The sequence below is a fragment of the Drosophila sulfurigaster genome, chromosome X (genome assembly GCF_023558435.1).
Source record: "Drosophila sulfurigaster albostrigata strain 15112-1811.04 chromosome X, ASM2355843v2, whole genome shotgun sequence".
NCBI classification, from domain to species: domain Eukaryota; kingdom Metazoa; phylum Arthropoda; class Insecta; order Diptera; family Drosophilidae; genus Drosophila; species Drosophila sulfurigaster.
The window spans coordinates 3,823,309-3,881,835 of record NC_084885.1 but is presented as its reverse complement, the minus strand read 5'-3'; the positions used below and the strand labels follow the sequence as shown (position 1 = coordinate 3,881,835).

The following is a 58,527-nucleotide window of genomic DNA, read 5'->3' as shown; positions in this document are numbered from 1 at the left end:
TATCTTTTAATGTTATCAGTTATCGAACGCTTAGTCTAATATTTACTCAAGTTATCTTAAGCATAGTTATGCAGACAAGCTAGAAATGGGAAATTTTCTTTGCTTATGAATAATATGGATCATCTGAAATATAAAACCTATTCGGGTTTTCTTTTTTGTTTTTTGATTTCTTATAGTTGTCACCTTTCTGCAGTCGTCTACAATTATATAGAAAACAGTTGAGTAACAGTTGAGTACACTGCGCGTATACTTAATGTGCGCGTATACTTCATTTTTGGTTAACTAAGAAAAAACTTCTGCTTCTATGTTGCGTATACTCTATGTTGCGTATACTTGATATCACAATGGGAATTGCTTTCTAATTTTGCTAACAACTCCCCTGTTGTAAAATCACTTGAACTTGTTTAGGATCTGACCATTATTTGCATATCAAAATGAAATCTAAATTAAAAACAAGTCAGAAAGCTACAGTTGAGTGTCTCCGACTGTGAAATACCTGCTACTTAGTGTGAATAAAACCAATACGATGTGGTATTAATTTTAATGTATACCAAATTGATATACCTCAAAAATACTAAAATATATATATTGTTATAGTCCTACATTCAAAATATAACATGGAGTCCAAAATAAACCAGATTGGCAGCCAAAGAAACCAAACTCATAAATAAGCTGACGTTTTTGCCCATACAAAAGTATTTCTCAAATAACTTCGACAATTTTTGTCTGATTGTTACCAAATTTTCAGGAATCATAAATAGTAAGGCTGTTATTGTCTCTACCAAGAATTAAGCTTCTTATTTGATTTTATTCGATTTGCGGTTGCGTAAGTGGGCGTGGCAAAAAATTGAAACAAACTTGCGTGTAAACATAAGTAAATTATATCTCTATATATAGTATTGTAGTCGTTTGTATGAACGGTTAGACAGACATACCTATATCGTCTCGGCTGTTGAAACTGACCAAGAATATATACTTTATAGGGTCGGAGATGACGCCTTCTGCCTATTATATACATTTCCTGCAGGCACAAAGCGTCATTACTACCCTATGGGTAATACCTTTCTACCTTATGGGTAGCAGAAATATAAATAATACTCATGCAGAAAAAGTCGAAGAAAGAAATGATCTATGGCTTATGTAGTATGTGTTTTCAATATGTGTACTGAACCAAACGGAAGCTATGCCTACGTTTTTTTTTTTGTTGTGTTATGTTTAAAATAATGTTAATAAACAAATGTTTGCAACCCACTCATTGCGAATTCCAATTAAACTGAATTTATGGGAATTGTAGGTACTTGAAGTTGCAATATATTTACGTTTTTAAGTTTGCCAATAGTGCAAATAACAGTTCGTCAATGACTTTTATTAATTTGTTAATAATTTTTCACTTCCAGTGCTGTGTGGTTAATTTTTTTAAGCGACCTAAGCGACCGGCTACCAAAGGTAGAATATATAATGTATGTTAAGCATACTATAATATTTGCTTGATTAGCTTAATAGATCAGTTCTCAACTTAGTAAGCAACCTTACTGTAAGCCCCAATAATAACGGGGACAGGTGACAGCTCGCTGGCATTTGTTGAACAGGTTTTGCCTTGCTTTTATCATACGTCAGTCTTTGCTAAGTTCTGTGATCCATGCATTATTCACCATATTCTTATTATCTCCAGTGATGTATCCATCGCAGTGCTTTGTATAATTTCACCATCGTTTTCTGAAGTAACAAATGAAGTGTATCCAAAGCACTTTCTCTTGAATCACTTTTAAGTTCATTATCCAAGCACCAACATCACAGATAGCTTTCCAATTTGCATATGCACTTCAATAATTGTCCAAAAGTGGTCTGCAAGTCTAGAGTTCTCTCGATAGTTTCGATTAACGAAAATAATACAAATTGTAGGTTTTGTTAAAAGCTAATATCATGTTGAACCATATTTAATTTATAATGATACATTCACATAGACATACATATATATTTATATATACCATATAACACCCTACATTTGTCTAGCACAGGTTGTATTTCAAACATTGACCGCATTCTGAAGTGCAGTCTTGTCATCAACAATAATGTTCGCCGCCGTTGTGGATGGGTTAGAGCTAAGCAATTGCTTAGTTGATGAACTCGATGAGTAGCTATCACTGGAACTGCGCGTGGACGCTGAATTTCCGCTAACCGGGCTGTCCAACATATCTGCAAAATAAATCAAAGGTTTACAGTTAAAATGTGGTAAGAATTATACAATTTTCATTATTGTTTTCCTTTTCTAGTATTTCTTGAATAGTTCACCACATCTTTTATTTTATCCATGTGGCATTAAAAGTGGATTAAACAATGTGTTCAAAAATTTACTCGCATTTTTTTCACATTATCAAAGAATAAGCGTATTGCCACGTTACTAATAGCTGGATTAATTATTTGTGATTTGATTACCTGGAAGTGAACTGACATTATTGATCTTTAAGTCAACAACGCCGCCGCAAGTACTGTTTGCGGGTCCCACAATGTTACCCACTGAAGTGGATTTTTTGTGCAGATTCTGGATCTTTTTCACAGTGCTGCTGTATCCACCGCCGATTCCAATTGAGCTGGACATGTTGGTGTCGGATGACATCGTCTCATGACGACTTCCGGAATCTCCGCCCTTTGTCCGTTCGCTCTGACACAATGGGCTCAATATATTGTTTTGTGTGTCATCGGGTGTATAATAATCCGACTCCTCGGCACTCAAGTTGGCTGCCAATAGGCCAGCTGGCTCTGTGGATGGCTTTTCACAGTCGGCCAGATCGCCGGTATGCTTAATTCGTTTTAGGGAGGAGTCACTTTTGCGGGAAAGAGAATCATGGCCAGCAATGTCTTCTCCAGCTGCATCACTATTTGGACTTCCTCCGTCCACCACATCATCATCGTCATCGTCATCATGAATACCCAAACTGGCCACCACTTGTTTCAGTGACTTGCATGATGTATTTTTGCTTCGGCTACCTGGCGAAAGCAGCGGTGACAGCTTCTCATTTTCGCTGTCTTCATCGTCGACGACATCGTGATTGCTACCAGATTGATTGTGCTTCTGGTACTTCAGCCCATTGTGGCGCTCATTTATGATGTGCACCTCCTGTATGTTTGGGGAGCAAGTGAGTGTCGGCGTTGACGTTGCCTTTGACGATGACGTTAAAGAAGGCGTCGACTTCTTGGGATCGCTTTCAATTTCCACCACAGATACTGTTGATGTTCCACCGCTCGTTTGCGTTGTGAGTGTACTCATCTCGTTCGTTGTGGTGCAAGTCGATGCATTCTTTTTAATCTTTGATCGACGTTGGCTACTCGACTTGACGGGTGATGTGGCCTTAACGTTGTCGCCGCTGGTCATCGTTGAGGCAGCCACCGTTGAGCTGTCCATGATGTCATGATCGACGCTTCTATTGTACAACAAAATAGAGCACATGAACACAAGAAATATTTAGTAAATTCAATGTGGAATTCAATTTCAATATAGAAATATTGTTAAAGACAAACCAAACCTTCATCTTAATTATCACACTTACTATAAAGACTAATTTCTTCTACATTCTAAATTGATCTTGTTAAATTGGAGGTAATGGGTAATTACATTAATGTTGTACAGCAGAAAATCATTATTTTGTTCGTCTACTCAAATGCCTCTTGGCATTAAAATGCAAATAAGTCAAATATCTACAATTGTTTCGTGACTGCGATAAGTATTTGTTAAAATACATGCTGGAGTTTGTGTCTTAGCTTTAACTTAGCGATGAAAACCTAATGAAACGTATACTTTTTAATTGGAACTCTTAATGCACGATCGATTCTTGTAAGTTATAAATGTGATATTTATACCTGGCACGCGTCACTTGTGGCGGTCCATTAAGAGCTTCAATCAGCGAGACCGGAATAAATCCTGGTGGAATGTCAATGGGCGTCGATTCACCACCACCGCCAGCAACTGAGGTTGGCGTATTCTGATGATGAACCATGTGCGAGCTGCTGCTGCTGATGCCCTTCTGCACGGCTCGTATTTGGAGCAGCGCACGGAATGGTGCCCGACAAATGGGGCAATTGTTGGCTTGGTAACGAAGCGAATCCGCGCACGAATTACACAGACAGAGATGGCGACATGGCAGTATAAGAGTGTCGCGAGTCTCGCTCATGCAGATGACACACTCGCTGCCATGGTCATCGATCTCTTCGTCTAAGGGCGATTTGTTCACCGCCTTATTCTCGATGCCATAAATCTCTTGCAGAAGATAGCAGAGGCCATCGACAAAGATCTTTTGCTTGAGTGCACGCAACACATAAGTCGTCGTCTCTGGATGATGATCGATCACACAAATGGTTGTGTGCGACTGACGACACTCCTCGTTGCCCTCCTCGACCACACAGTGTATAGCAACTGGATACTGTTCGCGTCCAGCATTGTAGACCAGATCATCTTCTGGTATCAGCTGTGGGTTGAAGACGTGGCTCGGCTGGGAGAAGCATTGATTGATGCCCTTGTCATAATGATACGTTTCCGATGTGAAGGACGTGAGCAGACCCTCGCGTTGAGTCAATGTAACTCCACTGAGACTCACATCCTCGGTGCAAAAATAATGAATGGTGATAGCGCATTTTGCATCCGAATCGAACGTAAATTCAATATTGTAGCAAGAAGAGCTTGGCGAACCGATAATCTCAGTGTCTGTTGCCGTTGTCATGTTACATATCACATTGCCATCGACTTGAGTGTGATTGCTGCTGCTTTCACTCAATTCTCTTGTTTTCGCTTTGTTCTCTGTGGCAGCATCGACGACATCAGTTTGCTTTTGGTTTTTATTATCGTTTGGCACACGCACAAAACGCACAGATTCCTTGCGTATGTTGACAAGACTTTTCAGCGTTTTCGTCGGCTCATTGGCCTGTGGCGGCGGATAGGGAAACGCTGTGGGGCGATTGCCCAGAAAATTGAGGTCGGCATTTTCGCCAAACAAATATGATTCGGGCTGGGGCGTGTCGAAGCGTTCGCCTCCCATTATAAAATGGGTGCTAAAGAAATTTCCAATTCGTGGTGGATATTTGTAGGCATGATTGGTGGAATGGTCTGCTTCCTCGACAGCTGCATTTTGCCTGCTCACAAAGTTGCCCATTTATTTGATGGTTTGTTCGCTTGTAATTCCTGTTTTGCTGATTGCGATACTGTGTTGTCTTTTCTTTCGCTAACAATTATAACATTCACGCACATATTTCTTCTATGTGTATGTATTTGTGTCAAAAACAGAGACGGCACCGATAATATCGATAACAACGATGTTTTCCTCTCGCAATCGCTAAATCCCATGCGATATATCGATTGGCAGACTGATATATTCCCTTCATTTCTATTTTAAATGCATAATCGCAAATGTCAACCATTATACAGCTCAATTGTTTAAAACACACCTAACACCGAACAGAATTAATTTAAAAAATTAATGTGATTCAAAAAAAATTTATTAATGAAATGAACATATTTACTTTTTATATAATATGCTATTTAGCAAAATTGTGATGTATATTAAATTAGATAAATTTTTGAAAATAAAAATGTATTTTAAAATAGCTTTTCACCTCTATCGTCAATAATTTGCACTGCGATTCCGCCGTTCGCTCAGGCTGTTTCAATTCCAAGTTGTTTCAAACACTTTATATTCGATAGCAGTGTCTCTAAAACTTAAAAAATTGTCGATAGCAATGAAAATGGAAACATGTCCAATTACAAACTATCAAACAAAACGTTTAGAAAGCTCACTGAAATGCTAGTTAATTCAAACTCTTTAAATAATATATATTTTTAAATGCACTAATTAAATATGAATTAAAGTTCACAAGAAATGTTTGAACGTGATAAAATGTTTTACACAATGAATATTTTATTTCCATCGAAATTTTTATTATGATATTTACACTAATGATAAATAAGTTTTGGATTCAAAATTCAAGCTAACTCTTATGAAAGAAATTTTGTATTTTCTAATTTATTGTTAATGCTAATGCTGCCCCAGAAAATTTGTCAATAGCTTATTGTGTTGCACAAATATGCGGTCTTCATTAACATTCAATAAGACATTTTAAATTCGCACATTAATTTGTGATTACATTTAACTTTATTATATTGCATGTTAAAGTGTGTTATATAGCTATCAACCAAATAATATGAAATCCTAGTTGAGGGAATCAAATTAAGATAACCTTTCTTAGATATTGATGGAACACTTTGAGAAAATTTGGCACGGCACGATTTTACATACCATTGTAAATGGAAGATCGTAGATGAGCCTTAATTTTGTGGATTGATAAGTTACCAAAGACATTTGATACAGAAATTATTAAGTCTAAAAATTTGAATGATTGACAATATTGACTAAGAAAACACATCCATTTGCAAGTTTGTAGATACAATTTTTTGGTTGAGCAGCTTGCTTTTATTTGTAATTTATAGTGGCCAGATAATAGTGGAAAACATAATGTACATACATCCATAATAATGTACATATTTTTTTTTATATTTTGTACTTTTTTTGCTTAACTACATAAGTTGCAGTTTGTATACTACTTTTAATCGAAAATATAAAAAGTGTCTTTCGAAATTTCCTGAAAATTTATTAAATTTTTAGCATGTGTGTTTTGCATTTGGCACGTGCTGGAATTGCACTTAAAGTCATTTCGTTCTTTGCAATGTTATGTGAATTTTTGCGCTTGCCTTTTTGTTTCTATTCAATCACTTTTAGTTTTCGAAATCGATGTTTTCAACGATGATCAGACGGGTAAACAGCGATAAATTCTGCCAATTGTTAATATCGATCATAGATATTCATAAGTATGTATGCATATACTATACGTTATAGATTTGAAGATCAATCTACAGTTAGTTGTAAAATTCAAATATCAATTGGAATTTATTTGCTGTATATACCAGAAGTAGGAGATGTTAACAAATACATTTTAATTTTAATTTAACAATTTACGACTAACCGAAATTTTAATGAGTTTTTTTTTAATTTGTTAAGATGATCTCAATTTATGTAAGCTCAATAGTTTACACCCGTAATCATTACTTTTTGGAGGTGCAAGATATTTTCTCATATCGGCATCGGTCACAGTATCAGATTATTTGCTGACTATCGGTAACATTTTAATTTATTTCTTTAAAGTTTGTTGGCTTTTGTAAACATATCAATTTGGAATACATTTTATTATTCGACAACTGGCTTTAGCGATTTCGGGTCACGACTGATATGTTATTTGTTATTTGCTTGCCAAAATATCGATATACAAAAAAGCAACATTTAGCTATGAAAACAGAGCATTCTGTCATCCTTAGAGGTCACATTCAGGAAACATTTTGTTTACTTTTGCAACTATTACATTATTATTATTATTATTGTAATTCATATTGTTACAATTCACGTGACGTTGCATAACAAATAGACGGTGATCGAATGTGAAGCGCTTCGTTTCAGGAAGGGGTATGTAATATACTCAAATCATATGTTCCTGTGGTCCAAACACGTTGTGTGCGCTTTTATGAACAGTGAGAGCAAAAATTATTGGAATACCGAATATCATTTGGTTTGTGAGGCAATTGCTTAAGTATTTGAGCGATCATCTACTTTTATTTAACGGCTGAATTATAATATTGGGTTTTGGTTTTTTAGTGATGTTACTGCAATCCCACCGGATGAAAAAAAAAAACAATGTCTGTGTATGTTTGTTAACACAATCGCTGCCAGATCCGGTCTTGATTGTACCTAATCTTAATCGGAAAGTAAACATGAATAAGACCGGCTAGTGGCACAATGTACTTTTTAGTCAAGTGGCTAATTTACTGCGTCATATTAATAATTGAGTCCGTATACAAATCCAGTTCTCAGGTATGAATGTTATGAAAATCGCGCATAAGAAGTTAATATAGACAGTTTATCTAGGGCTTAAATGAATATAACTATGACCGAATTATACACATTGATGTCATTCAAGAAATGTTTCAAATTTAAATACGTGTGTACGGATTAACAACATAAACACACATCTGTCTTACGTTTTTAAATTTAATATCATACAAAGAAACTATGGTCTGCTGACAATTTTCTAAAATATAATATTGGAACTAATTATTCCATTTATTTAGGGCTTATTATCCGATTAAACCAGAAACATCTGAAGCGTATATACTTAAATGATATGACTTTTAAATGATTTTTTAAAAACAATAACTGATTTGTCCTCTGTCATCACGTACAATGACTTGGAAACTACAGAACTCTTTTTGTAAATAACTTGTCTTCATTAGGATTGAGGAATGAGAGAAATGTTTTCGTACATAAACTACAAAAAATTCTATATGGTTTCCTTCACGTTTTTTAAGATAAAAGCTTTTGTTTCTACATATGTTAATGTCCTATGATAATTTTGTTTTTCATAAAGCTATTAATAAGAATGATCTGATTAGGAGAAAATGCCTTTATGATCCGCTGTATGTTTGACCTTCAGTATTATAGTTTGATTACATTGTATTTCCTATATTTCAAGATTAATGGAACAATTTTACGACTTTACGATTTTTGTAATCATAAGTTTTCGACTTTTACCCTGCTAGATGAAAATTGTCCAATTTATAGCAAGTGTCGTTTCAAAACAATTATAATTTTTATTGGAAATTTGAAAGCGGCCTAAATGGGTTAATATTCTCATCGTTGATGTATCTCTACATGTAGAACATTCAATTCATCACACACAGTATGTACAAAATACAAAAATGCCTAGACTTTGGGAGCACTTGAAGGCCCCATTAATTTTGCTATGCTATATATGATGCTCACATTGTGACTAATCCATCAATATTTTGATTATTCTATGACTGCGGATAAGTAGCTTAACTTATTAAAATTGGACTAAAATTTGGTTAAAAACAATAATTTACATACAAATACATAAATTTGCGGGATAAGGGAATGATGCTGTCGATCTAGGAGATGCTGAGGAATGTCCGGGTCTGGGTCCGAGAGTTTCTTTCATATGAGATGTTAAGTTCTTCACTAGCTCTCATTTGTTTCATTTAACTGCTGCCGAAGCGGCTTTCGCAAGCGTTCGCGACTTTCGCTTCTTCAACTTGGTCTTCACTTTGCGAACCAGACTGACGGTGTCCAACGATATGCCGCCGGCCGTGGTCGGTTTGTTGATCTGCACGGAGCTGCTGTTGCGGCGATACTGCACAGCGTTATCATCGTCAACGACGGTAGTTGGACCACTCTTGAGGTGCACCAAACCAGCGTGACGCATCCGCCTCGATACTCCGCCAGCACTTCCAGCCACTGTGTTGCTGACTATCGATTGTTGAACTGCAGTCACCACAATGCCGCCAGTCTTGAATTTGCTGGCTGTTCGTCCCCCGGCGGACTGTTGTTGCAAGCCAACTGCAGATGCATTGTTCATTTGTTCGGTGCCCTTGAATATCAGTCGTTGCATTTGAGTCATTTGCTGTTTCTGTGCCGCATTATTGTTGCCGCCAGAGCATCCAGTGTTGTTGCGTGTGCGTGAAAATCGCGTTACCAGCTGCGTTGTCTCTGCAATCTTGATAATGCTCGACTTGCGCTTGCCCTTCCCAGTACTCGCAACCACTTCACTATCGCTGGCCGTTTTTGTTCCCTTTTTGGGTTTGCTGGTGCGCATCTGGACATGCGAATCGTCCAACTTGACGCTGGTGCTGGTGCCGCCCATGAGGCGAGCGTGCATTGGTTGCAATTTCTTGTGCTCCTGCTGCCACATTAGCAACTTCTGTGAGCAGGCACTGCGAAGATGTAAATTACATTTTGTGAATTAGTATCGGAACTGAACAGAGAAGAAAGAGATACGGAGGCCCCATAAATTATTGAGAGCAAGGTTGTGATCACGACATACTTTCATCGCTTGTACTTACTATCGTTTTTCGATAGTTTCTGTAGTGAAAAATATCTGAGCGAAATGCTGACGTGCTGGCTGAACTGAACTTTGTATTACAATTAATTCATATAATTACAAAATTATAAAGCTCAAACCCAAGCTCATCAATGGTAGACATTTTTCATGAATTTAAACAGTAATCTATTGAAGCGATCTATAGATAGTATCACTCTTTACTCACTTGAATAAGTCCACTTGATCGACTTTGCGTGATCGACGTGGCGCACCTACATAAGCGGGCGGCAATGGAGTTGTTGCAGTTCCTCCTGCAGATGCCATCAGTTCCTTATTGCTAGCACCAAATACATTCTGCGCCTGCCCGCCTCCGGAACGCATCGCTGTGGCGGCAGCAGCAGCTGATGCCATTACGTTAGCCAACTGAGGATGTGCTTTGCATTGATTGCCCTTGTACCAGGCGAGAGGTCTGTTCTCCGGCTCGCCGTGTGCTCCCGTCCATATCTTTTTCTTCAATGACAACTTCAATTGCAAGTCGTCAGCGTTGCCACCATTTCTTTGCTGGGCAAGCGGTATAAAATTGCTAGGTACATTGCTACAATAAAGGGAATATTAGTCAGGCATAGCTTTGTATTTTTGAAACATCAGGGCAACAAACAAGAATCGAACTGTTAACGGTGTAAATAGAACTAACCGATTCCGAAACAGGGCAATTTATACAAGCAGGTACAAACTTTCTTGGTTCATAATGAAATAATAAAGTAAACGGTTTCTTTTAGCATTCGGGTTCGAATAGCATAAAGAGAGGTTCATATCCTCTTTCTTTTCGAACGTTACTCACCGTCGTGGAGGCGCCCTGTATATCTTCACCGACGGCTTGGGCTCTCGAGCAAAGAAATTTGGCCTGGCATGGCCGCTTTCCTGATTGAGATTGTGCCAGGAGTAAGTGCGTCGAGCAGCAGGGGAAATTGCATGGCCTGTTTTCACTTGACTCACGCCCTCTTGTTGCTCGGGTGCTGTACGTGGCGTCAACTTATAGATTTCTAAGGTCTTAACGCCACCGGGCCCAGTTATCTTCGATGGTGTTGTCACGATCAACTCGGGCGGCATATGATGGTGAACCGCTTTCGGTTTCTTCACTACCATATCACCGATTTCCTCGATATAGCGTCGCTGCAACTCGCTCTGAAGTAATGTGTGACGCAGTGGCGCCACTGCCCCGAATCCCTCTTTACCTGTTGGCGAAAGCTCCTCATCATCTGTAGAGAAATGCAAGTCTGACCCCGGATCGGTGGTAGGCAAGTCAAGTGCTGTGCGCGCCACTTCGCCACGTTTCTTCAAGGGCTTGCTTCGTACTCGCTGCCGTCGATTCTAAAATATATGAATATCGTTAGTGTTCCAGGAGCATTAAGTATATCTATGTAACACGATAAACCAGAGGACTTTATGTGAAAATCGGATGTGTATTATAATTTACGTAGCGTAATAATTTTATACGTTTATACCCTTAAAGCAAATATAAGTGTATCGATTTAACGATTTATGTTGTCGATTTCTAAATCCGAAACCCAAACTGATGAAAGTTGTGTGACCCTAAAAATGTGATAGCATGTCAGATGTTAAGATACCTTATTCTTACGACGGAAAATAAAAATTCTTCTGTTTGCCAACCAAAGTCGCAAGTTGCGATCGATTCGCGTTTTGCGATTAATCGCCTTCGATTTGCCTTTTTCGATAGGCATGAATTTCTTTTTCTTGATTTTCTTACGAGAGGATTGCTGCTTACTGGTTTGCTTGCTATCGCTATTAATATCCGTAGCTATATCCGATGATGACTGAGATACATTGCTCTCCGAACTGTCGAGGAGTTCTGTGTTCGATGGCCGTGTCGACTTAATTGTGGTTATTTGAACATGTGTATTACTTGTTCCCACATTTTCATTGAGTGAACTTAGAGCCACTTCACCGCCCGTCATACGCTTGTTACTAATCGCTGTCTTGCATCCCAATTTATGACGACGACGCTTGAGTCGTGCCAGTGCTTTGAATTTCCGTTGGAGAACCGGCGAAAAATAGATTTGGTCCAGAACGTGCATCACTTTATGCATTCGGCGTACACGAAACTAATGATGGTTGTGCACGAAAGCATTGATGACATACATATGCGACTGTGCATTAAGATAGACCCGATTTAGATGGCTCAACTAAATTGCATGATTTGTTATGATATTTTTTAGCTTCTCTGAATTAGAAACAGACTAAATCTGGAATGCAATTGAGCCAAGCCTTCTAAATGCGGATACTTGAGGTGTGAACCAAATGAGAAAAAAACACCTACCTTACGAATCTCATTCATGACCTCAGGCGAACTGGGCGGTGCACGGATTGGTGCACAACAAGGACCTTCCAGGTCTGAAGCAGCTATTGAATGCTTGCCTTCATTGTCGGAACTGGAACTGCAGTTGCCCTCGTCACTAAATTGTAAACAGAAGATGTGTTATTACAAATTTGAGGTAATTCGATATAAGTCAAGATTGAGATGTTTTGATTGACAAGATGGTATATTTTATACTCTATGGTATAATGTAAAAAAATATAATATATCGATATATCAAATATATAGCCATTTATAAATTTTTTATATTTGTTTGGTCTATTAATTTGGTAAATAAACTCGATCCGTGTTGAGTGGTATATTTTATACGAAATAGTATATCGATATACCAAATATACAGTCGTAGGTATAGTTTAATATTTAATCAGTCAATAAATTTAGTATGTTTTAAGGGGTGTATCTCGCAGTCGAGCACACTTGTCTGTAGGTTTAAACTTGTTTTGAGTTTAGATCGGTTTTACCTGACATTTTATGACATTACAGTTCACTAACGTATAGAACATTTTTCTTATACCTGAACTTTATATATAAATTGTACACTTATCAAGCCAGCTGTGCATTAAAATCTTACAAGTGTTATACATTATCTGAAATACTTACCTGGAGTAATCCGATAATGGAATGTTTAACGGTTCATCGGCACTTGAGCCTTCGCGCATCAGTCTTTCAATTATTTTGGAGCGTAGTCTTTCCTGTTGTTTGAGTAAATTTAAAATCTATTGTAAATGTTAATTCATTAGGATTAGTGAAAAAATACAGAGTTTCCAAAAAAATTAAAAGAAAGAATAAAATAAAAACAAATAATATGTATACACATTAATAAAATTGTTGTGGTTGGCAAAGCTGTCTGAAAACATAAAAAAATAATACTATGAATAATAATCTCTAACTACATCAATTGTTTTTTAGACGAGAATTTTATTTTACAGTACACGGCAAACTACAAAAATCGTACTTAGGCAATTAAAATAAAAAAACAATTGTGAGCAAATGAATTATGAATGTGCGTTTCGATGCTGTGCTGTAAGATGCTTACTCTAAACATACAATAGTTTTATACTTAAATATATGTATACGTTTGTACATATATCTACATATATATATAGATAGAAATATAAATATATATTTATAGAGATATGTTTCGAGTTTGATACATAAAGTGTTAATTGGTAACTCTAGTATTTTGAAAAAAAAATTAGAAAAACTGCGATGAACGATAGACAGCATTCAAATTCAATATTTGGCAACATTTGTTTTCGTTAATATTTGACATAGGATTTGATTATATATAACCTGAAGCCAATGCTAAACGCACATTCAATCTTCAAGATATGGTTGTGTCAGGAATATAGTCAACAATATAGATTAGCTAAATATAAAAGTCGAAACACACTTCCGATATAAAAATAGACGAGTGAGATTCTTATTTTTTTGTTGGCACCATCAATACTGCTAAACTGTACTTTAGCTATAAATAATATTTAGAGCTGGCCAACCAAAATTAGTATGAACAATATTTACTAATAATTAATAGGTGCCGCTTAAACAGACGGCTTAGCAGAATTCGAACAAGGAAAGCGATATATCGAAACTATCGAGGATTTGTTTGTTTAAAGCATCGCAAAAATCGATGTTTTGGCATCACTAAAACACAACATTTCTAAATTTACAACAAAAAGCGGTTAGCTGGCGATATGTTCAGTGTAACGCGAATGGAAATCGTTTCCTAGGAGACACTTTTCTCCACAGAACGTTTCACTTTGATCTTGTTGTCGCTTAGAATACATCCCTGATCAGCCATTTTTTGTAATTTCAATGCTTTCTGCTCGCGTTTCTCGCGTTTTCTTATCTTTTTAATTTGCTTAAATAATTTAGCATGTCGCTTTACTTTGTTCGGATTTTCATCACAATAGTCCAATAAAGTCTCACAAAATGCACGGCCCATGTGCTCATAATCCTGTCGAAAAAAAAACAACAAAAAACGAATTTATAACTATCGATGTACTATCGCATACGATATCGCATACCTGTGTGTTAAAATGAGTTCCTTTTCGCGAGCCCAGCGAGGAACCGCCAAAAGAAGCCTCGATTGTATAGCTGTTTGTAATGCCAAGCATCCAGACAACAATGCGTCCAGTGCCTTCTTTACTTCGCTGAATTTTAAATTTGCAACTTTCGAACGAAAACTGTCGAACAACACAAAAACATTAAACGATAACAAAAAAAAAGGTAGCTAAAGATCTTAAGCCCACCCGATCAGCGCTGTTTTTGTGCAGCATCAAGGGAAAGACCTGCTCGGTAAGTCTCTTCTCCGGATTGCGTTTATTTTCACAGCCATATATAAATATATTGTGCTTGCGTGAATGGGCGTGCATATCACAATACATGGCAACTCCGCATTCTTCAATCAGTCTGAAAACGTGGATGGAAATGCCGATTATTGTGTGATCAAGTAAAATCTTAAACAAATGCATTACAAAATTTTACTTTGACTGCAGGAGTTACCTTCTAATCATGGCTTTTGTATACCAAATCGATGGATATGTCTCTCGGATAACAGTTCGATACTGACGATTCAAGTCTTTACCAGTTAGCGAATTTCGAGTGTTTCCCACAATAACACCATCAGGGTTCAACATCGGCACCAGTTTGAAAATAAATTTATGACGCAAGCGTTTGGCAACCGTTGTGTCGCCAGTTATAAAGTCCATCAAACCCTTCATCATCCAGGACGATGGCGTCTCACTGGGATGAACACGAGCCGACACCACTATTGATTTCTTGCGCTGTCAATGAAATGGTGTTTGGTAAACAATTATTCCAAAAGGAGAACCGATAATGATCATTCCACTTACGCGCATTATATCCTCATTATTGGATGGTGCCGTGACGGTGAGATAATATACATTATTGCCAGCTAGTGTGCGACAAAGAAGCCGGAGCTTACAAAATTTGGATTTTACCGGATGTCGCTGTATCTCCATTAGATAGTCCTATTAACGAGATAGTACAAATTTAATATGATTATATTTTAGGTTTATTTACTTACTTGTAGATCGCTGTAGGTGTAAGGATAACTGTGGGCAAAATACACTGTGTCATCATCGTGCTCAAACTCGATGGTGAATGTCAATGTGTAGCTTGAATTGTCCTCATCCTCCTCATTAGTGTTATTGCTTCTACGAATGAATATTGAAGTCGTTATTAATTGTTGATGGAAGTGCAAAACTATCGATGTTTTTTTTGGTTTCATCAATAGTTTGCCAACTCTAACCGTATGGAAATACTTACTCATCGTCGTTGCGATAGTATGAAATGTTATTGCCACATCGACGCCATCCCTCGCTCTTCTCTTTAGCACCCAGCGTTGAGTACATGACGGGTCGCATGCCGTCATTGTAAAGACTATCCGACTTGACCAGATTCACAATGGAAAAGCGATACAACATGTTGCGATGCGTGCGTCTAACGCGAAAATAGAACCACTGTTTGGATCGGCTCGTATAGAGATCGGGCCGTAAATATAGTTCATAGTAGGTGGGCGTGATCTGCACTGCTTTAGCTAAGTTACCGGACTCAAAGCGTGACTCAAACTCCAGACTATCGTACTCCTCGGCGTTCATTGGATGGCAGTTGGTCACAAATTTGGCACCACCCACGGCTGAGCGACTAAACTGCATTTGGGGAATATCATTGGAAATGGGTTGAGATTGAAACGATGATGTGGTTTCATTAGTACTATCGATATCTGGACTGGGCGGCGGCGACTTATCGTTGCTTAGTTCAACAAAGGTGCTGCTAGTATTGATGCTTTTTGCACTTAAATGCGATAACCCCAAAATATCTGACGAACACGTTACAGGCTCAAATCCGCGTCGTCGCCCTCTTGCAACAGCTGCAACTGCTGCCGCCATGCTCACCGTTTGTTTGGGCGATGAGGATTGAGCCAGTTGTCCTGTTGCTTCAGGCATTTTATTTTCAGAAGCTGAGGGCAATTTCAGTTTAAGAATTCGTCGATATAGACACATTAAATATACGTGTTATACATAAGTATGTTCAAATTTCCATTTCAAAAATATTAATATCATTTCTATTAATAAATGTACAAAACCTACAATATTATGTACTGATATATATCAATCAAATAACTATTTATCTTAAAGTTTGCATTGTATGCCCTAAAGTCTTGGTAAATTTTATATAATTTAAAAAAAGTTCGATTTAATGAAAATTCAAGAATACAATATTATATACTGATATAACATATATCAATCTAATAACTATTTGTATTAAAGTTTGCTTGCTCAGAGAAGCAGCATTGTATGCCCTAAGATCTTGCTAAATTTCAAATATTTAAAAAGGAAAATTAAGAAAAATTCAAGAACTCTCTTTAACCGCTTCAAAATTAAGAAGAAAATCGCTGTTTTAAAGTTTTTCTTTCCAGAATACTAATTCTGTGTTTTGTGCCTATGCTAAGAAAAGTTTAGTCTAACATTTCTAGTAAGTCATACTTGGTATAAAAGCATTTGATATACATAAATGCCATGGTGTTGGTTTGTACTTTAGAGTGTGATCTTTCATCGGCTATCTTACATGGTAGGACGCTCTCGGTTTCATCTCCCACTAGAGTATCCGTCTCAGATACAGAGCTTGAACTGGTGCTGGGAAGTTTATCAGCACCACCGGCCAGACGACCAGGTGAGCATTCGCTATCGCTCATCAATATATCATCGAGAACATTATGATTATGCTCTGCTTTACCATCGATGGCAGCATTGCATTTCTTGGTTGGATTTGATAGGGATTTGTCGCTGGTGGTTAAGCGGGAGGGGATTTGGAAAGCAGCTTCCAAACGCGATATGTTTGATTTAGGGATTCGAAAAGGTGTCACAGCATATCTGTTATTCTGTACCTTGCTTGATGTTGAGTTGCAAGTGGTTGATGGAGGCTGCTGCTGGTGTTGCTGCTGTTGGGTCTGCGGCTGATCATTCTCGATGATCTTGTCGATGATCATCGTCTTGGGCACTTTTTTGCCAAACTCACTGAGCACGTAATAAGGGGAAGCCGGCTTGTATTCAGTACTATTGCTAGTCCAAATATCTTCGATATCGCTGGATTCTTGGGGGGCAGTATTTGTGCCAAAGCATTTATTCTTGGTTTCACTGAGATTGGAAGGACAGTTGAGAGTTGTTTGCTCGCCGACTTGTCTTGTCTCTTTGCCCTCGCCACTTGTGTCGCCGTCATCGTCTTCTTCATCTTGCGAGTTGCTCGTCGATCGATCATCGACGCTATTCAATATCTTCGATATGCTATTCAATTGACCCTTTGCATTTCGCATCGTCATTCGTCGACTGAGTGGTGTGAAATCGTTTCTCGAGTCTGAAGAATCATCGGAATCTTCGCTAGACTTATCCTCAGCTTTCGATTTGACATTTGAGTTTTCCTGTTTCAATTGTTGAAAGTCATTTAAACAATGAAAGGAGAGCATGTCCCTACTACGAGTATGTATAACAAACCAACTCTGGCCCACCCCAAAATGTCAAATTAATTTGTGCCGACGGTGCATGCTGGCAAAAATGTACAAAGATATGGCAGATGGCATATGAACTACTCACATAGTTGACGGCACTTATAGGACAATAAGTGAACACAATAATACCATTTTCCTCTCCTACAGGACGCGGCTTCAGCTCATTGCCTGTTGGCACATTAAGTGGTTCTGCTTGGGGCGGAACATAGGGAATGTGTACAACTCGCTCCTCAATGACCTGGGGGGCCAGGAAACAGTTAACAAATTATATTAATGCACTTCATGTTTACTCACCTGACATTCTATCGGCCATCTGGGGGCCTGCTGTGAGCAATCATTGTCCTTGTCCTTCGGCAGTGCGAAAAGATCGCGCGGTTCTTTCAGTCGTGCAATAGGTCTCAATGTCTTTTCATCAGTGTTAAGTACTAATTGATTAGTCTTCAGACCTTTCGATAGAAAATTTCCAAGGAAGCCAGCTATAAGGCATTTAATAAATTAACAACATTTCTAATGAGTAAACTCGAAATAAAATCTCAATTTTTATCCTAATTAGCACAGTACAAAATGTGATTGTGTTTCGATGTGTAAATACTTAAACTTGCTTTGATTAATACTCGGATTATTTACATTTAACAGATTGTTGAAAAGGCAATTTTAAATTCACATCTTTGGTACGTAGAGATCGATTCTTGTTTCGCAACAAGATTGAATTATTGAAAAGACAAAGTTAATGTTATTTTATATAAAACAGGTCGGAAATTTCTTTCACATGGGGAAATTCTTCTCAATGCGTATACGAGATTTGTGCACTGTCATGGTCAATTTTCATAGGGCAACGTATTTAACAATTGTTTTATGGGAAATATCGGCACGATCGAGCTGTGATTTCTTAGTGTTGTTTCGAACCGTTAAATTTTCTTATGTTCATTTCAATTGAATGTAAAAGATAGTGATAACAGAGTTTTTTTTAACAATTGTTTTTATTAATGTTGACATTCAATTTTATAACTGAAAAGGTTGTAAACCTTTCGAAGTAATGTGTTATTATAGATATAATTAATTTACACTTTTCATATATTCACTTTGTTTGCTACAGACGTATTGTTTTTTATATTGCCTTTGTTATCTACTATGATAACACGTCTCATCGACATTAACATATTTATGTGATGAGCTAATTTGAACACTGCTCAGCGTTACCAATAGTTGTCTTACCAGCAAAGACTCCAATGTATTGGTTTTGTTTATTTGATTTTCCGTATTTTCACCTGTTAACAGCACTTTTCGAATTGCACAAACCGAACGCGCTAAAAGTGTCAACGGTATGTTCGAAATGTGTGTTTATACACAAACTTATTTGACGATTTGAAAAAGAAAGCATAAAAATGCGAAAAAAAAAACTAAATACTTTGTGAGGCCCAATTCTCGAGAAATAATTTTTTACTAATTGCTGTCGTCGAGATGGTGCGACGTTGCTGCTTGCTGGTTGTTCGCTGTTTGCTGTTGACTAAAACAGAGAATTGTTTGAATATGTTGAATGTTTCATTCGAGGCAGTAGCAGCAACAGCAACAGCAGCTAGCCTCTCGTCGTCAATATGTACAATTGTAGCCATCATCTCCCCTCAACCCCTTGCCAAATGGCGTTTTCTCCTCATTGCCCCCACAGTGGCCAGCGGGGCTAAAGAAGAAGCAAAATGAGAAGCAACGCCATCAAGTAGCAGTGAATATTATTTATTGTCGATGAGGAGAGCCGCTGCCACAGAGCAATATAATAACAGAAGCAGAAGCAGAAGCAGCAGCGAAGCTTTCATTTTTGCACTTGCACCGGTAAGAAGCATTCGATTCGAGTCGATTCGACAATTTTGCGAGCTTTCCTTTCTCCTTGCCTCGGAGCAGTCGATGGCAGCTTTTGGCAATTAAACATAAACAAACACATTGATGCCAGAGAATCTATTGAAATATCTGTTCGAAACAACCGAAAATACACACATACATATATACAGACGATCGTACGTACATCAAATGTTCATATGTACATGTGGAAGAGTAATTCAAATAATGAATGATGCGTGAATAGTTTCATTAATCAATGTCTCTAAAATCAATCAAAATAGTTCAAGTCGAGCGATATTACGATACTTTTATTCCTTTCTTTTGGATAAAAGTACCAAATACCAAATAAATACCAAACTTCTCTGAACAATGAACATTGAAGTTTTAAAATTCGCCAGAAATATTAATTTACAATAATTTCGTAGCAAATGTGCATTTAAGACGAGCGATATTCTGTCACTTTTTATTTCAACTATATACCAAATAAATACCAAACTTCTTTAAACAGTTAAGAATTGGGTTTAAAAATCGGATTCAGTCGGGAATATCAATGTACAATATTTTCGTAGCTAATGTACAATTAAGGAAAAAGATATTATGATACTCCACTTCCTTTTTTTTGAATATAAGTACCAAATACCAAATAAATACCAAACTTCTTTAAACAATCAACATCCGATATGTATGTTAAACTGTTATTCTCAAATTCGACAGAAATATTAATGTATAGTATAATAATTTCGTATTTAATGTAGCGTGTATGTAGCAACATTGTTTGTTTTAATATGCACTTTGACACATTTTATGGACGTAAGATACGAGTATTTTTGCATTCGTAAAAATGTGAATGTACATAAATATATACATATATATATATATATCACTTTCCACCCAGAGCAATGTTCGCATGATGTGTGCTTGCTTCGGGTTATATTGATAAATATTTATTATACATATGCATACATATATGTATGTACGTACTGTACTAAAATGTATTCAGGTACATACATACATACGTACATATATGTATATATGTATGTGTGAATGACTGCTGCGTGCATACTACATACATATTTATGAACATGTACATTTTTATGAATGTTCATATATGTATAGCCACATTTTGGGTTCATTCACATCGCCTCCGTACGTACATACGTACATACACATGTATGTAAGTGTGTATGTATGTTGTTGGTAACAAGGTAAACTTAAAGGTGCCAATACGGCGCATTTTCCTGTGTATTCCTGTGTATTGCAACCAATAGAAATAAAACTTTGGCTGTGCAGCAGAGAGACATCACTCATATGCCAACAATATTCGTGCTATAATTATTTTGCTGCAATTAATTTATATATGTTATGTTCATTTCGTGCTTCTAAAACATTTTTCATTGAATCTAAGACGTTGATGTTTTATTAGCTGTTCTCCTTTTCAAATTATGCGAATTGTGCTAAAGAGTCCGTGAATTGCACACAACTTATATTATGAAAGATTCTTGAAATGCAGCCAGTCATTGAAATGTGGATGAGAAATGTAATAGTTCAATGATTTAATGTAATTCAATTTAATAATCTTGAAAGTGATCAACCTTTGATATTATTACTGCTTACTATTGCATTTATTTTGTGTTATATCTATCTATCATATCAACAAGAGAAAGTTCGTCATCAGCAATCAATATGTTGTTGGACAAGCTTTCGACAAATCGTTGTGGACATAAAGTTGTTTATTTCCCAACTATGTAGGTTTATTGAACACACATTAATTCGAGTTGAACAGGTAGAAATTAAAACCTAGTTGGGTCGGCTTACCAATATTGCCAATGCCTAATTGCCTCAGAAAACAATTCACCCCAATAAGATAGTGTGTTAATTTTGTTTGGATTGTTGTCATAACAGCGCGACAACAACAACATTTTGCAATGAGTAAAGCATTCCTTCACTCATCAGCAACAGCAACAACAACAACAACAACAGCACAAATGCCAATCTACTAAATGTTCTCCACATATTTACCTTCTTTTCCAGATCGATTTTGGTGGAGCAAATCATTGCTAGCTAGAGCTATATTTTGGAACAACTACGATTTGGTATGAATCTCAGATAGCAACAACAACATCAATAACAACAACAACAACAACAACAACAATACTACCGTGGTGCCCTTAACACAATCAACTTGAACAATTTAGAAATTAAGCAATGTGAGTATTAGTTGAATAGTTTTTCTTGGATGTATAAAGAATGGGTATTTCTTAGAATATTTGAGAATGGACGGAAGCCAAATTAATTATTTTCAAGTTTCATATTGTAGGCAGAAGACTAATTAAATTGTGTGATTAGTTCATACTCCCTCAAAAAAATATATTTATTATATATTAATGTTTATAATATTATATTAGTTTCACTTCCTCTATGTTGGTATCTCATGGAATAACTAAGATTATTTTGTTTGCCTGGACGAATTATCTTGTAAAATCTAGAACCAATTTTAAAATTTCTTTTAAATTTTCTCAACCTTTTCTAGTCAAATTTCACATGCACAGTTAATGAACGGAATATCAAAATATATACACAACTGATAGCTAGTGAATGAATGAACTTAAGAGCAACCTTGAATCAATTGTCGTGTAAAAAAAGAAAGCTGGTAACATTGAAAACTTTTGATTGAATATTACCTCCATTGGATGCTGTTAGTGTGCAAACAGGAAACAGTTGAGCCTGCAAGTATTGAACACGACCGCCGCTGAATCCGTTCATATCCATCATGAATATTACTCGTTAGTGGTTATTTTATGCACAACAAAAAAAAAGGGAAAAAAACTTCCAAGCATTGAACACAATAATTGTATTAACTTCTTGTCAACTTCTGATCATTATTTGTGGCCACATTCAAAAAATCCATTGCAGTTGTAGTTGCAGTTGCAGGTTGCAGATGATACGATACAAAGACGAAAGACAAAAGAAAAAAAATCCCGTCTACTCTTGTAGTAGGTTCATTTACATTCCACTCTTATACTCGTCCGTCTACTAGCGGCGTTTTATGCGGCATTTCGTCGCGTTGTGCAAAATCGAACTGAGTCGTTTGTCGTCGCTCTGAGCCATTGAGGTCGCACACTAAAATCGGCAACTGTTATAAACAAATAAACAAACAAACAAAGACAAGCTAGTCGCTATCGTTGCCTACTATTCTCTGTTCTGTTCTGTTCTGTTCTCTGTTCTCAGTTCCAAGACGAAGTACAAGGTAGACCTACTCTACTCGAGTCTGTAGTTTGATTTACGCTCTAAATGTGAAACACAAAAAAACAAACAAAAAAACCCAAAATAAGTATATGCACTACCAAGCAAGCAGCCAACCAGCCTTGGATACCTTGGTTGGTAATCGCTTTGCCATAAACTACGTTGTACAAATATTAAATGGCGCCCCACGCCCCCCCGCACCCGGCCACGCTGCCACCTTCGACCGCGATTGGGGTTCAAATCGACGCCACGTACGACAAATCTGATGCCATCAATTAATTTGTCAAACAAAACAGAAAACAAAACTCTGATGTATGTCAATTTCTGGGTGTACCACACAATTATGAACAACGATCGTGTTTCGATTCGATGCTGCGCTGATGTTGCTTTTGCTTTTGCTTTTGGACACATACCAAACAGGTGTCGCGACAATTTGCTAGCTAAAGTGTCAGCCAGGCAGGCAGGCAGGCAAGCAAATCGTCCCCAGCAGAGGCAGCAGCATCGCAATTATATCACCCAAGAGCAGGCGGCAATGATCTTGATCACAATATTTATGTATTTTCTATTTTGGCACGCTGCTGTCGTGGCTCTCAAGGTTAGCGTGTTTAAGAGAAAATTCTTATATGTAACATTTGTTTACTGAATTGGCCCAATGTAGCCAATTTGTACGATTTGTATACCAAGTACAATTTCATCGGCTGCAACCGGGTATACTATAATCCCGGCTAATCTCTCTGCGTACAACTCTTTTGGAATCCATTGTATTCTATATCTTATTATTGTTCTACAATTTGTTGATGCTTCTAATGAATAACATTTCGGGATAGTAGACTTCGTATTAATCCCTTTCTGGGGAATGCAGAAAAATTCTTGCCTTAAATTTGACCACAAAGTATCTCAAAGATTTTTTGGTTTACACGAAAATTTTCACTTTACAACAATTTTGAATTGCAAAATCAATTTTTGTGATTTTGAAATGGCTTCGGACAGCCGACGACGACAAACGCTAAAGCAATTTAAGATATTTAAGAAATCGATGGTCGAGCTATTATTGCCTACAGTGATTGCCGTCTATTTGTTATTGAATTCTCTACATTTGAAAATTTGAAGCGCAATGCATGTCGAAACGGTTTAGCCAAGACATTCGAATACGAAATATCCTGTAACTATAATCTTAAGTAATACTAAAAAAAGGAAATTTGTATTTAATTTGTAATGAACTCTATCACTATGAATGCGATTTTTATTTTCTGATCATCATCATCTAATTTATAGCATCTTCTCAAGATAGAATATGAATTGTAGCTCATTGCTGTCAACAATGCTCTGCAAATCCCTTGGGATTTTTGGCAATTGCTTTTCAAAACATTTAAGCAAAATGTTTTCATTTAAGAAATGTCACGATTTTATTTTTAAACTCATTTTATGAGTCGCGCGACAATTTATTGCTCACATCTGTCCATGGTTACTGCAATGGGGTTCCATGAAGTACCAAATTGGCAACATCGTCCCACATTGAAGTCGCTTTTCGGATCAGAGGCGATTCCCGAGCGTATAGAGAGACCAGGTCAGCTCTCTGGTCGATAGCTGCTTGTAGCAATGATGCCAATAAATCTTTTTACAAAAAAGATTGCTACAGTGAAGTGCTGACTATAAAATACCTGTTCGCATTTGTACAAGTTTTAATTCGCAAAGTTCGTTCCAAGTTGACTTTAAAGCTAATGGGTAATTTCGTTTGTAAGTATTTTAAATATGCATAGGTATTTTTGCTCTTATATAATATTAAAAAACGCACATTTATGGTACTTTTTGGATTCTAAAACTTTTGGATTCTAAAAAAAACATTTATGACACAAAGCTAAAAAGTCTTCTACATGAATGTAAAAATGGATAAGCCAGATATATGTATGTGTAAGATTACATATGCAAGGATACATCATAAACTTTAAAATATCTTTTGAGAAATTGACTGTAGTTGTCACAAAACTAAAATGTACACAACTTATTATAGATGCAGTTCACATACTGCACTTTTAAAGAATTTCAGATCAGTTGCTATGAATGAAATCATGAACAAGTGCAGCAAAGTAATAGCTAATATTAAATGAAAAATAATATTTAATGATGATCGCAACAAATACTCTCTACTCCATCTACATAACAAATCTACACTGAAAATGTGCGTACTTGTATTTAATACGATAAACCAGCAATTTGCAGCTATGCCATCAAAAACCAGTTCCGTTTTTATTTTCAGCCAAATAAACGAGGAACAACGCGTCAGTGTGTAAAAGTGAAGAAATAAAAAAACAAAAGTAACAAAAAAAAATGTTTTTTTTAACTACAAATGTCGAGTATAAGTTTGACAATGTCTGTGCTTTGAAATTAGTATTTACAAATAATGTTCACAAGATGGACATGAATATAGATGAAGTAATTCAAAGTAAGTTTCAAGTTTCTGTTCATTTTGTGATACACTTTCAATATTAGTAATTTGCTTAAAGCTTTTTAAAAGTTTGCATAGATTTAATTATTTCCGATATACTGTATAAGTCGAATATGCACAGTAAACTACATAAATTCTGTGTTCTTAGTAATCAAAAGTATTTATTGAGCTTATGATACCAAAGGCGATGCTTAAATAAACTTGTCTACAATACGGTGAAAAACAGATTTGCTTGGTTAAAAAAAAGTAGGAGGGCTACAGTCGACTGTAAAATACCATTTTGAATAAAAACAAGTAAGAAAGCTACAGTTGAGTGTACTCGACTGTGAGATACCCGCTTCCCATTTTGAATAAAAGCAATATATTTTGCGGTATTATTCTCAAAATATACCAAATATACTGCAAAAATACTAAAAATATACCAAATGGTATATGTGGTATACCGATATAGTTCCGCATTCAAAATATACCATAGACTGCAAAATATACCAGATTGTTAGCCAAAGCAACTAAAACGCCTAGTAAGTAGGCGTTTTTGCCATACACAAGTATTTCTTTAACAATTTCAACAATTTTTATCTGATCGCAACGAAATTCTCAGGAATACTATAGTTATTATTATACATACATAAAATACATACATAAAATTCACAACTCTAGCTTTAAAATTACGCTTGTTATTCGATTTTTTCGATTTGGGGGCGGCGGAAGTGGGCGTGGCAAAAATTTGAAACAAATTTGATCTGCGTGCAAACATAACAAATGCTATCGAAAAAAAATTATAGCTCTATCTCTTATAGTCTCTGAGAACTAGGTGTTCATGCGAACAGACGGACAGACGGACAGACACACAGACGGACAGACGGACATGGCTATATCGTCTCGGCTGTTGACGCTGATCAAGAATATAATACTTTATAGGGTCGGAGATGCCTCCTTCTACCTGTTACATACATTTCCTGTCGGCACAAAGTTATAATACCCTTCTACCCTATGGGTAGCGGGTATAAATATACGTATTTTGAATCAAAAATATACCGAATAAATATTAAATTATACCGAATATAATAGTTGATATATCGTTGAGGTACACTACATTCGAAATATACCATAAAGGTCAAAATATACCAGATTGCCATACAGAAGTATTTCAAAAACAACTTCTACAATTTTTTTTCGATCGCAATCAAATTCTCAATCAATCAAATATTATAGAAATTATTTTCTGTACCAAAATTCGTACAAGTCTATATTGTCACGGCTGTTGATGCTGATCAAAAATATTCATATATACTACTTCATGGGGTCGAAGATACCTTCTCTGCCTGTTGCATACGTTTCATAGAAGCACAATGTTATAATACCATCTTATGGTATGAGTGGCGGGTACAAAAATACCAAATACCATATGCTTAATCTTTTTCTGCCGGCAGCCATTGTAAGGGGAAATACCCTTTGTACTTTTGGATACTATTTATGGTACACCTCGCTGTACTGTTTGTATAATTGATTGACTTGGATATTTTTAATTGTTATTCAGCATTCACACGGTTGGTTACATAAGTGTTTTGTATTCTGCTTACGACTGTAACATAACTTTCTTTCTGGTCTTCGCATTTGTAGGTGCTTTAAATACAAGTTAAAAATGTTTGCGAACGTTTTGTTTGCTTACAAATAGGGTGAGAAGATCTCGATGTCGCAATCTCTTATCAAAAACAATATAAAGATTAGTTTGGTCAAATGCATTCACAAACTGTTGCACATTGTAAAACGGATTCAAATAATTTCTAATTTAGGACACGCTTGAATAAATTTAAAATGTGGCGAATTTGATTTTCATGAACTCTGCGCTCTCGCTTCGGTCATAATTCAACTAGCATAAATATTTAATAAATAAATTGGAACTTACCATCGCACTGCTTCTGATATTGTGATTCAATGTTTTCATGTGCCGCCCTCGCCGCCCAATTGTCCTTGGCGCACTTCTGCATGTTGCTCCGCTGATCCTGCCCAGAATCCACGACGCTCTCCTCGCCGCACAAATGTTTGCTTCTATCGAATTCTGTACGAGTAAAAATTTATGGTTACGATTAGCTGAACAATTTTTAAATTCGTGTTGGTTTTTTTGTTTTCAAACGTATTTTCTCGTGTTCATATCAAACTTGTATTCTGCCTGTGTATGTGTGTTGACAACAGATAATCTCTTGGCCTGCTCTGAATTCTGAATTCTGTTTAAAATAAATTTGCCAATTGTTCCCCAACACACTTTGATGTTGGTTTCGAATTTTCGGCTCTTATTTAAAAGCAAGTTTATTTGATTTTAGTTAAAACCATATTGTATCTAATTATAATGTCCCTCGATAGTCCTTGTTTTCTAAGTATTTCAACTTTTAATCCTTTTAAAGTGTCCTATTCTTGTACTAAATTAAATTAACGAATCATCTTAGACATTACGATTTTTGAAATGTTTCTTTATTAAAAGATGATAACAATGTACAGAATATTAAACTTATCCATGTAACTTAAAGATATATTTTTGGAATATCTAAAGACGCCCCTCGACAGAAATTTCGTAAAAGAATTTTGGAGTAAGAGCTGAAGAGAACTATTTACCGTATTTGATACATATTGTTTCATAGTCCGCAGTCTTTTTCGCGTCTTTGACGACTGAAATAATTGTGAAAGTCTATTTATAGATATCGACTACGTCAGCAGGCCAACTGCTAAACCGATTCCATTTGTTTGGTCGATAACTACTGCACAAGCGACAACAGCCAACGGCCAACAGCCAACAACCAAAAGTAGCAGCAACAAAAAACAATAACAATAGCAACGGCAACGGCAATGGCGAATAAACATATTGGTGTCACAGAGTCTTCGGCTCAGTTTAAACAGCATTGTAACTCTAAAACTAAAACTCTTCAATAAGTGGCCGCAATCAATTTAATAGTGGCAGAATTTTACATTAATTTACCGCATATCCATCCGTGTATTTTCAGTTGATTACTGCCGATTTTAAACTGCCGATTTTTGACTGACAATAAAACAAACAATTAATAAACGAAACAACCAAAAACCAAAACCAAAACCAAAAACAAATAAATAAAGCAAAATGGGACGAAAAATTACGGTAGCTGTGTCAACTCTAAACCAATGGGCACTCGACTTTGAAGGAAACATGGTCCGAATTCTGCAATCCGTATTGGAAGCCAAGGATATGGGAGCCAGCTATCGAACTGGACCGGAGTTGGAAATCTGGTAAGTAATGCTTAGTTATTGATGATACACTTTTGACAACAAATTAATTGAAATGTGTGAATAGAAAAGTGAACAAATAGTTAAGCAAAATATCTATTATAGCATATGTTTAATCTCTTTAAAGAAGCGTCTTGATATGCATATTAATTTGTTGTCTGACTGATAGAGTTATCAGTACTAAACTGAATATATAAATAAAATACAGTTGATTTTAGATGATAGAATGTTTAATGACACAAAAAAACAAAAGTTAAAATTATAATTTCTGTATTAACTGAATGCTCGAGACTAACGATCGCTCGGAGAAAGATTCGCAGCGTTGGGGCCGCAAATGGAAAACTGTTGTTCATCTCGCAAACCGGCAATCCATTCGACGATTTGCTTAAAGACGAAATCGTCGACCTTTTCGATGATGCGCACATTCGAGGGAAACTTGGTCTCCTCCCTCAAATGATCGAGCACCATTTGGCCGCGGGTGTGTGTACCATTTAGTTCGACTGTTGCGTGCCAAAAGCTGTCTTTCCTGACAAATTGCTTGTCAAAGAGCCATGTGGCTACGATTAGAGCATCGCATGGATTCCAATTATCGAAGCCATATTGTTGCATGGGCATCCATTGTGCTGTCTCGACCTCGGTTAGCATTTTGATGGCAAGATGGTTAAGGACTGCGCTACGTTTACCAAAATCGTCCAATCGCCAGTTCTATAAATAGAATCACACAAAAATGCTACAACACAACAAATACCACAACACAACGAAACAATAATAACTTCTTACAATCGATATATTAAAATAGTCCTTGGTGCATGCCTCCCATGGCAATATGGTAATTGGACAGCGTGTCTTTAATAATACCGCATGAGCTGCCTCGGGATCGGAGTGAAAATTGAATTCGGCTGCGCGTGATGAATTACCCATTCCTTGATAGTTGCCACCCATTATGTAGATATCCTTGATGTTCCCTCCAAATTGCTCCCCATACATTGTGTAGCCCAGTGCCAAATTTGTCAGTGGCCCAACCATGATTATCGTTATTTGCTGCGGCCTTTCTTCGCACAGATCTCGAATGGCGTTCACCGCATGCTTCGACTCCACAAACGTGGACACATCTTGCAGGTCGGTGTCTTTCAGGCAATCCCCAAATCCATCGCATCCATGAAAGTACTTCTTGTCAACGTTGTTGCAAATTATTGGTTCAACCGCACCCAGATAAATCGGAATCTTCGAAGAAGGAAAAACAAATGATTATTTTTATAATTAGAGAAGAAACCAAATTATATCACTTAATGATATTTTGTCTACATATTTCACTGCAATTATAAGTACAAAAAATCGACTTTGTAAAGCTTCAAGGATCGAGTACAAAATAAATTTACTACACCTAATGAATTTTTGTAATGAAAAAACAAGTAAGAATGCATCAGTGAAGTGTGCTTGACTGTACTCAGTGCGGTATTATTCTTATAATATAATAAACCGCAAAAATATTAAAATATACCGAATGCTATATTTGGTATATTGATATAGTACTACATTCAAAGACATAGAGTGCGACGGACAGTCAGACGTGGCTTCATCGTCTCGGCTGTTGACGCTGATCAAGAATATATACACTTTATAGAGTCGGAGATACCTTCTTGTGGCTTTTATACTTTTACTTTTGTGTGTCATAATTGTTGTTCATAAAAACAACTTGGTTAGATAATTACATTTATTGTTCAACAAGTGAATTATGTTTGTGTCTAGTTAGTGTCTGGGAATACGAATACGTCCTCAAAGTAAAAAACTATAAATAGAAGATATGATTGTCACCTATATACATATATAAAAAAGAAAATAGCTTAAATCTTCAAGTGAAAATATTTTTGAATGAAAGTTATGACTGTCCTCTATAATATTAATTCTAAAGATTATTATTCTATATTATTAAATTATTGTTAATAGTGTGGAAAGAATAAAACATTCTGTGTTTGTTTTACTGATAATTCAGCAGTCCTACAACTTTTTATTATAAAGCACCTGCATATCTATTGACAAAAAATGTGTTTGGTTTCTTATCGAATTTTAAGCTATTGTTTACCTGTTGTAAGCGTTAATATCCAACAAATTTATTTATATATATATATATATATATATATATATATATATATATAAATATATGTATACTATATATAAATTTGTTGGATATTAACGCTTACAACAGGTAAACATAATATATATATATATATATTTATGGTATTCTACTTATATACTACAAATATATGTATAGTATATATAGAATAAATATATTTATATAGTATATAGTATATATTATATTCAGTAGTAGTATATATTATATTCAGTAGTGTAGTACAAAAAAAATTGCATAAATGCTAATACATAAATACATACATACATGTACATATATTGTAATTCTGGGTTTGAGTACTTACATCTTCCCTGGAGCTAACTTTGAGTATGCGTCTCATATTGCGTGCCGCATTCTCGCAGGTTGTGTTACCACATCCAGTGACAGTCACAGCCAAGAGCTTGAGGTGACCGGCTTTCTCGGCGTGGAGCAGCAAGAGAAGCGCCCACGCATCGTCACTCCCGCCATCGCAGTCGAGTATTGCAAATTTGGCAGTTGGATTAACGTTGCTGCTCATGGTGATGATGACGATGGTGACGTTGATGATGGTACTGGTGATGATGATGACAGGCAGCAGCAGCAAAAGGCACGGAGGAGTGTGTTCGCATTGATATGTGTGAAACGACTGAAACTGAAGTAATAACAAGAGTCGTCGGTTGATAACATTGATCAACACTATAAAGTTTCATTGATTACACCCTGACTGTGGTTATTCTACTTATGTATTTGTGTCAAGAAATGTTTAGTATTTTAATCAGACTCGACGTCGACATCGACGGTGCCGCGTATCAATGTTTCTATGTCAGCTGTCCAACAGAGTGAATGTTGATTTGTTGTTGAAATGATTTTGATGCCTCAATGCAATTCTTTTACTAAACTAACACGATGTTCTTTTCTTTCCCTTTTCGTAGCATTTATTTTTATGTAATTCCATATACATAAGGTTCTCTGCTGCAGCTATTCGAGATAAGAACTTAAAAACTAAATGTGTTTGAAAGCGGATACTTTATGTACATACATATTATTTTGCACACCCGGTCATGGTACGATTTCTTTTATTTTTAATCACTCAATCGTCGAGATCTTTCGTTTTTTATTTTTTTTATGAGTTATTTTTGTTTTGTTTTGTTTATTATAAACCGTAATCTTTCAATCTTACTCATAGATTACTACTTCAGGAATCTATGTTCATGCATAAGCTGATTACTTATCAGCCGCGTCACGTAAATTTTGTGTGAGTTATCGCCTAGCAAATCGCTGTTGATAGCGTCTGAGTTCTCAGCGATTACTTTTATTTACACACATTTATATCCACACACGTGCAAAAGTATGGACGAGTGTGCAAATGAACACATTATTATTAAATTGAAGCTCAAAACTATATATGCAATTTGCATACATCACATTCGAGGAGAGTCTGAATAATGTTAATAAATGATGCGCTCTTTTTTTTGATGACAGCAATGTTTGTACTTACGATTTGGTCAAAGAATTAAGATTTTGTATTGCACAGATTGTTATACCTATTCTTTCGGTTCACACATCGCTACTAAACAGCTGATTTCGTTTGTTTACCTTCTGCAGAAAGACGAAAGTCTATGACGAACTATCGATAACTTGTTATAGATCAATAATTTAGTATTTGGAAAAACATTTTCAAATATGTAACGATTTATTTTTCGAACTTACTTAAATTTCAAGAAACTCTTTTCTATTGATCTGAAATTGATTTTCAGACAAATTGATCCTCTATATACAGCCTATTTTTAGATGGCAGCGTATATTATATTTATATAAAGTCACGTCTGCCAAAATAAAAAGATATTCATCAACTATGTCGGAAATTTTACTGACAGCCCTCTGTGTACTACATACCAGACAACAGCTGACTTATACCCGGATACTTAAGAAGTACAATGGTATAATCACTTAATAACACTATGAACAGACACTCATAGATATAAAGATACATATGTGACGAATGGGGTATTTTCGACCTAAAGAAATCTTGTAACTTTGTGTGTTATAATTCTTTATTATTGTATTCCTCGCATATTATCACATATGTGAATAATAATAAGAATAATCGAAATCCTTCCTCCTTAGAATAATTTCAAAATGTAGGGAAACATTTTATTATTTGACATTTTATACATAAACAGATTTAAAAAAAAAAACAATATAAGCAACATATTATATTTATATGTGTTTTTAGAGTCAAAAGTATTTACAAAAAGTTACCTGAACTAATTGCAAAAGATCGGGTATTTTGAAGTCCATCACAGTGGTCGACTTAAGCTTAATTTGTTTTGTGTATATGCTAGTTTGTGGTGTTGGTGATCATGAATGTCTGTACTTATGTATGACACAATTCAGTCCAGTTGTAGGCGGAAAATAAATAACATGCATACAAATTTAAAAATAATTATATGTATGAATAGAAGTGCTATTGCTCAATGTATACGTATGTATGTACTGTAGCCAATCTTTCAATGAATGCTGTGTGTACTTAAATATGATATTCCTTCTTGGAATTGCACTTCTTGTTTTTGCGAGTGATTAGAACGACAATGTGAAACATTGAAGAACGAAGTGTAGTGTTGACCAAAATTAAATATACAAACATATTTATGTCTCAGGATGTCTAATGTAAATATTAGAAATGCAGAATGTATGTAACAAATGGCAGTAGTTTATCTCAGCATTATTAAAAATTATGACTGAATCAATTCTTCTCTTAAAGTTATTTTGCGATTTGAAGTTTAAGTTATAATTATAATTAACGCCAACAAACATTTTTTACTAAGATATAAACAATTTGGATTTCTTAACGTCCTCAAATTAACAAAATGATAACAAATTTTATTATTTTATGTACATAATAAAGTATGTAAAATATTGTGCATTAAGTGCAGCCAACAAAATATATCTAGTTAATTTTTGGTTTACATACATACTATATGTAAATATGTACATATGTATTTATTGTTGCCATTCGAAAATGCAAAGCTCCAGACTGTTTGGCTGCCAAATTTTGTAGCACTATAAAACTACAGACGACAGCTGACTATTATATTTTTTGCTTGATATTTTGGAACAAATCATTTTTATACCCGCTAGTCATAGAGTAGAAGGGTATTATAACCTTGTGCCTGCATGTAACAATTAGAAAAACCCTTCTCCGATCTTATAAAGTATATATATTCGTGAACAGTGTCAATAACCAAGAAGACATAGCCATGAGCGTCCGTCTGTCTATCAATATCCAAGATATCAGAGACTATAAGGGATAGAGATATAATTTTTTCAACAGCACTTTTTATGTTTGCACACAGATCAAGTTTGTTTCAAATTGTTGCCACGCCCCCGCAAATCGAATATCTAGTGTAATTTTGGTATATACTGATTTTTGAAAATTTGGTTGCGATTAGATAAAAACTGTAGAAGTTATTTGTACGTTTTACTCTACGGTTTTTTTTAATCTAATACTATATCGGTATACCAAATGCATCCTTTGATATATTTTCGGTATATTAATATGGTACATTTTTAGAATAATACCAATCTGTTTTGTTTTTATTCGAAATGGATAGCAGATATCTTATAGTCGAGTACACACGTCTGTAGCTTTCTTATTTGTTCAGTTCTATACTGAATTTTTGCTTTTCGATATATTTATTAAATTTGTTTTATATTTGAAACTTTTTTGAAAGGAATATCTAAAAGCCTTTATATTGAGATTATACAATTAGCCTAGTCCTTGTCAGCCGATTAAAATGGATAAAAACCAGAATTTAAACCTGCTTAGCTCTACGTGATAAGCGTTTTTATATAAATGAAGAGAGGTTTTAAGGGCTTATCTTAAGTTTGCCCTATATTTCATTCCCTGTTGTTTTACTGGCAGGATGATAAAATTGGGTATAGTGATCAAGTTCAAAGCATCTTCGCAATAGATGCGACATATAGAGATGCATTCCAGCGGGAGGATTTTACTAAAATATGTATCCTTTGTTAAGTATAATATATATAATATATTTTTGAAATCAAGTTCTATTTCTAAGCCTGTTGCAAGTGTTCCAGAATTGTAAAATGGAATAGCAAATATTAAAATTCTTTTCTATTATCATTGCAGTGGCTACAGCTGTGAGGATCACTTTCGTGAGCCGGATACGTTTTTGCACTCATGGGAGACGCTCTTGGAAATTATGATGTCACCTTTTTGGTGAGTACTATCAAATAAATAAACTGTTTTTTAAACCAGTATTGATTTGTTCATTATTTACTCATTTCAGCGAAAATATGCTTGTGGATGTCGGGATGCCAGTGATGCATCAAAATGTTGCCTACAATTGCCGCGTGGCGTTCTTCAATCAGCAATTGCTGCTGATTCGTCCAAAGATGGCAATGTGCGACGATGGCAACTACCGCGAATCGCGCTGGTTCACCGCCTGGACAAAGGCTCTACAAACCGAGGACTTCATATTGCCACGCCTCATCTCGCAGCACACTGGTCAGCAAACGGTTCCGTTTGGCGATGCGGTTATTGCGACTCGGGACACTTGCATTGGCTACGAGATCTGCGAGGAGTTGTGGAATGTGCGCAGCAAACATATCGAGATGTCATTATCGGGCGTCGAAATCATCGTCAATGGATCCGGCAGCTATATGGAGTTGCGAAAGGCGCACATCACCGCCGATCTCATACGGAATGCCAGCTTCAAGGCGGGCGGGGCATATTTGTTTAGCAATTTACGTGGCTGCGATGGACAACGTGTTTACTTCAATGGCTGCTCGGCGATTGCGTTAAATGGCGAGCTGATCGCGCGTGGCAAACAATTTGCCCTGCAGGATGTTGAGGTCACATTGGCCACCATCGATCTGGAGGACATTCGGGCATATCGCGTCAGTCAGCGATCGCGTTGCATAACAGCGGCTCAGGCGGCGACTTATCCGCGAGTTCGTTGCGATTTTGCGCTGTCCACGAACAGTGATCTGCTGAAATCGCCAACGCCTCCAATTCAGTACACCAGTCAGACCATTGAGGAGGAGATTGCGCTGGGTCCAGCGTGCTGGCTCTGGGACTACTTGCGTCGCTCAGGGCAAGGAGGATTCTTCCTGCCGCTCAGCGGTGGCGTTGACTCGAGCAGTTCGGCAACGATCGTTTACTCGATGTGCCGCCAAATCGTTCACGCTGTGCAACAGGGCGACGCCCAAGTGCTGTACGACATACGCAAGATCCTCGCCGATAGCGATTATACGCCGGACAATGCGGCGGCCCTTTGCAATCGATTGCTCGTCACCTGCTTCATGGGCAGCGTGAACAGCAGCAAGGAGACACGACGTCGCGCCGCTCAATTGGCCAATCAACTGGGCAGCTATCACATTGAGATCAGCATTGATCTGGCTGTGAATGCGCTGCTGGGCATCTTCAACGTGGTCACCGGACTGACGCCAGTCTTTCGCACCCAAGGCGGCTGTGCTAGGCAAAACCTGGCTCTGCAGAACATTCAATCGCGTATTCGCATGGTGCTGGCCTATGTGTTTGCCCAGCTGATGTTGTGGGTGCGCAATCGGCCAGGTGGTCTGCTTGTCTTGGGCTCCGCCAATGTGGATGAGTCGCTGCGAGGCTATTTAACCAAATACGATTGCTCCTCGGCTGACATCAATCCCATTGGCGGCATATCAAAGACGGATCTGAAGCGATTCCTCAAATACGCCAAGGACAAGTGAGTTCAACTAGTTTTTTTTCACATTATTTTTGTATAATAATAGTATATCATTTTTACAGGTACAATCTGCCCATCCTTGAGTCGATCATAGAGGCCCCGCCCACAGCCGAATTGGAGCCATTGCAGGAGAACGGAGAACTCTTGCAAACCGATGAGCAGGACATGGGCATGAGCTATGCCGAGCTGAGCGAGTTCGGACGCTTGCGCAAACAATCGTTTTGCGGTCCCTACAGCATGTTCTGCAAGCTGGTGGCCACCTGGAAGGACGATCTCAGTCCCAAGGAGGTGGCCGATAAGGTGAAGCACTTCTTTCGCTGCTACGCCATCAATCGCCATAAGATGACGGTGTTAACCCCTTCGGTGCATGCCGAGACCTACAGTCCCGATGACAATCGATTCGATCATCGGCAATTCCTTTATCGCGCCAACTGGAGCTGGCAATTCAAGGCAATCGATGATGAAATCAATAAAATGCAGCCTGTCTACACTCCCTCATCGACGCAACAACGACCCAGCAGCGATGACTTGCTTCTCTCGCATGATACTTGCACTCAACACTCGTTTCACATCGATGATTCAAAGCACTCATCGCCCTTGTCATCTGCGTCACTCGATTTGGGGGTTTCCAGCGCAGTGTTGCCGCAGTGTATTGATAATCCACCAGTCACTGGGAAGAAGCCAAGCGGCTTTTCCAAGGTGCATGTCAATGTGCTTGGCAAGATAAAAGATCGTACTGGAATTCCAGTTTAGGAATCGTTAAGCTTTAGCTAAATTGTAAATGGAGAACGGTCGATGGTCGACTTTCGTTTTGTCTGTCCATCGATAGTTATTAATGGTGCCCTTCATGCGTGAGTCTTTGTAAAATTTCCAAAATTATTTCAATTTCAACTAAGTGTTTTATTTGAACTACTAAAATTGTCGATGTCGTCGATAGTTTTTCGCCTATTTGTCCGAGACCAGATACCCTGTTAGTGTCTTAACTACATCGCCATACATATTTAATTTATGCTATGTTAAAAGTCATTTTAAAGTCTAGTACATACATACATACTATGTACATAGATATATATGTACATTATAGATTAAGTAGCAAAGGCTTATGCACACTACAAAGAACAAAGAACAAAGAACACCATATTGAGTTTGTGTCTATTAGATATCTAGAGAATTCGGAATTCTTGTCAATTTTATACCGATCGAAGTAGATAATATATACACATATATATTTTATTCAAAAAGAACAACACTTTACACTCACTCTTAATAGCAAAATTTGAAAAGATATTTCAATCATTTAACGACTTTAATTGAATACAATTATCATACCCATTTATTACAAATCCAATTTTTGAAGTTTTTAACGATTAGTGATAAATTTTCTAAGAGAATTAAACTCCAATTGACAACAAAAATGATGTGTACGTACATATAGCAAAAATGTGTGAGACTAGCTTTGTAGCAGTTGGGGTTAGTTTGTGACTATACACGTAACTATATACACGTAGACTAGCTGCTTAGTCAATCCTCGGCCGGAATTTTTGAATGCAGTGATTAGTAGGACTAGCTTATGCACAATATACAAATTAGAATAATACTACAACGATTAGAATTCATTGCTTTCATTATTTTATGTTGAAATTCTTGAGCAAAACTTTGAAGAATTTTGCAAACTGTTAACAAACCTCGCAGGCTCGTTAAATAGTCATTTTGGCCTTATTAAATCGTTCATTCATTTCGATAAATGTGCTAAGTACCTTAAAGTCTATGACACTTGATATAACAAGAATTGTGTTTGCTTTAGTGAATTTATTATTCACAAACTTGTCTAAAACTAACTTCCTTTTCAACGTCTTTTTTTTGGATGATTACAATTTTTGGTTTTTAATATACTTTATTTATTTTGCAATCATAAATGCAAATGCATAAGACATTTAAAATGACAAGAGATTAGTATAAAACTAGTGCACATTTCATATTCCATTAAAATATACTTCATCATATCAGATTGTTACAAAAATAATCATTTCATTTCTTTTTTTTACGTTGTTGATTTTTGTGTCGTCAGTTGAAATTTGATAATGTGTTATTCAGAATAAGTATATTAAATATGTTGTTAAAATTGATTTCCAAATTTGTTTTATTGAAATAATATTTCTGTACTTACGCGATAGCGATTTAATAAAATCTAGGATCAATATTGAAATAAAATGTGTTTTACTTATGGAACTGGACTTTTGCATTGAAATTTAACCAAGGACTCGATTGGAATTATTGGGTTTGGATATCAAGAGTATATTCATTATTGGTTTGACATTGTATAAGTTGGTCAACGACACCGCTCTGACTGGCTTTTAAGGCCGCTTTATAGCGGGTGCCTCTGTGGTAATTCGTGTAAGAGCTAATTATCTTATACTATAAGTTGGACTAAATTGTTTGGCAAGTGATAACCGATAGTGGGTACTATGTTGTCGACTACCAGGAGAAGTACTCGTGATGTTAAGCTTCTCAAGACATGTTCTCAGCTTCTCAAAACATGTTCGTCTTGGCCATGGCCTGTAATACTCGCTCCTGGAATGTTGTTAGCCGCTTGATTGAGAGGATCGCCTCGTCAGAGAGCCTGAGATTGGTGCCACAAGCCATTATTGCTGCGATTCGACGGATATAACCCGCTGAAGGAAAGACGGGTTTAAAAACATAATGAGCTGAATAATATTAAGCTTTGTCGCTGGTTTTGTTGGGTAAATGCTGAGGCTGATAAAGGCAGCTCTGATGAAGATGACAAGAAAAGTGCCGTGTAAAACAACTTTTCGCTCATAATCCATGCTGACTCGCATGTCTTTTCTTCAGTTGTTTTGCAGAGTGTAGCTAAGTCTAAGCCTGAAATCACTGCAGTAGTTTTATTGATCTAGAATCCAGACAGCATCAGCGTCGGAAGAGATAGTTAGCTTCTTACATGCTAACTTTGAACTAGGAAATCAAGTAAGAAAGCTGAAGTCGAGTATGCTCGACTGTGAGATATAAATAAACGAAATAAAACCAGATTCTTAAAATATACCATAAATATACTAAAATATATCTAAGCCTTTGTATATCTATATTGTACAAAGTTCAAAATATACCATAGATTACAATATATACCTTATTAGCAACCAAAGCAAGTTGGTGCTTGGAAACATCAATTTAATTTTCTAAGCCCAAATTAAAAGTATATACCGCTTATCATAATTCAAATGAAAGTTGCTCATGAGCTGCTAATATGTACTAACTCTACTACATTTCAAAAAAGAGTGTTCGGCCATCAATTACGCAAAGAGAAAACTCAATAATATCTTTCGGTTCTCCAATTAGCAGTGTGTATTCGAATCAATCCAGAAAATACAAGTTTCAGCGAAATCCTTCAAGTTCTATGCCTTACGATTGTATGGAACATTGAGTGATATTTGCTGAAAAAGGTCGTTACAGACTGTGTAAGACATTGTTAAAATGTATTAAGTGTAAAGTACACCTATGCTGTAACAACAATAAAAACTGTTTTTTATCTTACCATACTTAAAAATTGAAAATAAACAAAGATAACCATCAAATAAAAATGTATTCTTTAATATACACTACTGCCAAACGTTGCCCACAATCAACTTCCGGTAGCGCCCAAAATTGTGGGTGTGGGGACTTCAAATTTTACTCAAATATTGCTTGGCCCAATACAAAAAAGTATTCACTGTGTTTTGTTCAGTGAGTTGAATTGAATGAGAAATGTTGAACCGAAGACTGAAGATAATCGGAATGATGTGTACGACAAAATGAGTTGATTTTTACAGATCATTGTGATTTATTCAGTGAGTTGAGTTGAATGAAAAAGTTTGCGTATGATTAAATCAAGAAAATATTGAGTTTTGCAGGTTGTTAATAACAACCAACGTAACTCTCGGCCAAACTCCCGGACCGTTCCCACATTTCGACTCCACGTGCCGCCAAGTCATATTATTTTTCTGTTAAAAAATGTTCTATAATTGTACCCTAAATCTATTTCATTTCGAGTTTTTTACAATTATTATGACCGCGTTAATTGTGTTTGTGATTTGTTCTTATTTTATTTGTTTATGGATATATTTACTAATGATGTGTATTCAACTCAGTCAATAAAGTTGGTATATTTCAAAACTAAATTCTACATAAACAAAGAAAAACTTAAAACAACTGAGAAACTTCAAAGCGGCCTTGCTCTCCTTCCCTTTACCATGCACCAACGTGGGATCTGTTAATGTATGCAATTTTTGTCCTTACTTAACTTATATATCAAAATCTTTATTGTCTTCCTATATAATATTAAAGGAAATTACATAAACATTAAATGATGTAAGTCATTGTTTAATAATTCTAATCCCAACGACAAATAAAAACGTTTAATGATTTAAATGTAATAAAACATATGTATATAAACATTTTTGGTTGTGCTCAAAGTTCCAAAAAAGCTCACATAATTGAATTGAGCTTAATAAGAATTGAAATTCCTGAAATTAAAAAATTGTATTTAAAATTTATATGGATTGAAATTCCTCAAAAACAAAAAAAAATATTTGTGAATTATTGCGAATTAAAAAAATCAATTTAATTTAATTAGGATTGAAATCCTCAAACAAATTGTTAATAAATCATTTAGCTTGTGCCACAAGTATGAAAATAAATATAAAAAACAATCCACGAAATAATTTGATATTTTAAAATAAATATTCAAAACGATTTTTTTATTAGTTTGCTATTTATATTTTAATAAAAGTTTCCCATTTTATTTTGAGATTACAAAACATTTTCGGGTTGCAATAAAGTGGGTAGCGAGTGTCTGTTGATATGGTGCTATTAATTTATAATAGATCGTTTATCTAGTATAATAAATCTTATTATATTATCTGATTAGAACATATGTAGAAGTGGCATAAATTAAATGGATCAATCATAATTTATTTGCGCATATTTGTCATTTAGTTAGTTAAGTTCGGTTAAGGATTTATTTGAATTGTTGGAGTAGTTTTTCCATTCGTGTATCATACATAGTTTCCACTTATGTATGCAACACACAAGCATAGGAACTTACATAACGGAAATAATACCGTTCCTTTGCACTTATCGATATTTGCTTGCCCATAGCATCCAAAGAGCGTCCACACATAGCATCCACATGGCATCCACTTGATACAGTCGACGCCTGCGCCGTTCGGCTTGAACTCCTCACGTGTCCTCACGAGAAGTGAACCACCGACGACGACGACGACGACGACGAGACGAAACGTCGACAATGGTGTCGACCTGCCAAGGTGTGCGTCCGTGGTTGAGTGGATCCTAATGCTAGGTACATACATACATACGTACGTACGTACGTGTATGTATATGGGCACGGGCACATACATACATACAGAGAACACAGAGAACACAAGCACAATCACACGCACACGGACATTCCCACAGTTACTTCTGGGCAACGCGTAACATTGGCCGACTTTTGCTGTGGCGCTCTGGCTCTTTCAATTCAGTTCTGTTAAGGATATTAAAGACTACGGATTGGGTCACGCGACGTCGCGTATATATAATATACAGTTTATTCTGTTCTATTCCTGCTCCCAACTCCTTATTAGCAGCCATTCGTTGCCGTTTTGCGGTTGTCGTTGTCGCTGTCGTTGCCGTTGTCGTTGTCGTTGCCGTTGCGAAAAGTGAATCGTCAACAATTGTTGATAATGTTGTTTTTGATTTTTTTGCATTGCGATTTTGTGAAATAAAATAAATAAATAAAACAAAGTGTAAACACTGAGCATGATATGCCAGGTAATGAGAGAGAGAGAAAGATTCTTCCTCTGCATTGAGTGAACTGCAGCAAGTGTAGCATACATAGATACACACACACACACACACACACACACCTACGGAAACATACATCTACACATATCACTAATAATTTATTACCGACGTATGCTTTTATATTTGTGCGTGTTGAAATTCTCTATATTCCGAGTGTGTGTGATTGTGCTACAAATTCTATATAACAGTATTCTACTGTTAGAAAACTTTTTGTTGTTGCCACCGCAAGAGCAACACAAAAATTCCAACCGGCTGGCTTTCTCGCTGCCTGGCCTGGCCTGGCCTATCACAATTAACACACTTGGGGCTGGATATACTTTAGTTATACACACTTCCCGGACCTCGGGGACTGTGTCCAAAGTGCGGAATTCATTTTTAGACTCTCCCATCCTCGCATCCCATCCCATCCCATCCTAAAGCACAAACATTTTCGTATCGATTTGTTTAACACCGAAATTCTAAAATGTTTCGCTTCACACACGATGGGAAGTGCCAATCAAAAAATGGCGAGTTATCAAAATTGGTGGCACAACACTCAAACCCATAAAATATGTATGTACATTATTGATTAGTATCAACAGTCGGCTCAGATTCAGATTCAGGCGAAATTCAGGCTGTTGAACACATGGGATCTTCTCAAAGTGCTTTCGAATTAGGTAACAACGCATTCCCTCTATAAGGTATTTTCAGATCGAATTACAATTCAGGCAATTAAAGCATACATACTACGTAAGGAGTATAGAACACACACACACACACGTACATATATGTATGCATGTATGTGCATAGCTTTCTACGTGCCAGTGTTGTGTGTATTAGTTTTTATGCGATGTGTGTGTGTGTGAGTGCGTGAGTGTGTGAGTGTGTTGTGTTACATGCTGGAATAGCAAATATTTTACTGTTGAGTGCTTTCGACTGTAGCGTTCTCACTTACATGTTTTATTAATTCCAAGAAAGTAAAAACTTTCGCCAACTAAACTTTGTTGTTCTCTGCTTCTCTGCTTCTCTACTTCTCTACTTGTCTACTTTGCTTTGCCTCGGATATACATTCAATATACTATACTATATACATTAGTATGTATGTAGATACATAAGTTGGAATTGCTTACGAGCAACTTTGCATAATTCCGCATAAATTGACCCAAGTATAATAATAATAGAGAAAAAGGACATTTAATTCCGCACAATGATATGCGCAAAAGTTCAGGTCACTTTACCATTTCGAATGAAATAAAAAATGTATGTGATATGGTCCTTTTCTCTTGCTGTGTTGATAATTTTCCAACACAATAACACAATAAAATAAAATGCAAATTAATCATTCTAGTTGAAAACACAAGATTAGACGCAGAGACAGCGACAGAGACAGAGATGGGGAGTCATAAAGTGAAACATGTTTGCTATGCCAACAATTTAGTTAGGCACTGTATGCATATTCATGTGCGTAGTATTTACTGTTAACTGGTCATAAAACTGCCATAAGACACTGTGCAGCTGTACAGGTATCGTCAATCAGTAGGATAACCCCACACATACAAACATACAAACATACAAACATACATATACAAACAAACACTCACACACACACACACACACATGTACATGAAGAAGCATGTCTACTTCACTTTACATGTGCGTATGTTTGCGTGTATGTGTTGCTTTATGGCCTCATGGGCACCCGCAAGCACAAGCAGAAGCACAGGCATTACATAAAAGTTTTTAGATATCCTGCAACACCAACCAAAAGCAGCAGCAGCAGCAGCAACAGCAGCAACAACAAAAAAGCGACAGCAACAGTCAACAGTGAGCCAAAGCAACAACTTGAAAGATAGCGACATTTGCATTTGAGGGCTCACATGTTCACAACAACAACAACAACAACAGCAAAAACAATAAGAAGAAGAAGAACAACAACAACAACAACTCAGCCAAATACACAGCACATTTTGGTTGTTCTGCTGGTTACGTTGATTAAAGTGCGCTGTTACATCTAACTCATCTGCACGCCACGCACAAACAGACAGACAGACAGACAGACAGCCAGTCAGAGACTTACATACATATGTACATATATGTACATACATATACATACATTAAGAGTCAAACTCAAACGTTTCAAGAGACATTAAGATTGGGACGCCTAAGCTCAACACTTCGCCGCCTCCTCCAACCACTTCGCCACTCGCCACTCGCCTACCAAAGGCGCTAAGTAGCAGCTCTCAGCAGGTGAGTGTGACAATAAACAAGAACGCTCTAGCCAAGAGTGCTCGACTTCAAGATGCCCTGTGGCTTCTCACCCTCCAACAGTAACCCCAGCAATCGTGTTAAAAACATATTCAATTAACTACTTGTGTACACAAATGCATAATTTCAATAGAGTACTTCGATTGTTCATTGCAAGATTGAAATCTTCTTTTCGAAATGAATGAAATCATTATTGAACCATTATGGATTATTCTTTCTTGCAATGTATTAGTAAGTTTATTATTCCTTGCAAGATCTATTTACACATTTGCTATGAATGAAATTCTGTTTGAACCATTTTATAGATGATTATTAACCCTTCGAAATCATGATTGATTCTTTATTGTTTGAAATGTACCGGTACATTTGATGTTGCTTGAAGGCTCCATTCATACATTTAGTGTTTGAATCATTTTATAGATTATTTTTGAGTCTCAATGTTCTAATACAATTATTGTTCCATGCAAGACAGAAACCTTCTTTTCGATATTGAATGAATATAGTTTATTTTTGTTTTCAATATACCTGTACTCTAATTGTTGGTTCTTATCAAATTGGTATATTTGTGATGACTGAAGCAAGTATTCAACCAGATCTATTTGTCTCCCGGTAAGCTGAAGATCAAATGTATTCTTCGGTTCACTTCTATGCTGAAAATGGCATTTAGAATTGTTTTCCCTTTTGTGTATGAGCTCGTGATTCCTCCCTTTACTGACATACTCTACTGTAATACTCCTCTTGCCCACAGGCAATTCGCACAGGGTATAAAAATGGCACCTGCGAGCGCGTGTACACATAAACATCGAAATTTTTTGTTCTGTTTATCAAGGGGACGACACACAGTTGTAATGCTCAAGAGCCTATGCATATGCATGTGTTCATACACACACGCGCGCACACACACACACACACACACACACCCACACACACACATTCGTTTGTGATGCTATAAAAACTTGAACTTGAGAGGCTGATAATATCGTGAAAACCATTTCGCACTCGAACTAATACCTCAAATAAATTTAATTCGATAATTTGATCGATTCTGCACAATTACATTATGCTCTGGATGTCTTCAAATATACGTGTATGTGTATATAGTACATTTGTATGTAATATGAACTATATGTATATGGATTGTTTGAGTTATACTAACACACAAATGACACAGCTTGTGTGCAAATCATGTACTGGAGTAAACGTAGATAGAAAGTGTGAAAATCATAATTCGTTTTGAGCACGCAGGGCAATAGTCAAGGGAATTTACGCTTGAGACACCTTCGATTCACTCAGCATTCAATTCATTTAAACACTGCTAAAATACACACTGAATATTATAAGCGTTTATTACCAAGAATGAATCTTACAATTAAACGTATTTCAACCGCTTATACAGATGAAGAAAGCATACCTTATAGAATCATAAATATAGAATACACACTCCTTCATTATTATTTTTGATTTATATTCTTCATATTCTCGATGAGTACCGATTATAAAAAAGCTATTCTGCAAATAAAAACTGTATGAAGTATGTAAATTCTTAGCTTGGCTCGCGACCAACAACTAATTAATTAACTTCATTATAAACTAATTAACTGCGTTATAAGACGATTGTTATGAAGTTTATTGAATCAAAGGCGTTCGCTCCCTATAAAATACCTTTTTTAATTAGATGGTAGCAAAATTATTAAATAATTGTTAAATAAATTGTAAGACTTAAACGCCTTTAAAATAAACAAAAGAGTGAATTATAAGTTATCTGGTCATCTTGCTCTTAAGAATTGAATAATTTTTAATTTATCTTTAGAATGTAGCCAAAGATTTGAAACTCATATTTCAGCAAGTATTTCATGTACTTGTGCTTAACAATGACTAGAAACTTATTTGGGAAGTATTTCAGCTATTGCTTGATGTATCTGTGCTTATTAAAGACAGAAATCAAATGTTTTCTTCCAAAACAATTTGAATGAATATAGTACTACACTTTGTAGAATATTAGGAACGTGTAAAATATAATTTACTAAAATCTGTTTTATCAATAGTAGCTTTGATATTTTAGAATTTATTTTCGTCACGTCTCCATTAACTCGACTAATGAACCAGTTCAAGCTAAATTTAAAGTGCCAATTAAACGCTTTTGTTACCATTATTGGCACGCATGAACTTTCACGCAATGGGCAAAACACGCAAGACTTGTCCTGACATGTGATATATTCATTTTAAATTTCCCCTAAGCGTTCACTATATTTCTTAAAAAAGCAGAGTGCCCTTTTTCTTGTTGTTTGAATTGTTTGAACACGACTCTTAGCTGTCTAGTCTAACCCCTTCTTTGTTGCCTGGTCTAAAATTGGATTGAAGGACAATGTTGAACCTGTTGCAACAAGTCTACCATAATCTACCATAATCACATTTGTAAGTGTCTTATAACATTATGAATGAATTTTCGATTGTAGTCGACTATGTCGTGAAGTAAGTGGGGAGAAAAGACACAAAAGAAATTAAAGACCATCCGCCATTAATTTTTTCATCAATAACACTTTTGCTTACAAATCAAAACAGTTAATTTTTTTACAACTTATAGAAATAAGCGTTTTACATCCTAACTTCTTATTGTAACGCACTTATTTTCCAAAAGGGATTCGAGGTATTTTATATGTTGTCGATGTCAGAATCTATTTTCGTAACAGTTTGAAAATAGATTCCGACGTAGTAATTTTGATATGTACTAGATTATAGATTACCCAAATTGTTTTTCTTGTTCTTTATTATTCTCAATACCAGCACAGACATTAACCGAATTTATTGTCTTCATCTTCATTTCTTATGTATTTCTTCCTTTCATCGAAGTCATAGGAATGTCATTGAAGGAGGGGAAACAACCTTAACGTTCCAATGCTCCTTGTTAATCCATCAATCAAATACCCTCAATTAATATTTTTACATGTCAATAATTTAATGAAATCAATATTGAAGACTGGGCACAGATTGAGTGAAGACATTTCGTTATTATGCATGATTAAATATGAAAATAACTGTTTATCTCTTGAACCCCAATCATTCATTAATACAGAATTAGTTGAATTTAAATTTGTGAGATATTTGCAAAAAGGATTTTATATTATGTTTCTTACATTATTTTTTATCATTTATCTGTTTGGGTACAAAAGACAAATCTTGCTTCTCTTTAAACATTGATACTTTTAAATATCCCTTCTAATAAAGTGTAAATAAAATTTATTGGTTTACAAAGACTAACAAATTTCTTTATATCTTTTTTTTACAGAATAAAAACTTTACACTTTTCAAAAGGTTATTACATCTCCCAACAATAATGACAACACATTGGCTTTTACACGTTGGAATATTACTAATACTCGCAGGTAAGTTTTAGTGTGTGATTTCGAAAACACATTTAAGAAATTTCATAAACTCTAATTATTTTAAGAAACTGCAAGCAACACAACTAAATCTTTTAAATAAAATTTTTATTTCGATTTTTAGCTTGCTAAAATGTTTTGACTATTTTGGTAGATGATTCATCAAATTAATATTGTAATAAAATAATAGTAATGTATGTAGTTGGTATACGAATTTACCATTTTAGTGAGTTAAAATTTAGCATAGCAAAATATATGACAGCTAATTTTTGATCCGATAAGTTGTTTATTAAATACCTTCCAAGTTTTTTATCCGATCGAAATATAAGTTATTATTGTGAGTAATAAAATTCTAGATAATAATATTATCCAAATTCTAAAATCAATTTGACTGGTTGCCAAAGTAACATAAAACGACAAATTGGTAGCTGTAGCTTTTTGAGGTGGATCGACAGTCAATCATGACTATTTCATCTCGGCTAATAACACTGATCTAGAGTATACACATATACTTTTTCTCCCAGCAATATACTTTTAACATTAAGTTTATTGGATGCAGACATGCCAATGAACTGTATTGTATTGTGACTCAACGATTGTAAACACATATATTTAAGATAGAAGATAGTCAAATGACATTACATTAAAGTACGGAGAAAACAAATAGAAAAGGAAAAGTAAGAAATCTGCAGTCGAGTGATATCAACTTTAAAGTATGCGCATTCCATTGTGAATAAAAGCAAAACACTTCGGTAAAAAATACTACAATATGCAAATGGCTATATTTGATATATTGATATAGTACTACATTCAAAATATGAAGCACAAAATATACCAAACCAACTAAAACCTGTTGGTAGGCGTTTCTTCCCATACATAAGTATATTTCTTAAATTTGACAGTTTCATCATATCGCAAACAAATCAGGAATCCTAAGACTATAGCTATGTTTCAAAAACTCGAGCTTGTTATTCAATTGTTTTAGATTTGCTGGGGCTGCAGTGGGTGTGGTAAAAATTGTAAGCACATTTGCAAGTGCTGACACAAAAGAAGTATAACTCTACCTCGTATAGTCTCATAGATGTAGGTGATCACATGGACGGACGGACAGACAGACAGACAGACATACGGAAATGTCTATAACGCCTCAGCTGTTCATGCTGATTAGGAATATCTATATTTTATTGGGACGGCGATGCCTCCTTCTGTATGTTACATACATTTCCTGCAGACACAAAGTTGCCCTATGGGTAGCGGGTATAAAAAGAATTATATTGTCAACAATGTAGTAGTTATGTTTCCAGGAAAGATTTCTGATTTATAGTATTTCTGATAGTAAAAGTTAATTGGCTAACATTTCTGCAAGTCACTTGTCCGCTAATATAATATTTACCAATTTTGTTATTATTTTTTGCAGGCACCTCGCTGGGCGCTTCGAAACGCTTCTTCACAGACTTTCTGCAAGATCTACCAACTCCGGGAACAGGGGGACCCACATTTGATACAAGCATCACCAGCAACATAACTGGCCTTGTGGGCAAAACAGTGAAGTTGACTTGTCGAGTGAAGAATCTTGGCAATCGCACGGTAAGTATTGAAAATATACAAATCAACTTATATGATATCAACTCAAATACAATTTTTTCTTTGCCTCTCAGGTCTCGTGGGTGCGACATCGGGATATACATCTTCTGACAGTTGGTCGATACACCTACACATCGGATCAGCGATTTGAGGCAATGCACTCGCCACACGCCGAAGACTGGACTCTTCGCATTCGCTACGCTCAGCGGAAGGATTCAGGAATCTACGAATGCCAGATCTCGACGACACCTCCGATCGGACACTCTGTCTACCTAAATATTGTGGGTGAGTGACAACTCTCAATAAGCGTTTGTGTAGCATATATGTATGAGAAATATATTGTATTGAAATTGCAGTCGAATAAGTTACCAAAGTCTTATCGTTAAAGATATTCAATTGTACATATATTCATTTTTGGTAACACTCAATTTTCTGTTATCAACAATACATTTCAAAAATTATTGCAACTTTCAAATTTCTTATCCGATTTTAAGCATTTGTGTGTCACAAGAAAACAAGTTAAGGGAAAGATTGTATTGAAATTGCAGTCGAATGAGCGAAAATATGAGATATATCTCAGTGCTTAAATAAGAGATTATTAAGTTCTTATATTATTTTATTTCACCATTAACAACTCCTTTATTTATTCAATTTTTCGTCAGACAATCACGACAAACAGCATTTTATAAATCTATCTAAATTTGATAAACAAAATATAATATGTATAACATTACACATGAGATAATTACTTTGCCATTTAATACTCAAATTAAAAAAAAAAAATCCGGCACTTAAGCTAAGTTAGATTTAGAATGATAAAATAATTACAAAACGCTTAAAATTTTTCATACATCCAAAAATATATATAAGAATTAGAATATTATTAGAATTACTTATTTCTCATTCTTTTCATGGTATACTAAAATGATAGCTTTGTACTTATTTTTTTATTATCTTAAAGTCATATATTTATTTTATATTCCATATATTCCTTCATAATTTCAGAGCCTATTACTGAGATCATCGGTGGTCCCGAGATGCATATTAACAAAGGATCCACAATCAACTTGACATGTATTGTGAAGTTTGCTCCGGAACCGCCAGTCACAGTCATCTGGTCCCACAATAGACAGGTGAGTGTAACCAGAAAGTCTATTTATTTATTTATTTAATTTCAATTTTATCCATTTATGGAAATTGTTTATGAAATGTTTGTTTTTTTACGATAATTTGAAACACTCAAAAAAATAAAACTTCTTCCAAAATAAAACTAAAAAATAATAAGAATTTCTATATACAAAAAAAGTTAATTGACGGAAGGTATCGCTTGTTAGGGCAATTTAAGCTTCCTTTATATTGAAGGCAGCTGAACAAAAGACAGGGAAATAAATGCCTATACCTAATGCATTGCTTGATTATTTAACTCTTTAATATCCAAGAGTGCCTTAAACCACTCATTGTATATTATATAAAAAACAAAAAGATTTTCGAAAACCTAATATCATATTTTGATTGCCAAATATAATTCAAATGACTTAGAAGCCTTTCGTTGATTAGATAATATGATAAGTACATATGTTAAAGAACAACTTAAATGCAAATATTTTCAATTAAGCATAATATTGAATTGAACTTTAGCAACTTTTACTTATTTTAAAATAAGAAATTAGACATTTTTTAAAGCACTTAGCAGCCAATTTGTATTGCTTTTAACAACACTTTTGATGAAGTTGATAGTAAATTGAAAGAATAATACCGCATTATTTTGCTTTTATTCAAAATGGTCTCACAGTCTACCACACTCTATTGTAGCTTTCTTGCTTGTTTTAAATAAGTATACTATTAAATTGAGTAATTAATTAGTAATTGAGTAATTAAAAATGTTAAGAATTTGCATTCTTTTAGGATAGTAAAAAAATAAGATGCAGCTATCTAGAATACTGATAGCAGTTTCAATGAAGTTAATAGTTATGACAACATCAGAAATATGAAAAGCATTTTGTTTTGTACACACACTCGACTGTGGCTTAGTCAGTTGTTTATTAATGCTGTTGCTTTTGGCTGGGATGATTCATTGCAGGTAATTAATTTTGATTCACCTCGCGGCGGAATATCATTAGTCACCGAGAAAGGAGTGCTGACCACCAGTCGTCTGCTGGTCCAAAAGGCCATCCAGCAGGACTCAGGATTCTACACATGTACACCATCCAATGCCAATCCGACGTCGGTGCGCGTGCACATCGTCGACGGTGAGTAGCCCGGTATGCACATCACTCATTTCACAAATATCTCTCTGAGTATCTGCATGAGATTGGTACTATGTGTATATGTAATATACTATATATAAATATATTTCGCAAGCTAAAGCAAGCACGGGACAGTAAAATCATTATTTATTTTGTAACTCGTAGTTTAATTTATATTTCTTCATCAGCATAGTAATATTCTTAGTTCGAGTGAGAGTAGTGAGCTACTATGTTTTTTTTTTTTTGCATATTTAATACTTTAATCTGAAAATATACTGAATACTTGATTGCATACTTCCAGGCGAACATCCAGCGGCCATGCATCACGGAAACTCGGCGACGTTGCAGCCGCCAGCTCTGTGCCCCTTGGTGCTGCTCACGTGTGGAATGCTGATCTTGATGAAGATGCAATCGGAGTCCTCTTGCTTCTCGGTTGTCTCTCAAGGTCCGACAAGGTCAGCGACAAATGCCACATCGCGACGTCGTTTCATATCCATGGCCAGCTGTTCATCACAACAACAACAACAACAACAAGAACAAAATCGTGTGTGGCTACAACGAAACTATCTCAAACGGAGCTTGGTTCTTCCCACAACATAACTGCCGGAATGTGTAGACAAAGTGGCTGATTTAGATACACACTTGGCATCCGGTTTTCTAAGTTTCTAAACGCTTACCAAATTTAACATATATTCATATATGTATATGTTACGTATGTTGAACGAAATTCAGAAGTCAGCTTGAGCTTTCGACTGGTCGACATTATCAATTTTCTGAAAAATATGAATAAATCTCAAAATTGGGAAATTTTTTCTAAACGCTACCTTGGTAGATGCAAGAAAAAAGAAAAAATAAGACAACTACACTAGCAATATACGTTCAGAGACAGAAACAGAAACAGAGAAAGAGAAAGAGACAGAGAGACGTATAGAGTAAATTTGTATATAGCGCTATTAATGTAATATTCATCTTTTATATCTAAAGTAAATATCAAGAAATATGATTATGATTTCTCTTTTATACTGTCTATTTGTTTGTTCGACTTCGCTCTCTTAACATGAACAAGTAACAAGTAAGAAAGCAACTAAGGAATACACAACACAACAACAACTTAAGCTATACATGTCTAAAACAAAATACCAAAAAACATCTAAAATGGGGAATTGTAATTGTTTTCTTTTTCCTTATAACGTTTTATTATACACTATCTAAGCTCAAGACTATAGTAAAATATAAAAAGAAAGAAAAGAAAAGAAAAAAACAAGATTTTGTGAACTAACTAAAGTTAATTATATGTAGCCAATAGAATTTTCATCTCTTTACATATACATACATATAAATATGAGTATAAACATATGATTATACATAACATACATCTATCTATATATAGAGATAAGTACGCTTACACACACATACACATACATACATAATGAATGTATCTACTCGAATAGTACTTAGCATTCTTAGACCATTAAGGATTTCCATAGAACAATGGCACTTTTTTTGTTACATGTTGCATGGTATCCTCAGATATATAGATACTATATATATAATTCTCACGACCGAGTTCTTAGTCCGTCCGTCTGTCTAAATCAGTTTGTGAATGTGAATGTCAGTCAGACTTGACTTGATAAATGTTGAATGCATTCGAAATGCTGCTTCATTAAAAGATTTAACTAATTTATTAAGAGATCGTTTTAGACGCTGTACTTCAGAAGTTGAAAGCGTCTAATAAGTTTGTCGACATGTGCGTAATTTGATCGCGATCAATATCAAAGTCAACAGATATCTCAACAACATTTTCTATTTACAATATGTGTTGTTTTTTTTGTGTTTGTTTTTAATAATTTCATATTCAAGCCATGCTCTTATGCCAACTATGTGTGAGATTACCTTCAACTTCCGAAAACATCGTTGAATGCATCTTGTAAACCCTTGATGGGTTAAAGGTTAGTGCTACTTAGAACTCCATAGTTACAAAAACATCGATGTTAAATAAAAAACCTCAATATATCGAACCAAACTGAACGCATTAACATCGATGTTTTTGCAGCCCAAGTTACGTGGGACTCAATATGATAGTGATTTAATTACACATTCAACCATATATTTTCAAACATTATCAGCAATTTGTGAAGAGTTTTTCACAACAATATCTCAGACAGAGAACGTCTCTGAGTCAAACTTACTTTATATTAAATTGCACTAATGAAAAATGGGTCGACTTTACGGCAATTGATCAGGCATTAATAACCGATTTTTGTTTTGTAAAACTAAGTGTATAAAGCATGGGGCCAAACAAGTAAACAATATGTTGTCTACATCTCGCTTAACGACCTCAAATGGGCCGCTTTCTGAAAAGACTTCAAGTGATGCGACATGTTTTCTTTACTATTCTGGAAATTATTTTAAATATGATTGTTTGCTACTAAGCAGAGGCTGTTAAACGAGATATGGTTGTATATTTTATTCTACTCAGTGAAGTTATTTATGAATTTTAAATAACAGTTGTCTATACAAGTATGCTGGAGGTCTAAAGGCAAGTTTTGGTTTGAGTTTTGCACTTAAAAAAGTTCCTCTTGTTCCAAAGCAATGTTAACGTTAAATATTTGAGTGAATCGCATCACATCTTCAACATTTATAATTCAAATTTTCACTTGCATTTGTGTACATATAATTCTAAAATTAATTGTAGACAACTTCGAGTCTGCTCATCTATGCGAACATCTACCAAGCTACCAATCATCTGGCATATCAAGTTTATTTTAGAATTTGATAACATTTCCTTCTGAATACTCCATCCAAATTGTGCTCACAATTTTGAACTTAGAAAATACAAAATAATATCTATAACATAAGCTTCATGAACCCTAAAAATTCCTTTGCAAATTGTTTACACAATTGACTGGACGATTCAAACCACTCTTAACAAAACTTAGGTTATCTTCAAAGTTTTTTTGTGTTCACTTAAAAGTCAAAGTTAATTTTAAACATGAAAACATGATTTCTGACTCTGAAAAGTATGCAACAAAAAGTGTCCATACATTTTCAGTGATTTGTGACTCTGAAAAGTATGCAACAAAAATCGCCATTACCAATTTTAATTCCCACAATTCAAGTTTTTAATAAACTATGTTAAGAAATGAATTGTTAATTTGTTAAAAATGTCATATATTTATTTGATTACTTTATATTTTGCTTTAAAACCCAGCCATAGTCACGAAGCTTTCGAGTAGCTGTCTCACTTATTTGTTTCCATACACATCCTTATTTTAGAAAAGGAATGTATATTTGATGTCGTACCTTGTTACTCAATAACCACCCCCCAACAAGGCATCTCTGCACCATATCATTTGAGTAAGGCTTGAATACGAATATATATGTGTAACTGTATGTTTAAATTGTTTAGCAAACAATTCTTTCGTCTGGAAATCAGTGGTGCCACTTTTTTGAAAAAAAAAACATATTATTGGACTTAATTTGTTAAGTATATATATAAAACGTACATATATAGTTGAATGGTGCTCTTTAGGTTAAAATGAAATGCGTGTTTTTTTTGCATTTACTTAGACAGTTACAGGCTATAAGTTCGGTTCGGTAATGTGGCAATGACGGAAAAAGTCAGTTCCTGTTTTGAGAAAATGCAACCAAAATTGATAAGATAATAAGATAATACCAACAAAAAAAAAAGAAACAAAAATTACATATATATATCGAGAAACATACTAAAGAAAAAAAAATACAGTCTCAACTTTGCAATTGAAATGCAAATTTTACAAATTACAAATTGCGCACATTTAACATGTAACAAACATTCAAATTGCCTTTTCTATAATTTTGTCATTTCTTTTGACTGGCAATAAGTTTAAGCATCTTTTAGTTTGTCGGGCAATACATTTAAGTATCTTTCGCAATGTTAATGTTAATAATAATGTTGCTAAAAAGCCATTTTAAAAAGCACAAGTCTGTTTTTGGTGATGAATTACTTTATGCTTAAATACACTTCTGTGCCATAGTAAACAAATTTTAAGTGTAGTATAAATGTTTTTCTATTTTCTGTTTACATGTAATGCAATATTATTTTCAAACTGCAAATAACTGCAAATTCTAAGCTTCCGTTCAATTAATGTCCAATACACAATTGAAATATGCAAAAATTCAAAAAGACTCTAACCGTTATTGTAAATCAGAATAGCCTTTTTCCAGTAACATCACACCGATTTTCCACACATTAAATCTGTTGTCAAATGCACACATTTGCTTCATTAGTATGAATGTAAACATTTCGTTCCAAATGAAAAACCAAAAACACAAAAAAAAACACAAGAAAAAAAAACAAAACCGATTTTTAAATATGATAAAACTAAGGAAAACTCTGATACTAAATGGACAACGTTGGGGTACACCAGTTGATCAGATTTAAACGTGTCCCGCTTATCGAACTACTCAACGTGTGTACTTTACATTAAAGCCATGTATTTGAAATGTAAGGAGTTGACGTACTATGTATATAATTAAATTTATTTGTAAATAAAAACAAATTATTAAAACCAAATTCAAGCTGTTGATGAATATCTGATGAAAAGAATGTCATTGCATGTCATTGATATTTGAGCATAGTATTTAAATAAGATAACTGCCAACTTTCGATCATGCCATCAATTTCCTTCTTCGATTAAACACAACAACTCTCTTTGAAATCTAGGTGATTATGCAGACAGACGGGCGAGGCTATATCGGGTCAGAGTTGAGGGGTCAGAGATACCTTCTACTCCAATGTTGAGGACATTTCTGTACATCAAAGTAGCGAGTATGAAAATTAATTCACATTTTCCATTCATTTCATCTTCTCAGACATACATTTCACATTCAACTTTGGCAAATTTACATCTCAAGTAATAAATCTCTAACATATTATATAAATATTATAACAGGCATATGTACATAACACTGATGTCGTATGGATGATCCCCAGTTCGTTCATTCTATGTGATCACACATATTCATAACTATCTATCGAGAATAATACATTGGCTTAAAAAGTCCATTTGTATATAACAATAAGACTTATATGCTTAATCGAATGTGAGCCGAATAAATTAATCGAAGCCAAAAGAATAAACTAAGAATTACGAACTAAAACACAATATGTCATAGCAATGGGTGGCTCGAGAAGCTAATTCCGATTTTATATCCCGCTCTGCGGCATACCGCAGATAGTTTTATCGAAGGCGTGGCAAAGTCATAAGCCAGATACATTCTTTATTTCCGCATTAGTCTGCCCGGCTGTTTGTTTATAACATCTTTCAAATGCAATTAGATCAATATCTAACAAAAGCTATCATGAAACGATCGGTCCAAAATCATTCTGCAAGAAATCCTTTTATTTTTCACACATTTCACAAGCCATGATTTTATTTCATGAATATATTCTAAGCAAACGATTACAGAACTAAGCTTAACAAGTTTCACAGCTTACGTTTTTCTTGTATTTCTTTTTTAATTTTTTTTTTAATTTGAAATATCTTAAAATCATAAGCAGAATTTTATCGCCCATGAAGGATTTCATATGTTTGGCGTTGTTGTTGCTATACTCGTAAGTGAACCAAAGATTGTATAATACCAAAATTATTTTGAGCTGCAGAGCCTAGACCAATAGTTTGGTGTGTAACTACTTTAAGCACATTTCGACAAACTTAATAGACCCTTATACTTCATAGATAAAGGGTATACAAATGATAGTTAGGAACTTTTTAATATAAAGTTAATGTCCTGAATGTAATTATGTATTGTTGTTATATTTTACGTGATTGTGTAAATAAATATGTTCCCGACGTTCAGTTTTTTAATATAGTCTTTTATTTAAGTTGACGACTTGCTTCGCCATTTTCAGAATACCTTACCATCCACATAATACTATCTGCTTCACTACATAAAATATCACTTCTTTTGGGAACGATTTAAACGTCCTTTTCCAAACCGATGGATATTCCTAAAGGTCCTCCAAACGACCGAGATAAACCAATTTTAAAAACTAGCTATAACTCTGGAGTACGTGGAAGGAAAATTTTATAAATTTTGGACTAAGAGATGATGCCAATCGATGAATTTTGATCCGAGGAATCGGATGCTGTAAGTCCTTTCAAAATCGGTAAGAATGAGGCCAACAATTCATACGTAATTCATATTTTATGTAGCATACTTTCAGGTTTCACCCATTACAACACCATACCACTAAGTGACTTTCCGCATACCTGCTTACTGCTCACTTATGTTCACCTGGTCTTTCACCTGACGATCTGACTCTTTATAGTCGTTCGTGGTGTCTTCCAAGTGGCCAACAACAACAACAATTACAACCACTATAATAATTAGTATAAGAACAATTGCAATCCTAGCCGTATGCCTCGGGAGATACTTTGGAAAAATCCATGTGAATAAAGTGAAACACTAAGCGATCTTTGTAAAGTAGTAAGTGGATTAACCCCGCACACAGCAAAAGAGAAGCTGTAATTGCCATTTCGTATCCCTGCATATGAGAAATGTATATTTTAACAAACCAATGATGTATTTCCATAGGAAAAATGTACGCATTTGAGAAACTGTGTCACAAATCTTCTTTAGGGGAATTGGCCATAGAAAAAATGCAAACCTATCCTATCAATCATGGAATACTTGACACCATCTGTAGTAGCTCCACCCACCATCGTCATGTTGGGATGACTAACCAA

The 58,527-nt window shown here is 35.5% G+C and overlaps 5 protein-coding genes across 18 annotated transcripts; 2 read left to right on the top strand and 3 right to left on the bottom strand.

Annotated features, from left to right (window-relative positions):
• Window positions 1-1,896: 1,896 nt before the first annotated feature.
• LOC133847987 (E3 ubiquitin-protein ligase MGRN1) lies at window positions 1,897-5,269 on the bottom strand. Its single transcript, XM_062283348.1, has 3 exons — window positions 3,859-5,269; window positions 2,437-3,422; window positions 1,897-2,196 (listed from the first exon to the last, which is right to left on the bottom strand). Exons 1-3 carry the CDS (start codon window positions 5,142-5,144, stop codon window positions 2,027-2,029), a joined length of 2,442 nt encoding a protein of 813 aa, XP_062139332.1. The 5' UTR covers window positions 5,145-5,269; the 3' UTR covers window positions 1,897-2,026.
• A 2,065-nt stretch (window positions 5,270-7,334) lies between these two features.
• Window positions 7,335-38,555, top strand: LOC133848750 (glutamine-dependent NAD(+) synthetase). The gene is made up of 6 exons (XM_062284433.1): window positions 7,335-7,502; window positions 21,720-21,895; window positions 28,377-28,635; window positions 34,896-34,985; window positions 35,056-36,489; window positions 36,552-38,555. Exons 3-6 carry the CDS (start codon window positions 28,490-28,492, stop codon window positions 37,240-37,242), a joined length of 2,361 nt encoding a protein of 786 aa, XP_062140417.1. The 5' UTR covers window positions 7,335-7,502; window positions 21,720-21,895; window positions 28,377-28,489; the 3' UTR covers window positions 37,243-38,555.
• On the bottom strand, window positions 8,648-27,562 carry LOC133848747 (cytosolic carboxypeptidase Nna1). Of its 11 annotated transcripts, XR_009895295.1 has the most exons (18): window positions 22,370-22,753; window positions 18,150-18,331; window positions 17,941-18,093; window positions 16,919-17,768; window positions 15,617-16,310; window positions 15,375-15,504; window positions 15,181-15,318; window positions 14,831-15,111; window positions 14,578-14,737; window positions 14,353-14,511; window positions 14,117-14,282; window positions 12,926-13,043; window positions 12,269-12,404; window positions 11,559-12,053; window positions 10,772-11,301; window positions 10,157-10,525; window positions 8,961-9,823; window positions 8,648-8,893 (listed from the first exon to the last, which is right to left on the bottom strand). XR_009895295.1 is itself a non-coding variant. In XM_062284423.1 (17 exons), the coding sequence occupies exons 1-17, from the start codon at window positions 27,366-27,368 to the stop codon at window positions 9,088-9,090; spliced, it is 5,379 nt and encodes a 1,792-aa protein (XP_062140407.1). In that variant the 5' UTR covers window positions 27,369-27,562; the 3' UTR covers window positions 8,648-9,087. The 11 variants fall into 11 exon arrangements, 10 of the variants coding, with proteins under 10 accessions (XP_062140407.1, XP_062140406.1, XP_062140409.1 ...); XM_062284423.1 differs by lacking the exon at window positions 22,370-22,753 and adding an exon at window positions 27,287-27,562 and having other exon boundaries at window positions 8,648-9,823; XM_062284422.1 differs by having other exon boundaries at window positions 8,648-9,823.
• On the bottom strand, window positions 28,845-32,427 carry LOC133848752 (nucleoside hydrolase). Of its 2 annotated transcripts, none has more exons than XM_062284438.1 (4): window positions 32,241-32,427; window positions 31,068-31,394; window positions 29,413-29,856; window positions 28,845-29,337 (listed from the first exon to the last, which is right to left on the bottom strand). In XM_062284438.1, the coding sequence occupies exons 2-4, from the start codon at window positions 31,278-31,280 to the stop codon at window positions 28,924-28,926; spliced, it is 1,071 nt and encodes a 356-aa protein (XP_062140422.1). In that variant the 5' UTR covers window positions 31,281-31,394; window positions 32,241-32,427; the 3' UTR covers window positions 28,845-28,923. The 2 variants fall into 2 exon arrangements, with proteins under 2 accessions (XP_062140422.1, XP_062140423.1); XM_062284439.1 differs by lacking the exon at window positions 32,241-32,427 and adding an exon at window positions 31,782-32,001.
• A 3,433-nt stretch (window positions 38,556-41,988) lies between the features above and the next one.
• On the top strand, window positions 41,989-53,035 carry LOC133848754 (zwei Ig domain protein zig-8). Of its 3 annotated transcripts, none has more exons than XM_062284441.1 (8): window positions 41,994-42,309; window positions 44,066-44,568; window positions 47,873-47,969; window positions 49,384-49,553; window positions 49,625-49,835; window positions 50,556-50,683; window positions 51,631-51,811; window positions 52,098-52,189. In XM_062284441.1, exons 3-7 carry the CDS (start codon window positions 47,921-47,923, stop codon window positions 51,805-51,807), a joined length of 735 nt encoding a protein of 244 aa, XP_062140425.1. In that variant the 5' UTR covers window positions 41,994-42,309; window positions 44,066-44,568; window positions 47,873-47,920; the 3' UTR covers window positions 51,808-51,811; window positions 52,098-52,189. The 3 variants fall into 3 exon arrangements, with proteins under 3 accessions (XP_062140426.1, XP_062140425.1, XP_062140424.1); XM_062284440.1 differs by having other exon boundaries at window positions 42,001-42,309; window positions 51,631-51,799; window positions 52,098-53,035; XM_062284442.1 differs by lacking the exon at window positions 51,631-51,811 and having other exon boundaries at window positions 41,989-42,309; window positions 52,098-52,327.
• The last annotated feature ends 5,492 nt before the right edge of the window (window positions 53,036-58,527 follow it).

Bases quoted from the DNA above. Each gene is read 5' to 3' on its own strand.
- LOC133848752 (XM_062284438.1), bottom strand. From the start codon at position 31,280: ATGAGCAGCAACGTTAATCCAACTGCCAAATTTGCAATACTCGACTGC. The intron at 29,857-31,067 runs GTAAGTACTCAA...CCTTCTTCGAAG, and splicing joins AAGTTAGCTCCAGGGAAGAT to ATTCCGATTTATCTGGGTGC. The intron at 29,338-29,412 runs GTAAGAAGTTAT...TTCTATTTATAG, and splicing joins ACTATTTTAATATATCGATT to AACTGGCGATTGGACGATTT.
- LOC133848747 (XM_062284422.1), bottom strand. From the start codon at position 22,460: ATGATGGATATGAACGGATTCAGCGGCGGTCGTGTTCAATACTTGCAG. The intron at 14,283-14,352 runs GTATGCGATATC...TTTTTTCGACAG, and splicing joins GAACTCATTTTAACACACAG to GATTATGAGCACATGGGCCG. The intron at 11,302-11,558 runs GTATCTTAACAT...CATATATTTTAG, and splicing joins TTTTCCGTCGTAAGAATAAG to AATCGACGGCAGCGAGTACG.
- LOC133848750 (XM_062284433.1), top strand. From the start codon at position 28,490: ATGGGACGAAAAATTACGGTAGCTGTGTCAACTCTAAACCAATGGGCA. The intron at 34,986-35,055 runs GTGAGTACTATC...TACTCATTTCAG, and splicing joins ATTATGATGTCACCTTTTTG to CGAAAATATGCTTGTGGATG. The intron at 36,490-36,551 runs GTGAGTTCAACT...TCATTTTTACAG, and splicing joins CTCAAATACGCCAAGGACAA to GTACAATCTGCCCATCCTTG.
- LOC133847987 (XM_062283348.1), bottom strand. From the start codon at position 5,144: ATGGGCAACTTTGTGAGCAGGCAAAATGCAGCTGTCGAGGAAGCAGAC. The intron at 3,423-3,858 runs GTATAAATATCA...GTTGTACAATAG, and splicing joins CCACAAGTGACGCGTGCCAG to AAGCGTCGATCATGACATCA. The intron at 2,197-2,436 runs GTAATCAAATCA...TTTATTTTGCAG, and splicing joins TAATGTCAGTTCACTTCCAG to ATATGTTGGACAGCCCGGTT.
- LOC133848754 (XM_062284440.1), top strand. From the start codon at position 47,921: ATGACAACACATTGGCTTTTACACGTTGGAATATTACTAATACTCGCA. The intron at 49,554-49,624 runs GTAAGTATTGAA...TTTGCCTCTCAG, and splicing joins AGAATCTTGGCAATCGCACG to GTCTCGTGGGTGCGACATCG. The intron at 49,836-50,555 runs GTGAGTGACAAC...TCATAATTTCAG, and splicing joins TGTCTACCTAAATATTGTGG to AGCCTATTACTGAGATCATC.